This window comes from Pelodiscus sinensis, chromosome 10, assembly GCF_049634645.1.
Source record: "Pelodiscus sinensis isolate JC-2024 chromosome 10, ASM4963464v1, whole genome shotgun sequence".
Lineage (NCBI taxonomy): Eukaryota > Metazoa > Chordata > Testudines > Trionychidae > Pelodiscus > Pelodiscus sinensis.
The window spans coordinates 53053737-53123762 of NC_134720.1; the positions used below are offsets into that span (position 1 = coordinate 53053737).

General features: G+C 51.1%; 1 protein-coding gene across 1 annotated transcript; it reads right to left on the bottom strand.

The window, feature by feature from the left end:
- Positions 1 to 40222: 40222 nt before the first annotated feature.
- On the bottom strand, positions 40223 to 60076 carry CLDN1 (claudin 1). The gene is made up of 4 exons (XM_006137061.4): positions 59639 to 60076; positions 46468 to 46632; positions 45734 to 45818; positions 40223 to 42873 (listed from the first exon to the last, which is right to left on the bottom strand). The coding sequence occupies exons 1-4, from the start codon at positions 59859 to 59861 to the stop codon at positions 42711 to 42713; spliced, it is 636 nt and encodes a 211-aa protein (XP_006137123.2). The 5' UTR covers positions 59862 to 60076; the 3' UTR covers positions 40223 to 42710.
- Positions 60077 to 70026: the final 9950 nt, after the last annotated feature.

Below are 70026 nucleotides of genomic sequence, written 5' to 3' on the forward strand. Positions count from 1 at the left end.
CTGAAAGCTACACGTTGTACTTCAAATACCAACTCCTCTCCTCACAAGTACATTAGACTAAGGATAGGACTTGTCCTGTAATCCTCTCTCCCAATGAAGAGTATGACCCGTGTTCTGAGATGACAATGAAATATACGAGGAGAAAATTTGTGTGGACAATTTGATGGAAGTTTGTGTGGAAGTTACTTTCGTCCTCCTGGCATCCCTCCGTCCTGTCGAATTCACCCGGCCTTGCAGGGGACCCGCATGAAGCTGAGGCTGACATCTAGTGGTCTTCTTTGCTATCAGAAAAAGCAAACTAACCTTTCTCTCATAAAAACAGGACGATGTAGCACTTAAAAGACTAACAAGATGGTTTATTAGACGATGAGCTTTCGTGGGCCAGACCCACTTCCTCAGATCAAATAGTGGAAGAAAGTAGTCACAACCATATATACCAAAGGATACAATTAAAAAAATGAACACATATGAAAAGGACAAATCACATTTCAGAACAGAAGGGGGATGGGAGAGGGAGGTAAATGTCTGTGAGCTAATGATATTAGAGGTGATAATTGGGGAAGCTATCTTTGTAATGGGTAAGATAATTAATGTCTTCGTTTAAACTTAAGCGTAAAGTGTCGAATTTAAGCATGAATTCATTATTATAACATAAAGACATTAATTACCTTACCCATTACAAAGATAGCTTCCCCAATTATCACCTCTAATATCATTAGCTCACAGACATTTACCTCCCTCCCCCATCTCCCTTCTGTTCTGAAATTTGATTTGTCCTTTTCATGTGTGTTGATTTTTTTAATTGTATCCTTTGGTATATATGGTTGTGACTACTTTCTTCCACTATTTGATCTGAGGAAGTGGGTCTGGCCCACGAAAACTCATCACCTAATAAACCATCTTGTTAGTCTTTAAAGTGCTACACAGTCCTGTATTTTGTTTCAGCTACACCAGACTAACACGGCTACATTTCTATCACTTTCTCTCATAGGCCTGGTCTACGCTAGACCAGGCAGGTTGGCTTAAGGTACACCATCCAGCAACACAAAATACGTAGCTGGATTGGGCTTACTTTCAGCCAAGCCGCTGTAGCATCCACACTGCTAGAGGCGCATGGTCCTGTTGGCTTCCTTTCCTTCTGACAGAAGGAGGAGTACCGAACACTGGCGCGGGCTGCCCTCAGCATATGACTTACAGAACTACTGAATCGAATGCTAGATGATCGACCTCCGGAAGGTCGATCTTCTCTGCAGTGTAGACGCGCCCAAACTGGTTTCCTTATTCCGTCTTGTGTGGCTCCTGCTCTTTGGTTGCCTCCCACAATCCTTTGAGGAGGACATTGAGGAAGTCAGGAAGTCTTCCATGTCATTTGACAGATCATTGCGGATGGGGACTGGGAACAAGTTCCCAACGCCTTCCTCTTCTCCCCACACCATTGGGGGAGACCCCATCACAGACCTCAACCCACACACTGAGAATCTCTGTTCTCAGCTGTTTCACCACGTTCTCTTGCAATTGTGCCCAGGTGGGGACAGATATGTTGATTGATGCCATGTTGCATCTGTATGGAAACTTCTCAATCATTCAAACAAGCCCCGACCAATAATTGCCCAAGTACACCAGAGCCGAGCTGAGCCCCGGGAGAGTGGGAGTCCATGCATTAGCCTCTAGTCAGCCCTTCGACTGATGCAAAATTGGACTCACCCCACACCCTTTGGCCGGGGGAGGTGTGGAAAGTCTGGGGAGCTAGGCTCCTTAGGCATGGGAATAGCCAAGAGATATAAAGTCAAAGTCTGAAACTAACACGCTGTGCTGAATTTATCCGTATTGAGTCTGAAGTTCTAGCGGTTCTGCCCCCGCCTCCCAGGAGTGAAAGTGCTGGGATATGTAAAATAAATCGGGGTCTGGGATAGCGGTAAGGACGTCAGGCACAGTAGGAACACACAAAATCTACTTCCTAAGCTCTGGTGTATGAGCGGAATATGGGAAGCATCTTTCTTCTCTTCAGTCTGGGGCCACACTCTTGAAAATGCTCTTTCCCTTCGTTTTTGCAGCCTAAAAAAATAGATAAGCATGCGGCTGCTCTCCTTTGTTGTGTCTTTTACCTACCCTCACTGGCTCTGCATAAATATTTCAGGGTTCCTTTTCTTGTGTTCTCTGGAATCCACTGATTTAAAAAGTTTGTAGCAGAGGAAAGTGTTAATTTAATTAAAACGTCTCTAAATAGTAATTGAAAGTGAGTATCATAATATTCATCACCAGCTTATTAATTTCATTTTATAAAAGTCAAGATTACTTAATAAGGGTTAAAAAAGTCAGACTAAACATATACATTAACAAACTAAAATAGATAAAAGGGTGTAACTGGTGCCGATTGGTTGCCACTCGGATGTTGTGTTGAAGGTCCGAGGTAAACATGCGTGGGCAATGAAGCAGTTCTCTTTAACCCGTTTGCCCTGCGTCGCCGGTTTCTTCTCTGACAGATAGCTTTGTTGCGGGTGTGGAAATCATTACGCTATGTATCTGAGGCACTACTGAGAGATCCCCGGAAAGGGGCTGCTTACGATCACCATTCTCACAGCCAACCGATGGCCCCAACAAGGTGGCTTTGAGAGCTTGTGGTTCTGCTCGGAGGTGCAAGGCGCTGTGTCACTGTTCCGTGTGCACCGATGGGTTTCCCTCTCCTGACATTTCACACAGATTCACACAAGGGGGCGCCCACACCCCTGGATCTGAGGAAGTGGGTCTGGCCTATGAAAGCTCGTCCCCTAATAAACCATCTTAGTCTTTAAGTAAGACATGGTCCTGTCTTTTGTTTTAGGCTCCTGGGAGAGCCCTTACCTCAGACGAGGCTGTGAGACAGTAACATTAACCATGCATTTCACATCTCCCGAGCACTCTGTGTGCCTTAGTGCAGAGTGTGACGTAGTGGGGGTACTTGCTGGGCCCCTGCCCTAGATGGGCTATGGCTTGCAGGCCTCCCGGGAGACGCTATCTCATCTCTCCGTTGGGTTCCAGCGCTCCTCCCCCTCTCTGAGACTGACACACTCTCAGGGGGGGGTCTGGCTGCTTCCCCTGGGGACAAGATCCTGGCCCTGTGGCTGGTCATTCTCTTCCAGCTGGGCAATCAGCTGGGCCTTGGTTGCTTTCTGCACAGGCAAGCCCCTCTCTCTGCACAGCCCCACCAGCTCTGCCTTCAAGAGTCGGGCGTAGGCCATCGGCCCGCTGGGCCCCTCGGTGCAGACTCACCAGTCTAGTGCCGCAGCGCCCCACAATTCCCAGGAACCGCTCCGCTCTGTCTCCAGCACGCCTGGCTCCAGGGCTCTTGCTTCTACAGCGCCTTGTCGCTTGCCGCTGGAAGCTTCATCCACGGGGTGCAGTGCATCCCACCCCTGACACCAGTGTGACGGCGCGTTGGGGGTCCCCCGTCTCCTGCACCCCGAAATGGCACAAACAGACTGCACCAGCTGGTGTAATGGAGGTTGCTTATTGCCTCTCCATGATACAGCACAGCACAGATGGAATCTGGTCACAGAGCTGGGCTAGGATGCCTCAGGCCCCCTTGAGATGGGGGAGACTGGGCCCCTAAACTCCAGCCCCTTTCCCTAGGCTCTCCTCCATGCTCCCAGACAGCAACTAACTAACCCTCTTCCAGCCCTGCCCCCCAGCCAGGGCAGCATCCACCTTCCTTTGTTCCTCTCCATGGGGGGTGTCTGGTTCAACAAGTTTGGTATTACCTTTGCATAGTGAGGTTTTCCCTGCTGGGTCTTGCTCCAGACAGCAGAGGTCACCACAGCCCAGCAAGTGCCCCCACTACATCACACAGAGTTTCTCAACCTTTTTTTTTATAAAGTACCCCTTTAAAAAAATTATAAGTACCCCCAGTACCTACAGTTGTCAGACACACAACATTTTTTTCTACCATTGCAACACATTTGTTTAAACAACTTAATCGTCGCCAGGCGGGCAATGAAATTTTTGGGTGTAAAAAGTACAAAAATAATAAAGCGCTGTACAACTTAAAACAAAAATTCAGTTTTCTCCAAGTTTCAGTTATGTTGATGTACTCCGCAGACTTCTCTTGGGTACCCCTAAGGATACCTGTGCCACCGGTTGAGAAACACTGCCTTAGTGTGTTAGCCCCCCTCGCGCCCTCCCAGTGGTGGGTAAACAAGTGTGATCGTCCCCTTTTTAAAGAAGCAGGAAACAGACAGAGTCTCCAACAAGTCAACCCATGAGTTGAGATTACAACGCAGGAGTTCCAGGCATTTAGTCCCATGTCCAATTCAATCGTCCCCGTTGATTGCTTGTGCACACGTTCCCTGTGCAAGAGTTCCTTTGACTCGCACTCAAGCATCTGTTAGCTAGGGTAGTCCCTAGGGTTTATGGGATCCTACACAGGACTATTAAACTATGCCCAATGGCAGGGAGATGATGATGTTTTAGAGCTGTGATGTTATCAGCTTCAGCCACGCACTGATGAAATAGTTTGAAAGTAAATTTTAAACGAAGGTCCCATTGACTCACACAGTAAATGAGGAAACTGGCTGTTATGTCCCTGAGGTTGGCAAATGTTTTCATGACCACCGGCATGGCTCTTTCACAGGGTCGGTGCTCTGCTCGTAGCTCTGGCTGGCTTTGTCACTGTTACATTAATTAGATCCTCTCCGGAGGAAGCAGAGACACAGAATAGGAATGTGAAGAGGCAGGTGGAGGGACATTAAGACCCAGAGGTGCTCCACGTTTTCAGGTGCCCCATGCAGCTGCATATTCTGCCTCTGGGTAAGGGTGGCTCTGAGTCTGAAGGCTAATGGGATCAGCGCACACCTCCCATATAAAGTCGCTAATGCGATGAAACTCACAAGTCCAGCAAACTCGGTGGCTGTTCTTTGCTGCTTTGTTTATAGGCGCTGCCCGTGCATTCGGAACTGGTGCAAGATGCCAGGCTGAAAAGCGGGCGAGTGCAGCGAGAGGTTATTCGTGGAGCCAGTGCACCAGGCCTGGTCCTGCCCCCGAGAACACTCACCCAGCATTCTCGGGAGGAAGGGAAGAGCCGTGGAATATAAAGTCGAAGGGCTTACTTTTTGAATAAACGGAAGCAGCCCACTTCAGAGATGTAGCTGGCCCCTGTTTTCAAAGTACCGAAGCACCTCCCAATCTATAACGTATCCCATGAGGACTGGCTGCGCTCTCCTCCCCATAAGACAGATGGGAAACTGAGGCACAGAGCTGACTTGGCCGAAAGTCACCCAGGAGGTTTGTGGCAGAGCAAGTACTTAAAACCAGGACTCCCAACTCCTAGGCTAGTGCCCTAATTACTAGGCAACCCTTCCTGTCTGCTTCGCTAATTATCCTCTTCGTTTCTCATGTGCATCCTAGGGGCACTGGGTCTTGAGGCAGGGTTTGAGGGCAGATAGGGCAGGAGCAGTACAGCCCGGCTCCCAAGGTGCCTTCCGTGCCAGCTGGAGGGGGTGCGACAGAATGACACCAGTTGTGAGGGAAGCAGGCCAACGAGGGGTGGAGGATGGAGAGGAGGGGCAGTGTCTGAACAAACTGAGCTGCCGGGACCAGCAGAGGGGAAATTTGGGGGCAGGAAGGACGCTCGATCCAAGCCATAAATTGAGCAATGGAAGCAAACAAGACACCTCCTCTGGAAAGTGTTGTGCCTGGGTCTAGGGCAGGGCTGGGCAATAATTCTCACAGGGGTGTCACTTCATTATTTTGGTACATGGTCACAGGCCGGCTCCACCCCCAGAAGGGGCAGGGCGTGAGTGGGCGGGGCCTGTGGCAGAAGGGGCGGGGCCTGTGGCAGAAGGGGCGGGGCCGGGGACTTGACTCCTCTCAGAGTTGTCTGGGGCCAGCGGCTTTGAATTAAAAGCACAGCGAAGGGCTCCCGGCTCCGGCGCAGCCGCTACCCCGTTGCCTGGCAGCCCCTGGGGTTACTGCGGCTGTTTAAAGGGCTCGCCGCTCCGGGCCCTGCCAGGGTCGTGCCATGACTGGGAGCCAGGAGCCATTCAAAAAGGATCCTGCTTCCTGAGCTGCTGCCTGGAAGTTCGGCAGCAGGATATAACTAGAACGTGGCCAGATGCAGCCCGTGGGCCGGATCAAAGTGTTAGGGAGGCCGGATCCGGCCCCCGGGCTGCATCTTGCCCAGCTCTGGTCTAGGCTCTCTGACCTCCAGGGCTTCTGGCGGCTTCAGTCATTCAAGGCTCTGGCCTCAACCCACTGCAGGTGGGGGGGAGACTCTCTTTCCCTCTGCCGCGTCGCCCGGCCCAGAGCTGCTGCAGGGAGGAGTGCGCAGGTCGAATCCACGCTCCGGCTGTGTGGAGAAAGGAATGGGGGAGGGGACAGAGACAGAGCTGGGGGGGGCAGGGGGACAGAGACAGAGCCGGGGGGGCAGGGGGACAGAGACAGAGCTGGGGGAGGGAAGGGGGACAGAGACAGAGCTGGGGAGGGGAAGGGGTACAGAGAGAGCTGGGGAGGGGAAGGGGTACAGTGACAAAGTTGGGGGACAGGGGGACAGAGACAGAGCTGGGGGGAGGCAGGGGGACGGGGACAGAGACAGAGCTGGGGGGGAGGGGGACAGAGACAGAGCTGGGAGGAGGCAGGGGGATGGGGACAGAGACCAAAGTTGGGGGGCAGGGGGACAGAGCCGGGGGGGGAGACATCTGCTCGCTGTGTTTCATGCTGTAGAGATGAGCCTGCACTGGGAATTTCAGATCCAGGACCCAGCTAAACGCCGGGTTCTCCGCGCCCTGGGCAACAGGCGCCGTCGGACACTGATCTCATAACTAACCCTTGCGCCCCCCCCCCCCCCCCCAGGTGCCTCTTGGCACCATGCTTAGGCCTGGCCCAAGTCCAGAGACGGCAACTGCATTGTGCAGCGCACGCTGAGGGGTCCGTCTGGGCGCGGGCGTCTCAGCGCCTCACCAGACTCGGCTGAGTCAGCGCCTGCTCCGCTGGACACCGAACCTTTGGGCCTTTGTTAGCCGGTGGGACTCCCTGCTGCAGCGCCTCCTGCTGGACACGCTGGGAATCGGCTCGTCAGCCCTGGAGCGCCCCCTTCTGGCCGGTGTCTCGCCTGCTGTCAGCTTTTTTTCTCCACCCCTTTGTGTTAGGACCAATGTCCCTCCCAGACTGTGGCGCCCTCCCCTCTGGGTACTGCTCTGCCACAGGACCCCCCCCCCCACTCTGGGGTCCTCCCACTCAGGGAACCCCCAGCCCCCTAGGCCCATCTTGCCTCAGTGACCCACGGCCAGTCTTCATCTAGCCCCTGCCTCAGGGACACACTGCAGCCAGAAATGGCCACTCACCATCGGCAAGGGGTGGGGACCTGCTGCCTTCTCCTGCCCTGGCTGCCTCCTCACTGCCCTAGTCCCCTCAGGCCTTGCCTTAGGCCCTGCAGCCTGGGAGCTTGCCTGGCCAGAGCTCCCCAGCCCTGCCTGCCTTCCCCAGTCCTGCTCTAAGGCAGGAGGCCTCCAGCTCCCCTGGCAGCCAGGTCCCTCCTGCTCCCCACCTAGAGCAAGTCTGAGTCCTGAGTCTGTGCCTCTCCTCCCCTCCAGGAGCCTTTATTTATACTGCCCCAGCTGGCCCCTAATTCGCTGCCACCTGCCACAGCTGGGGGCTCCACCGCTCCAGCCCTCCCTCAGGGCTGGGTTCTAACCCTTCGAGGGCCAGTGCGGGGCAGACGCCCCCTAAGTGCAGTGCTGGGGGAATCTCTTGATCTTGCTAACATGCAGCTCTCTCCACGCTCGGGCGGTGGCACTCTCCCCTCTGCTTTGGAAGGAGACGCATTTCGAGTGGAGTTCTGTCCAAACGCAGGCTGAAAGCCGCAGCCCCATACTGCATTCCTGGCAGGGAGCATGCAAGCAAATGGATCAGGACATGAGAGCGGTTTTCAAATATCTAAAAGGGTGTCACAAGGAGGAAGGAGAAAATTTGTTCCTCTTGGTTTCTGAGGACAGGACAAGGAGTAATGGGCTTAAAGTGCAGCAGGGGAGGTTTAGATTGGACATTAGGAAAAAATTCCTAACTGTCAGGGTGGTCAAATATTGGAATAAATTGCCAAGGGAGGTGATGGAATCTCCCTCTCTGGAGATATTTAAGAACAGGTTAGATAGACATCTGTCAGGGATGGTGTAGACGGAGCTTGGTCCTGCCTTGAGGGTGGGGGGCTGGACTCGATGACCTCTCGAGGTCCCTCCCAGTCCTATTATTCTATGATTCTATGATTCTAGGAGGACTAGGGGGCCAGACGCTGCCCGCAGCTACAGCCGTGTGCATACAGTGGGGTGGAACGTTTCAGGCCAGCCTGTTTCAGGCTGTCAATCCATCAATCAATCGATCACATTTAAAAGGACCCTCCGGAGAACCAAAACTTTTCACTCACATGTGTCCCATTCGCCAAATTATTTTGGTCCAACACAAACCACAACCCCTCTGAAGGAACGGAAACATTTCATTTTCATGAACCGTTTTGATTTCTCGATTCACACCGATTTTTCAATGGGAACATTTCCTCCATTTTGTTTTTAATTTTTTTTTAACCCAACATGGACATAAAAAGGCGTCACTAGGAGGAGGGAGAAAAATTGTTCTTCTTGACCTCTGAGGATAGGACGTTTTTCCTAATGTCCAACCCAAACCTCCCTTGTTGCAATTTCAGCCCATCTTGTCCTAACCGTCAGGGTGGGGAAACACTGGAATAAATTGCTCAGGGAGGTTGTGCAAACTCCATCTTTAGAGATATTCAAGAGCAGGTTAGAAGACACCTGTCAGGAATGGTCTAGATCATGGGTTCCCAAACAGGGGGGGGGCAGGAAGAAATTCCAGGGGGGGGTGTGAAGCGACCCAGCCTCCCCCCGTCATCAAGTTTTGTTGTCCCGGTCAGTTCCTATTTTTTTTTGCTCAACAAGTTTTGCTGCTATTTGGGGGGGAGGGGAGGGCGTGAAGGTTTTTCAAAAATCAGAAAGGGGGGGTGATGCCAAAAAGTTTGGGAACCACTGGTCTAGATGGTGCTTGGTCCTGCCATGGGGGCAGGGGACTGGACTCGATGACCTCTCGAGGTCCCTTCCAGTTCTAGGGTTCTATGATTCTCTGATCCTATGTTCTAACAGATCTGAAATGTTGGGGTTTTTCCTTCTTTGATTTTCAAGAGCTGCCAGTGTACTGAGCACAGCCCTCAGGGCAGGCGTCATGGGATACGGGCAGAATCCACACAGCCTCTTCCTCGACAATAAAGGGAGGGGAAAAGACAAAAGTCTCCAATGAAGGTGGAAGTTTTTATCACCAGCCCTGGGTGCTTTCCCCAACAAAAGTCGGAGGGCAGTGTGTGAGCACTCACTGGTCTGCTGTCAAAAGGCAAAGTGTGATGAGAAAACGTGTCAGGATAGGCAACCCTCAGCTTGCCTGGGTTTGCGTCCTCCTTCGTTTGTGCTGCAAGCTCTCTTTGAAGCATGGATTCGCCTCGTTCCACGTGTGCTGGGCACCTTAGAAGCTTGCAAGCCTGCCCTGTTCTATAAAAGCATTGTTAATGGTTGCGGCAACCTCTCCTATTCCCGGTGACAAAAATAAACCACCGGAATAATTAAACATTTCCTGGCGCAGTGCTCAGATCTGCCCGGAGCAACAGGCCTGGCAGTAGGAATTCTCCCAGAGAAATTAAACACAACGTTTAAAGATGGCAATGATAAGAATAATTACGGCTTGTTCTTGCTCCAGGGCATAAAGCCATCGCCTGTATTTTAGAGCATTGCACAACAGCCCTTGTGCAAATTGGGTGGGTGTGAAGGGTTGATACTTTCCACGGATGCACCGGGGATCAGCCCTTGCCAGCAGCAGGACGGACTAGCTGGATCAAAGGGCGGTCTCCAAACAGGCAATTCGAAATGCTGTGTTTGTTACAAATCAAGCCCTGATCTGTGCAGTCCATGTGAGCACAGCGGTCCACCTGAACAGATCACAATACAGGACTGAGTCCTTCAGATTACAGGAGTCTTTAGTGGTCTCAGCGGGGGAGCCGTGGTAGTCCGTAACGTTAAAAACAACGAGTAGTCCTGTGACACCTTAGCGACTAACCAAAATATGTACACTCATGAGCTTTCGTGGGTAAAACCCCTTCCTCTGAAGAGTTGCAGTGGAAATCGCAGAAACCAAAATAGATATATATATACATACATACACACCAGCCGTGTGGATGTGCGAGGTGCGCATGCGCAGATCGCGCAGCGCCAGCTATGCCGGCTTGTAATCTACTCGCCACGGGAGAGTAGATTACATGATTTTTCAAGCCTTGTATATAAGCAGAAGAAGTACCTATCAATTGTAGGACCCGTGTTAATGAGGCTAATTAAGTGGGCTGGATGTTTCCCATACATAGCTTTTGATGTGAAAATGTGGATGTTAAAGGCAGGGGAAATTGGCTTTGTAATGCACCAACCAGTTATTGCCTTTATTTAAGACCAGGATTATGTGTGTGTGTGGGTGTGTGTGTGTGTTGATTTCTATTATTGCCACATCTGATGAAGTGGGTTTTCCTCACAAAAGCTCATGATTCTACATTTTTTAGTTTGTCTCTAAGGTGCCACAGGGTTGCTTTTTAGTAAGTAAGTCAGAAAATTCTAAAACACCCTAAGAGATCCCCCTCTGGGGAGGCTCGCTGCTCAAATGTACAGCCTGAGGATGACTAGCTGGTTCTGAGAAATGGCCAGCCTTTGGGGTTAACAAGTTTAGATAGCTAAATTGTGTTTGAAAAAACAACCAATGGTCTGGTAGCACTTTCTAGACTAACAAAACATGCAGATGGGACCATGAGCTCTCTTGGGCACAGCCCACTTCTTCAGATGGCCGGAGTGTTGTGTCGTGTGCCACCCAGGACTCTAAGAACCTCATTTCCTCGGAAGTCCATTGTTTGCGGAACCAGAATGGGTCTAAACTCATCTCTCTTCCCAGAACAGCTCATGGTCAAATGATCTTTCCGCACTTTAGCACTTAACTGCTGGCATCTAACAAGACCCCCCAGCTTTCTGGCGCTCAATAATATTATCCTTGGGAGCATGAAAGACAAACACTTGCCACGGTTGCATCTACTTGATCTAAATAACAAGCTAAGGGCTTCCAAGAGACACTTTTGCAACTGCCCGGCCCATCACACTAGGTAACACCAGGATATATTGTATATTTCCAGACTCCTTCAATTGCTATTCTACAGGGGTTGTTTGGTGCATGGCACGTTTTGAATGAATGAAACCAGTGTGTGGCTAAGAGCGACTACACTCAGATCTGGTCTGTCTGCACATAGTTTCCAGTCACACTCATTAGATTGCTTCCCATCTGCACTCCTCATTGTCCGATGAGGGCTGCCTTTTTCCATTTCCCCGGCTCTCTCTTTCAGCTGCCAAAGTTCTCACTGTGTCGGCTACAAGTCAGGTGCCCAGGCGCTGAGTCTGATGTGCTACGGTTTTTTCCCCCAGCACTTCTAGCTTGCCCTGCACTGCGATTTGGAGCATCCACATTCTTTTCCAGGAATGCTGAAAGTACGCTGGGTTGGGCTGAGCTGGCCAATCACAGACGAGCTGCTGGGCTCCGCGATGGAATTTCTGGAGGCTCCGGGTTTGGAATGTCACGGATCTGGATGAATCCAGAATGAGCCACTGCGGTGCAGATAACCAGCCTGGAATTGATGTCCTGTTTGTAACCATATTTTGGATGCTACTGACATAAGCAATCCGTCCTGCCACAATGTCACTGCACTTCACAGGGGCCCCAAGTCCTACACATCTATGGGATTAAACACACCGAGCAGTTTCTGCTCTCCCTGAACCCATTTGCAAAACTCCCCTTGACTTGTAAGGAAGACAGCTCCAACCCTTAAAGGTGACCTGCTATAAACCATCCTTATAATGGATAAAGAAAGCCTGAAAGGCTATAGGTTTATTTTTATTGATATCAACTTACCTTTTCATTTCCTCTCCCATTCTGACATTTGAAAATCAGGACTTGTCTAAACAGAGGTGACCGTTTAATGCTCTTTCTTGGTTGGTGGTGCGATCATGTATTTAACTCAAATACCTAAAGACCATTTAGGAGAAGCGATGTCATTGTGAAGGTCTCAGTTCTCCAACTCCCTTCCATTAAAATTTGACAATTTTCAATCCACGTCTGCTGAGGCACCCACGGAGTTATCTAGGGGAAAACCAGACTTGACGTTCAAATATTTCTATGGTAAAACAAGAAGAAACAAACACAGTTTCCCCATCTCCTCCTGCCCCCTTGCCCTCTCCAGAAGAGACATTTTTTTGACCTGTATAAAAAAGCAAACAAGGGCACAAAAACCAGTTAAAAACAACCATTTGGAAAGGCCGGCATCCGGACCTGTGAAGTCCCTAACAGCAAAAGCAGCCTGTGCATTATGCCAACAGAGAACGGTGATTTTCCTTTCCTGGGAGCTGCATGTAGGGCTTTGGCAGTTGTTACATAACCATGTCAGCGGTTCGATTTTTAAAACGAAAAGCTATAAACATGTTGGTACTATGGGCCCATTTTCCTGGAATTACCTAGGGAGCAGTTTGGCTTCCTGTGTCTACAGCATTGCTTAGGCTGGGGATAATTACACCCCGTATGGCTGATCCTTTTGGCTCCCCTGCTGTAATTTGCTTCCGTGGTCCTGTCTGACTTGTTTGGCTGCTATTATCAGACCCGTTCATTACTGAAGAAAGGCCCCGCCCATGGTTATGTCATGCGAGCTCCTGCCTAGGCTTCACACTGCAAAAGGGAATGGGTCGTGAGGCTGGAGCTGACAAATATTTACCACATGATGAGGCACTTCCATCAACGGACCTGCAATGAGAGGGATGGAGCAATCGGCATTATTGGGATCAATAGACCTGAGATAAACCCACAACAAAATAATGGAGGCTGGCCCTTTAAGAATGAGTTATTGAAACAAGAAAACATGTAATGGGGAGCTTCCTGAAAGTTGAATTCTGTTCCCATAAAGCATAAAAGGAGCATACACAGAACAGCTGAAAATTGGGGGTCATAACATGGTTTCGGCCAAGGAACCATCTGAATCTTACACAGCCCAGATGCAAACACCATTAAGATGAACTACGCTGTCAGTAGGGTTCAGAGTCAACAGCCTTCTGAGGTAGACCGAGGAGGTTGAAGCTATGTCGAGCCCAGGCTCTTAGAGAGACAAGGTGGGGGAAGTAATAACTTTGTCTGGATCAGCCCCTGTTTGTGAGAGAGATGAGCATTTGTGCTTACACAGAGCTCTTTGCCACACTGGGCCAATAACGTTATGTCTACCTGGCGCACCTTACAACATCCCAACTGCACTGTTGTAAGGTAAGTAATGTAGCTTCATCACCCAGAGCACGTCTCCCATCCACAACGCCCTGTCCACCCTGCGGCTTTTGGTCCTTACAACTTTTGCCATTTGTGGAGGGTGGGAGGGTTCACACCCTGAGTGACAAATGTTTTAAGGACAAAAGTGCAAGTGTAGACCTGGCCTAAAAGGAGACCTCCCCCACCATGTCTCTTAGGGGAACGTCACGTTTCTCAGGGTTCGTGCTTTGCTCTGGGCTTGTTCCTGCCCGGCACGGACGGGGTGCGCTGGGTGCAGCCACAAGGTGAAGGTGAGGGGCAGGTAGGGCGTGGCTGCCACAGAGCGGCCGAGCAGTCCCTGCCTGCAGTAGGAGTGATGCCAAAAAGGGGCCATGGAGACTCAGCAATTGGGCATTTGGTGTTGTGCAGTGCAGCTCTGAACTGACCCCAAGGTGGCCCAGCGGCTAAAGCCCTGGGCACTTTCATCAGCGTCCATGTAGAATCCGGAACAGAAAGGCCGCAGCTGAGCGAACATCATTGCGGTACCTGGGGCTTTGCAAAGGCTGCTGGAGGCAATTTTCCTTGACTATTCAATTAGTCAGTAAGGGCACCTCCGCCTTAGAAATGTAGCAAGAGCCCTGTAACTCCATTTTAGGTACTTGAAAGCTGCTCTCATGTCCCCTCTCAGGCTCCTCTTTTCCAGGCTAAACAAACCCAATTCCTTCAGTCTGCCCTCATCAGTCAGGATTTCGAGACCTTTCATCAGTTGTGTTGTGCTTCTCTGGACCCTCTCCAATGTCTCCACATCTTTCCTGACATGCGGTGCCCAGAACTGGACACAATCCTCCAGCTGAGGCCTAACCAGCGCAGAGTAGAGCGGAAGAACGACTTCTGGGGTCTGGCTCACAACAGACTTTTTGGGGTCTGGCTCTGGTTTAGAGGTAGGACCTGTCGAATTCTCCTTTGTGGCACTTGCAAGATTTCAGCTCAAACCTGGAAAGATCTGCCTAGATCAGCCACACTTGTGAGAGTGCCACTCTCTTGAGTTGGAAAACAGGCACCTTCTGAGTTTGGATATTATTGCAATCAAACGGGGTGTCTTTGGGTCCAGAAATGAATATTCCCCCCTCTTTCTCCCCTCTCTCTGAACCCGTGTGGGGAAGGGGAAGGGGAGTGGGTTCTGTGTGGAGGATCACAGCTGGAGGATTCTCTGCATCTTGGGGCCTTCAAAGTATTTGAAGGCTTCAATATCGGAGATCTATGTGAGAGGATTATTCTAGGAGGGGTGGGTGAGATTCTGTGGCCTGCACTGTGCAGGGGGTCAGACTAGATGATCACAATGGTCCCTTCTGACCTTAAAGTCTGTGAGTCTATGAGACCATTGGCACTTTAATTCTTGTCCTGGTGGAGAGTGACACCGAGTCACCACCACATGGGTGTTCCTTGGTTACCGCAAGCTCTTAAAATGAACAGGTGGGGTGGGCCCACTTCCACAGGGATAGTCTACATCAACATAAAAATACTAGGCAATTCTGAAACCCAAAACACTGCAGTAGCACCAAGGTAGACTAGGGTGTTTGGCCATTACTAGCCAATGTCAGTGCTTTGTATATATAAAATATAGAATGTATACAGAGATGTGTGTGCACAACGCACACACACACACACACACAGAGAGAGAGAGTATCTACATCACAAATACCATGGCTGTCAGTAATTCTCCTTTGCTGTCTCAGATAGGGATGTTAAAGATCGGTTAATTGAATAGTTGCGTAACTTCATCAATTCTTATCGGTTACTCGACTATTCTATAGCCCCCAGGGGCAGGGCTGGCAGCCAGTGTGCTCTGGCCCCACCCCCAAGGAGCCCCCTACTATCCCACACTGCTGCCTCTGTATCAGAGGCAGCAGCGCGGGGTTCCAGGTGGGAGCTGGTCCACAAGGGGAGCCAGTTTGAAAACCAGCTCCCCTTGCAGACCAGCTGCCTATTTCCACATGCTGCTGCCTCTGATAAAGAGGTAGCAGCCCCTGTCTGGGGAGGGAGGAGGGTCTGAGTTCCCAGACCCAGCATGAGCCAGAACTGAGCCGGGCTGCCTGCCCACCTGGCTCCTAATACACTTTAAATGCAGAGCCACAGCAGGGATAGGTCCCGGATCTGTCGCAAACTGGGACTGAGCCAGGCTGCTAGCCAGCTAGCTAAAAAATGTACTGGCAAGGATGGGAGGGAAATGCGTGTAGTCTACAGCATTAACCAATACGCTTTTGCTTATGGGTTCATCGGTTCATCGACTCCACTAGCACATCCCTAGTTTCAGCAGAGAGATTCGAGACCGACTAGACCACGGAGCATCAGCCACCTCTCGCTTCTTCCTGGTCAGCACTCAGATGAGACAGTGAGGGGAGAGCTTCCTCGTCAGTTTCCTTGTTCTTGCTGGTCTGTGCATAACCACAGGGCTTCATGGACTCGGTGACTAATCATCCAGCACCCAGGGCCAGCCTTCTGTTCCCAGGCAAAACAGTGAGAGAGGAAAGCGAGCTCTTGTTCCTAAAGTGAATCGTGGGATGAAACAGTGCTACTGGCAGGACCCCACGGAGCCATTTGGGAAGAGCGCGGCTGGGGAGGTTGGATGCTGAATCACATTCCCAGCAGGGGCTATTCTGACTTGCTCTTGACCCTTACAAACACCGGGCGGCTTGCCTCACCCCCAGACTGTGTTTGAATTGCTAGCTGCACAAGCATTTGTTCATGAGCAAACGCACCGGTGGTCTGAGCAAACAGCCACGTCCACCCATTCAGAGACTAAAACAATGCTCCAGAGACAGAGCTGCAGAGGGTTTTCAGTAGTTCAGCCTCTTCCACGCACCTAAGGGGCCAATGCACATGTGTGCAAAGGGTCCTTTCTCAGGACTGGTTAGAAATGCCCCTTATTTTGGAGAGGAAATTTTGTAAATGGACTTTTTTTGTTGAAAAGCCTAATACCATGTCATGGGGAATTCAGAAGAAAACAAAATAAGTGGATTTTTTGGTCAGGGTTTGTGAATTGTTTGCTTTTTAAAATGTTGGTTCTTGGCAATGATTGTCAGGTTTCGGTGTCCACATTTTTGGAAGGTTTCTTCATAACCATTTTCTTTCTATGAAAAATTTTATTTTTCACAAACCCCGCCCCGCATTTTGTCCGAATTTGGAGTCACTCTGATCTTCCCCTGGACATCAACCCCAAACTGAAGTAAGACCGGGTGCATCTTTACCTCATCTTCCACTTGTGACCGTTCCAACAGCATATGTCAAAAGTTCATAAAGCCAAGAAGGATGGTCTTACGATTAAGGCGTCGAACTGAGTTTCGGGAGGTATTAATATAATTTCCAACGTATCTGGGAGACCTTGGGGAAATCATTTAAACCTTTTTATGCCTCAGTTTCCCCATATGTTATCATTTGTCTGTTGTACTCCTAGGTCTGGTCTACACTACATAGGCAGGTTGAAGTAAGATACGCAACTCCAACTATGTAAATTACGTAATTGGAGTCAACATATTTTAAGTCCTTGTCCACACAGTGGGAGAAAATGCTCTTGTCAGTTTCCCTTGCTCCTCACGCGGAATAGGAGTACCGGTGCCAATGGAGGTGCCCTTTGAGTTTGATCTAGCAGGTCAAAAACACACCCACTAAATCGAACCCCGGAACATCGACCGCCACAGAGTCGATCTTCCATGTTGTGTAGATGCGCCCTTAGGTTTTTAGAGTGCTGCCTATCGCTGTGGCCTTCTCTGTGCAATCAATAGCAACCATCCCTCAAAGACTTCATGCAGTCCCTGTCCCTGCTTCCTGGTCATGGCCAAAACTCGACTGGCGTGGAGGGGCTGGGTTGACGGTTCAGATTTTGTTCATTTCCTCTTTATTGCGGTGGGGGCAGTGCCGAGGGCTGAGCCTTGTCAGTATCAGTCATACAGCGGGCAGGCTTTTTCAAAGAGGAAGGTTTTGGAAAGTCGTCTAACGAGGGTCACAGACTCTGGATGCTTTTGGAGGCCTCCGGGGGGGGGGGGAGGGGAGGCAATATTCACTTGACGGGTGGACAATGCTGTGTCTCAGTGGTGGGACCTGTGGACCGCATGAGAACCAGCAGTGTTCATCAGCGGCCCATGAGAAATTTGGTTTCATAGACTCATAGAACCCTAGGACTGGAAGAGACCTCAGGAGTCATCGGGTATGTCTACACTACATGCCTCTGTCGGCAGAGGCATGTAGATTTGTTTATTCAGCAAAGGTAAATGAAGCCGCGATTTAAATGATCGCGGCTTCATTTACATTTACATGGCTGCCGCGCTGAGCTGACAAACAGCTGATCAGCTGTTTGTCGGCTCGTCGCTAGTCTGGACGTTCCCCCTGTCGACATCAAAGCCCTTTGTCGGCAGCCCCGGTAAACCTCATCCCATGAGGAATAACGGGGCTGCCGACAAAGGGCTTTGATGTCGACAAGAGGAACGTCCAGACTAGCGCGCTGAGTGGACAAACAGCTGATCAGCTGTTTGTCGGCTCAGCGCGGCAGCCATGTAAATGTAAATGAAGCCGCGATCATTTAAATCGCTGCTTCATTTACCTTTGCCTACAACCCTAATCTACATGCCTCTGCCGACAGAGGCATGTAGTGTAGACACAGCCATCGAGTCCAGCCCCCTGCCCAGAGCAGGACCAACCCCAACTCAATCATCCCAGCCAGGGCTTGGTCAAGCCGGGACTGAAACACCTCTAGGGATGGAGATTCCACCCCCTCCCTAGGGAACCCATCCCAGCGCTTTCCCACCCGCCTAGGGAAATAGTTTTTCATAACATCCAACCTAGACCTCCCTCACTGCAACTTGAGCCCATTGCTCCTTGTTCTGGCATCTCCCACCACTGAGAGCAGCCTCTCGCCAGCCTCTTTGGAATCCCCCTTCAGGAAGTTGAAGGCTGCTCTCAAATCCTCCCTCGCTCTTCTCTTCTGCCAATAAGCCCAAATCCCTCAGCCTCTCCTCGTAGGTCAGGTGCTCCCGCCCCTGAATCATTTTGGTTGCCCTCCGCTGGACCCTCTCCAATGCGCCCACATCCTTTCTGTAGTGGGGGGCCCAGAACTGGACACACTACTCCAGATGTGGCCTCCCCAGTACTGAATAAAGTGGAATAATCACTTCTTTAGATCTGCTGCCAATGCTCCTCCTAATGCAGCCTGATATGCCATTAGCCTTCTTGGCTACAAGGGCACCCTGTTGACTCATCTCCAGCTTCTCAGCCACGGAAATCCCCAGGCCCTTTTCTGCTAAACTGCTACTTAGCCAGTCGGTCCCCAGCCTGTAACAATGCTTGAGATTCTTCCATCCCAAGGGCAGGACTCTACTCTTGTCCTTATTGAAACTCATCCGATTTCTGGACCCTATTCCTGCCCTCCCAGGTATCTACCTCTCCCCCTAGCTTAGTGTCATCTGCAGACTTGCTGAGGGTGCAATCCATCCCCTCATCCAGGTCATTAATAAAGATGTTGAACAAAACCGGTCTTAGAACCGACCCTTGGGACTCTCCACTTGAAGCCGACCACCAGCCAGACATTGACCCATTGAACACTACCTGTTGGGCCAGATAGTCTAGCCAGCTTTCTATCCACCTTATAGTCCATTTCTCCAATCCAGACTCCCTTAAGTTGCCGGCAAGAATATTGTGGGAGACCGTATCAAAAGCTTTGCTAAAGTCAAGGTAGATCACATCCACTGACTTCCCCATGTCCACAGAGCCACTTACCTCATCCTAGAGGCTAATCAGGTCGGTCAGGCAGGACTTGCCCTTTGTGAATCCATGTTGTCTATTCCTGATCACTTTCCCCTCTTCCAAGTGCTTCAAAATGGATTCCTTGAGGATCCCCTCCAGGATTTTTCAGGGACTGAGGTAAGGCTGACTGGTCTGTAGCTCCCTGGATTGTCCTTCTTTCCTTTTTTAAAGATGGGCACTGCATTTGCCTTTTTCCAATCATCCGGGGTCTCTCCCGATCTCCATGAGTTTTCAAAGATAATGGCCAAAGGTTCTGCAATGACATTTGCCAACTCCCTCAGTACCCTTGGATGTATTAAATCTGGACTCATGGATTTGTGTGTGTCCAACTTTTCTAACTAGTTCTTAACCTGTTCTTTCCCCACCGAGGGCTGCCCACCTCCTTCCCATACTGCGTTGCCTAGTGAATTAGTCTGGGTGCTGACCTTGTCCGTGAAGACAGAGGCAAAGAAAGCATTGAGTAGTTCAGCGTTTCCCACATCATCTGTCAATAGATTACCTCCCTCTTCCAGTAAGGGCCCCACAGCCTCGCTGATCACCTTGTTATTGCTAACATGCCTGCAGAAACCTTTCTTGTTACCCTTCATATCCCTTGCCAGCTGCAATTCCAATTGTGCTTTTGCCTTCCTGATCACTCCCCTGCATTCTCGAGCAATAGATTTATACCCCTCCCTAGTCATCCGTCCAAGTTTCCACTTCTTGTGAGCTTCCTTTTTGTGTTGAAGCTCACCAAGGATGTCCCCGGTAAACCAGTCTGGTCGCCTGCCATATTTGCTTTTCTTGCTGCGCATTGGGATGGTTTCTTCCTGTGCCTTTAATAAGGCTTCTTTAAAATACTGCCAGCTCTCCTGGACTCCTTTTCCCTTCATGTTAGCATCCCAGGGAATCCTGCCCATCAGTTCTCTGAGGGAGTCAAGGTCTGCTCTTCTGCAGTCCAGGGTGTGTATTTGGCTACTCTCCTTTCTTCCTTTGGTCAGGATCCTGAAATCTACCATCTCATGATCACTGCTGCCCAGTTTGTCACCCACCTGTACTTCCCCTACTAGTTCCTCCCTGTTTCTGAGCAGCAGGTCAAGCTGCGCACGGCCCCTGGTTGGTTCCTTCAGCATTTGTACCAGGAAGTTATCCCCAACATTCTCCAAAAATTCACCAATGCCCCTGTGAAACCCGATTCCGCTGGCTTCTGTCTGCAGAGCTGTTTCCTGCTGGTGTCACTAACGTGACAGGCAGGTGAAGCCAGGGCATGGGACGAGAGGGGTGGTCTGACTGCACAGAGCATTGTGCCAGTTGCATGCTCCCTCTGCAGCCAGTCCCAGCGCTGCTGTGGTACCATGGGCACCCCCCGCCCAACTCTAGCGACGCCAGTGCAGGGAGCAAAACTGCCCTTGCCTGGGAGACCGTCCCGATCCCGACAATTTGCAGCCCACTGAGATGAAGGAGGCCCCTCATACGCCTGCTCTGTCTGCAGCTGTCCCATGCTTCTCCCGAGCCCTCAGATCTGCCGTGTCGCAGAAAGCCCCCTTGGAACGGTGGGTCTGGCAGCCTCACGCGGCTTCCATGTCACATAATCAGTTGTATTTGGTGTGTCTTCCACCCTTTGCATGTTGCTCATCTCCTTTACCATTGGGCGTGAGTGGGCAAGATATGGACCGTGGGACGGATTTGGCCCACCAAGCCATTTGATCCGGCCCGCAGCCACCCTGCCACGCCCCCGGGTCAATCAAGACCCGGGGGACAAGGGAGTGCGCAAAGTCATTTGCAGTTCGAAACAATTGGTGGCTTCCTCTGCACAGTGCTTAGAAGGAGCCGCCCCTTCCGCTCGATGCCCCGCCCCTTCTGCCTGAGGCCTCGCCCTATACCTATGTTTGTACAGCACCAAGCACAACACGACTGATTCACAAGCAATGCCATCATATAAATGATCTTGAAAAAAGTATTTGTAATGTGCCGGGCTCGACAAATCACTGAGTCTATTCGCCCTTGGTGAGTAGATTTCAGCCGGTCGCCCCGTTCACTGGCAGCGCACACATGCACAATGCGGGTCTTGCGCATGCACAGTGCAGCTCTGGTGAGTAGGTTTTGCTGCCGTTTGTCAAGCCCTGGTAATGTGCATGAAGAGCCACAGATGGAAAGCTTTATGGAAGGATAAGAGTCAGAGTAGCAATCCCTCTGAGAGTTATAACTGCCGCCAAGCAATGGTCGTTTGACTACCCGATTGGATAATAGCAGCAAAAGGAAGGCTAAAATCTAGAAGCTGGAAAGGCAGTGAACTTATAAACAAGGAGTGGGCGAGTCAGCCTGGACAAAATATCTTAAGAATCAGCACAAACCTTTGCCAAAATCTAAATCAAAACATTTTTTAAATATGTTTATTATTGTAGCGTGTAACCACCCAAATCTACTGTTGTGATCCTCAGCGGCCAACATCCATTGACTTGGTGGCTGAGTCTGACTTTGAGTGATCATTGGAGTGTCATGATGAACACCAACAAACGCTTTAATTTGTGTAGGTCCCGTACCACCAATCGGTGCACCTGCCTTAGCCCTGCATGAATGGTCAGGCTGTGTTTATGTTGGGAGCTCCAAGAAGTCCACCCTCCAAGAAGTCCAGTCCTCCCTCGGTGCTGCGGAAATTGACTGGGAGAAGAAACATCTTTGGAATGCAAAGGCCAAAAGCTAACAATAATAAACAAGTTCTCCGAGCTCCACCTCATTTTGATCCCGCATCCCCATAACATCCTTTTAATTATTGGTTTCAATTCCAGCTTGCATGATTCACACAATTTACGCGAAGCGGCTCTTGTCCCTGAAACATTGTTAACTTGCTACCGACTTCGGAGTGTCAACTTGCCAGATTGCAAAATTGGCCAGCACTTGGATTGCTGGCTTCCAAAGCAATTCCTGGGAGTGCATGAAGCTGTGTTGGTAATTCCTTCGGCCAGCGATGTGTGTGTGTGTGAGAATCACTGCTACTGTTGGCGTTTCATCGGAAAAATGAGAGCGGGAGCAGATAAAAGCCACCAAAATGATTCCCAGCCTGGAGAAAAAGTCTGAGACTTCAAAACCTCAATGGCTACGTCTAGACTGGCATGACTTTCCGGAAATGTTTTTAACGGAAAAGTTTTCCGTTAAAAGCATTTTCGGAAAAGAGCATCTAGATTGGCACGGACGCTTTTCCACAAAAGCACTTTTTGCAGAAAAGCGTCCGTGCCAATCTAGATGCGCTTTTCCGCAAAAAAGCCCCGATCACCATTTTCGCCATTGGGGCTTTTTTGCGCAAAACAAATCTGAGCTGTCTACACTGGCCCTTTTGCGCAAAAGTTTTGCACAAAAGGGACTTTTGCCTGAATGGGAGCAGCATAGTATTTCCGCAAAAAGCACTGATTTCTTACAGTAGGAAGTCAGTGCTTTTGCGGAAATTCAAGCGGTTAGTGTAGACAGCTGGCAAGTTTTTCCGGAAAAGCGGCTGATTTTCCGGAAAAACTGGCCAGTCTAGACACAGCCAATCTGTTTAGCTCATCAAAAAGAAGACTAAGAGGCAAGTTGTTCAAGTACCTTTACAGGAAAAAAACTCCCAATATTACTAAGCTCTTTAACACAGAGAAGCGGAACAAAAACAGCACCGGGGATTAAGCATTGGAATAAACTCCCATGGGAAAGGGGGATTCTCCATCTCTTAAAGGTCCAGCCAAGGGCCTTGTGGTAAGAGAGGGTTTCGCCACACGCAAGTTAATGGACTCAGCACAGGGGTAACTGGGTGAAATTTAACGGGCTGTGATATATAGGAGATGAGACGAGATGCTCTACTGGCCCCATCTCACTTTGAACTCGAAGGATCATTGAACCTTTGATCCGTGTAACTCGTTTGTTTTGTTTCCTCTTAGCTCACGTCTCAGAGGAAGCATTTCCAAGGAATGACCATGCTTAGTCTCCCTTGCGGTGATTTACATTCTTACCTCCCCCGCCACCGACTCCGTCCACCCCCCTCTGCCAATGCCCTTGGCTTTATTCAGCCATTTGTCAGCCATTGTCACAATTATCTCTGTGCCGTCTTCCGCATGGTCCCCTGTGCTTGTTAGAGCTTCCCTGAGCTCATCCACCAGCCTTCTTCCCTGTGCATATGCCAGTCCTTTCTGAAAACCCACTTCTGTCCTCCTGCCCACACAAACTGGGTAGTTTTGCATCAAAATTGCCTGTTGTTGTCCCCCTTTTCCAAAAGTCTGCCTTCTTGTCTGGGATGGAAATGTTTTTTTTTTCAGATGATGCACAATTAACCTGTGGAACTCATTGCTACTGGATATAATTGAGGCTGAGTAGGGTTAAAAATGAGTGGAGAGTTATCTGAATAATTAGAATATCTGTAGTTACAATAGAAAAGGTTTAAGAAGAAGAATTACTGAAACCATCATGCTTCAGGGCACGAAGGAGGAGGGTCAGGAGGAAACATTCTCTAGGAGCAGTGTGTGTCATTACCACCCACTTCAGAGTTTCTTGCATCTTCCCCAGAAGCCTTGGGCACCTGCCTGTGTTACTGACAGGAGCCAGAAGTAGCTGGCCCTTTGCTTTGATGCAGCGAGCAATTTCTACCTATCTACATCTCTCTGGATTATGAGCTTTTCAGGGAAGGGATCATCCCTGCTGGCAAGTCTGGAAAGTACCTAGCACACAGCTGGCACTGCTGATGAATCTGGTGTAAAAAGCAAAGTGCCTTTCAGGAGGCTGGGTCTTCGATGGCACACTGACTGATGGATGCATTTATGGTTACTCTTTGAGCCCTGCTTCCCCACACCCTCATCCTCACTTCCAAATTCCCATGACATCAAGTGCCAGCAATGCCCCTCTGCCATGTATACTGGCCAAAATGGACAGTCTCTTCACCAAAGGATAAATGGACACAAATCAGACGTCAGGAATGGTAACATAAACCTGTAGGGCAACATTTTAACTTCCCTGGACATTCCAAAATGGATTTAAAAGTAGCCATCCTACTACAAAGGAATTTTCTGGTCCAATTACGGGGGGAGACTTCTGAATCAGAATTCATTTGTTTGACACTATCATCTTGGGCTTGAATAAAGATCTTAATGGGTTAACACACTACAGAGGCAATTTTCCCCACCTTTGATATTCACATTTCACACCCATAGCTATGAATGGGACACATCCAGCCTTACTTAATTACTCTCCTTAACACGGGTCCTACAATTGACAGAGAACACCTTTTGCTGTTATACACACCCCGGATTCTGTTATTTCCACTCATCGGAGGAAGTGGGCTTTAACCCACAAAAGCCTTGCATGTTTGTTAGTCTTTAAGGCACCACAGGGCTGCTTCTTGTTTCCTAATTCCCAGTCAGAGAGAGAGAAACTTTTATAAAACTGCTGGGTTTCTTGGCACCAGATTTTTTTTCTGTTGTGTAGCCAGGATAACTAGAAGGCCAGCATGCAAGAGCAGCCCTCCTCTTACTGACATAGAAGTGGGGGCGTTGAAGAGTGGTTTGGTGAGTGACTTTAATATCTTGTAGCAAATGAAATGCTACTAGATCCTCGCTGTTACGCTGGGTAAATTGATAATAATTATTAGTGTGTTTGAATATACATCATTCATGTGCTTACAAAATGGAGTCTCGGTTGGCTTCCATTTTGTACATCACGAGAGGGATGGAATCCAGGTAAAGCTGGTATTTCCCGCCAAAAGAGTTTGCACTCATCCCTCAGATGTGCACTCTGCCCAAAGGTTCTGCACATGGCTCCTTAGTGTATGTTCAAGTCCTCTCCCTCTCCTCCCTCCCCACTCTGGGAGCGGAGGGATAGCCAATACACAGGCTGTCCTGGCAGAAGGTGGGATAAAAGGGTGCGGTGATGGTGGGTTGGGTTTTGACATGGCCTAGGGGATAGGTCGTTCACTGGGGGAGGACAGGGTGGTGTGTTCTAGTCCCTTCCCTGCTCTGGGAGCGGAGGGATAACCGATACACATTGATGCACTCAATGCCCAAGTAACTTTCCCGCCAGCAAGGTAATAAAGCACTCCTGTGAGAGAAGGAGCTGTTGCTGTCGGCTGCTGTCATGCCATGCTGTCTGGTTCAGTCGCTATTGCTGTCCTAACATAAGGACAATGTCCCGGTTCAAGTGGATTTACTGAAGGGTTATCCACCTCTGTGCTGATGGAAAAGCAGCCCAAGTCGTCGTGGGTTTCTCGGTGGTCCTGTGCCGGAGGCCTGGATTCGCTTCGCGGGATCGCCTCGTGGTTCCTCCTCTAAGGCTTCCAACTAGCCACAGAGTAGAAGGTCACGAGCAACGACAGCGTGCAGCCTCTCCCCGAGTTACGGACCAAAGACGTGTCCGCAACTCGGACCCCATTGAGTTACATAGCGACCGCGCTGTTTGTAAGCGCAGGTCGCGTTCATAACTCGGGGAACACCTTTACGACCGCTCCATGGGGGCTTTGGTCATAAATGCGAATGGTCGTAACTCGACCGTTTGCAACTCGGGGACCGGCGATACCATCATTTGTAACGTATGATCCTGTTGTGTTGGGGAATTTCCTATATTCTTTTCTTCTGGGGTTAGGGCTGGCTGTGTTTGGTGTTACCATTTCCTGTGTGTGCCATTTGGAATTTGACAATATATGGTTTGGCCCTAAATTAATGTCTGAATATTATTTGTGTGTGTTTGAAAGAGAGATCACCGGTGACAGAGATACGACAATTTATAAGGCGGACCTCACTTCTGGTTTCAGGGACATTTAACATCATTAGCCAGAGCGAGCCTAAATTATTTTAACTTGACGTTGCAGCGTTCCCTGTGCAACATCACTGCATCCTCATGCAGGCTGTATGTAAATGTTACTATCTCTATTTAACAACCTGCACTCTGCCCTTCAGGGGAGACATTCATCAGCCATACCATTAAGAACAAGGCATTTCAGTCTCTGGTCCCAGGTTCGATTGAATGGACTGTAAAGACACATTAGACATTTTCTCCTTGTTTTCGTCCCTGCAGGGCCGTGTGAAAGCTGCCCAGGGCCTTACCTATAGAATCATAGCACACGAGAACTGAAAGGAAGCTGGAGAGGTCATCGAGTCCAGTCCCCTGCCCTCGCGGCAGGACCAAGCACCGTCTAGATCATCCCTGACAGGTGTCTGTCTAACCTGCTCTTCAATATCTCCAGGGATGGAGATTCCACAAACCCCCTGGGCAATTTATTCCAGTGTTTACCCACCCGGACAGGCAGGAAGTTTTTCCTAATGTCCAACCTCAACCTCCCTTGCTGCAGTTTAAGCCCATTGCTTCTTGCCCTGTCCTCAGAGGCCAAGGAGAACAATTTTTCTCCCTCCTCTTTGTAACACCTTTTAGATACTTGAAAACCGCTATCCTGTCCCCTTCAGTCTTCTCTTTTCTAAACTAAACAAGCCCAATTTTTTTAGTCTTCCCTCACAAGTCATGTTCTCTAGACCTTTCATCATCTGTGTTGCTCTTCTCTGGACCCTCTCCAACTTCTCCACATCTTTCCTGAAATGTGCTGCCCTATGCAGGCTTATGATTCTATGATTTCTTCCCCGTAGCATGACTGACTTTCTCTTAAGTGCAGCCTTGCCACTGTGTTTCCTCTATGTTCTTTCCTGCCCTGGCTCAATGCTATTGAAGTCTGGGTGGCCAACTCTGTAGGGAAAAAGTTGGGTTTTGCCCATTTTCAATGGTTTTTAAGACAACCACAATCTTACCGCAGACTGTCTATGGTACAAGCACGATGTCGGAACCAGACCTAAGGTTCTGGACCTGACCATTTCTTTTGAAAAGCGTCTGGCGTTAATGCAATAGAGCTCCACGGGTGCAACTGGGAACCCAGCATCCGAGTCAGTGGATTCCGTGAGTTCCATGGAACGAGGACGATTTATCACCTGTTGCTTTGGAAGGATGACCTACCGACAACCTGCCCTGCTGTTGTTTTTCAGCTTGGGCTGAACGTGCTGCGGTGAACTCACAGGTTAACGTCAACAGAGCCCGTTTCCCAAGCTAAACACATTACAGCATCAGACAAATACAGGGCGCTGTCATTTCGCTTCCCTCGTGGGTGGCATCTGACAGCGGGGCCCGAAGTCACTGGATCCCTCCCTTGCAAAATACAAGCAGGGAGGTCTTTTTCTTGCGGCCACCTCCCCCAGCGCTGCCCTGGGGCTGTGTCGGCACTTGTGTGTCCACAATACCAATACATAGGCATTTCCAGCTGCTAGCCTGGAACGGAGACCAGCAAGAAGCTGAGCCTGGATTCTTTCACCTTTACTAGCAAGAGTCCCAAGGAAAATAAATGGGATACGCTTTTAGCACCCTCCACCCAAGCGGAATCCCATCCGAGCCGGCTGTTGGCATGAGAAGGCTTGTGCCGGTGTGAACGCTAGTCGGTCCATCCGGTGTCCATCAAAGGCAGGCCGGATCTGACCACAGCAGTCTGTGATGGCTGGGTCCTTTCGCACGCAGAACCCGCTCCTTCCGAATGTCAGCGTGGATGCGCCGCACATTCTAACCGATCTCACTGGCATGGTGCTTCCCTCCCCGGTGGGGTCTGGCGCTGCCCCTCCACCAGTGCCGGATCTGCTTTCTCGCCAACATCACCCAGGAGAGGGGGATGTCTCATCCCCACGGCACAGATCTGGAGGTGGTGGGGGCAAGTCATGCAGGGGGCTTGGCAGATCTTGGGCCTTTGTCGACCGCTCCTGTAAAGCTTGTTTCACGAGGCACAAGGGAGTGGTCGACAAAGACGTTCCCTGTCGACTGATCCGCGTCTTGACTCGAGCGCTGTGCCGATGATCAGCTGAGCCAGCACAGCGCGGCAGCCATTTTTCTTTTAATGAAGCCAGGGATATTTAAATCCCCGCTTCATTGACTATGTCGGGTAGCCTATTTTACATGCCTCTGTCGGCGGAGGCATGTAATCTAAACGTACCCCTCGTGTCCTGGAGATCAGCTCTCAAGTACCAGGATTTTGGGAAGTGGCCTAGCAGGCGTTCCCGGGGACGGCCTGGAGCCCTTCCACTGAAGTCTGTGTGATCTCCGAGGGGAGAGACAGTTTCTGTTCTGTTTGTTCAGCCCCTACCACGCTGTGTCCCTGATCCTCTGGCACGACTGCCCCATTAGTGCACCCCAGTGTTCCCTCTAAGCTGTGTGCTTGGGCGGCTGCCTAGGAGAGATTCAAATGCTGCCCCTCTGATTAGCAGAGCGACCGACCGCAGCTGGCAGCATGTGTTTCTGCTGGTGGTGCACATCTGCACATGGCTTGGTGCACATAATAAAATTTATTCTGCACATGGATGGAACAAAAATAGAGGGACATTGGTAAGTGCACTGTCTGTAATTCAGCCTTACTCTGGTTTTCACCTCTGTGCTGTCTAACCAGGAGGGCGGGGAGGTGGGTTGGGGAGGGAGTTTGCTGTCACTGTGGGAAGCCCTCACCAAGAAGCGGGGCTGGAATTGCCCAGAGACTGATCCCCTCCGGTGGTGACCTAGGTCAGCCTTTTGGACTTCTGCTGAGACCCCTCCACCTCCCAGCTCTCCCAGTCTCGATGCTGATTGGCTGAGCAGGGGGCTACTGACAGGGAGGAGTTTTCCCAATTTGTCAGCTGAGACCCCCCCAGCTGTCCCCACCTTTGCAGGCTCTGCACAAGGGCTTGTCTGACCTCAGGCCGGCCCTGCCAGGGACCCTGTGGGGCAGAGTCCCGTCGGGTTCCAGTCCAGCTTGGAGGTGGAACGTCAAGCCAGGGCCCTGGAATACAGCGCAATAGAAACGTGCACCTCTGGGAACAAAGAACGCCAGCCGGGATTACACCCTAGGGGCCTCTGTCCTGGGGGTGGGACATCAGCTGAGCATGAGCTCTATGACGGACCAGGCCACATCTGGGCACAGCTGTGTGCATCCGCTCAGGGCGAATTGCTCAAAACTCGGGGCTCGTTACAGCCCCAGGCTGGAGACCTTCCCAAACAGGCCACACACCAGTCACGCCAAGCGCTTCAACTGCCAATCTGGCCAACCAGAAGCCTCACGAGCAAAACCCCTCAGACACCCAAGCTCCTCCTATGCCCCAATCAGCCCCAGACCGGCACACAGGTGAGGGGTTTTACAACCCAATCTCACCTCCCCCGAATGGATTCCTCCGGTCCCAAGAAACCAGCCACAGGTCCCAGTCAATTTACACTCTGGATCTCACCCACAAGACCACGCTGAGCCAATCCCTTACAATCTAAAATCTAAAGGTTTATGTGGAATAAAGTAAAAGGTTCGGAAATGTGGCTAGTCCCAGGGAGGTGCAGAAACAGGCAAACTATTACTAAATATTTTTTAAACTTGTATTAGTTTTATTTATTCTATGTATAAATTATTATTTTATCAATTTTGTACATACGTAGGCACCAAATAATTATTAGAATGACTAATAAGCAAAATGCAATACAGTAAAGAAAATTCCCTGAGGTTTTTCTAAATCCCAATAGTTGTTAACAAGGGTGTGTCTAGACTACATGCCTCCGTCGACGGAGGCATGTAGATTAGACAGATCGGCAGAGGGAAATGAAGCCGCGATTAAAATAATCGCGGCTTCATTTAAATTTAAATGGCTGCCCCGCTCTGCCGATCAGCTGTTTGTCGGCAGATCGGGGCAGTCTGGACGCGCCGCGTCGACAAAGAAGCCTTTCTTGATCGGCACAGGTATGCCTCGTGAAACCAGGTTTACCTGTGCCAATCAAGAAAGGCTTCTTTGTCGACGCGGTGCGTCCAGACTGCCCCGATCTGCCGACAAACAGCTGATCGGCAGAGCGGGGCAGCCATTTAAATTTAAATGAAGTCGCGATTATTTTAATCGCGGCTTCATTTCCCTCTGCCGATCTGGCTAATCTACATGCCTCCGTCGACGGAGGCATGTAGTTTAGATGTACCCCAAGGGACCAGGGATTATTAACAGTTACATTTACATCAGTCTTACTTATACGATTAATCATTTAAATGGCTGCCCCACTCTGCCGATCAGCTGGTTGTCGGCAAATCAGGTCAGTCTGGACGCTCCCCTGTCGACATGAAAGCCCTTTATCGACCTCCCCGGTAAACCTCATCTTACGAGGCATAACGGGGAGGTCGATAAAGGGCTTTCAGGTTGGCGCGGGAGTGTCCAGACTAGCGCGCTGAGCCGACAAACAGCTGATCAGCTGTTTGTCGGCTCAGCGCGGCAGCCATTTACATTTAAATGAAGCCGCGATTATTTAAATCGCGGCTTCATTTCCCTCTGCCGATCAGCCTCATCTACATGGCTCCATCGATGGAGCCATGTAGTTTAGACACACCCATTCTGCCTTCCAATGTTTATTCGGGATTCCTCAATTTGATACAGGAGAGGAAGCTGTTTTATATAGAAAGCTTGTGCGTGCTTTTTGTGGTAGGCTAGCAGACCCTGTCTGTTAAGTGACAGGAGTAAGGGGGTGAGATGGTTTCCTGTTTTTCCTTTTCTGCCTTATCGGGCATGGCACAGTCAGCACAACCAGCACAAACTTTACATGAACTTCTCAGGTCTGGTTTTGGTTCCTGTTCTTCGCTATCTTTAAGTTACATAGTGTGAGGGTTTTTCACCAAGGGGAAGTTGACCGTTTGCTTGGATGGCAATACGCACGAGAGGCCTGGCCAGCAAAGAGCCTGCTTCCACAGTTTATTACTAAAGGAAAGAAAAGCACGAGAGTGAGATTGTTAAAGAAAATACATTACATGCATCGAATCCCCCAGTTCTCAATGCAGGCTCATAGCAGAGATGTTATAAACTGATATCTTATAAGTCTCTGGTGTACATCCTATGTCAGGATGGATCCATGGTTCTTTCCGGCTCGTTGTTCCCTGCAAGGCTGCATCTGGGATCAGGAGCTAAACTGAAGACCAGATGGAGGGTGCCACATGGCACTTATGTACCTCTCCTGGCATCTTCCTGGCCAGAGCAGGTCACATGGTCGAGCGACCTCTCTCTGTTTCACATGCTGGCAGCTGGTTTTCAGGTGTCAGTCACATTCCTCAGGTGTATATTGGCACCTAGAGATTCATTGTCTCCTTGCTAATTAACACAGCCACTGGCTGAACATTCTTTGCCCATTGCTCTATCTCAGACAGAAAATTTTCCAGCATCAACACCAAGTACATATTTATAACTCCACATACAGATATTATACAAGCACATGAATAGCACATACAGAATCAGTAGAACATAAGCTTTCATGGGACACCTCACATGACCCCCTTTGAACCAACTTTTGGGGCAAACATCCCCTCTCCCATGGGTGCAACAGTGATGTTTAGAATCCACTCCAAGCTCCCAGGATGGTACTGTGGCCAAAAGAGAGCATGTCATCCTGGGATGCACGAACAAGGGAATCTTGCGTAGGAGCAGAGAGGTTTTTTACCTCTGTATCTGCACTGGCGTGACGGCTGCTGAACTCCTGTTCCCAGTTCTGGTGTCTGCTTGAGAAGGATGTTGATAAACTGCAGGGCTGTGTCTACACTGCACCCCTTTTCCGGAAAAGGGATGCAGATTAGACAAGTCGGAACTGCAAATGCCCCGGGGATTTAAATTTTCCCTGCTGCATTTGCATTTACATGGCTGCTGCTTTTTTCCAGCTCGGGGCTTTGCCGGAAAAAAGCGCCAGTCTAGACGGGGATCTTTTGGAAAATAAAGCCTTTTCCGAAAGGTCCCTTATTCCTCTTAAAATCAGGAATACGGGACCTTTCGGAAAAGGCTTTATTTTCTGAAAGATCCCTGTCTAGACTGGCGCTTTTCTCCGGCAAAGCCCCAAGCCGGAAAAAAGCGGCAGCCATGTTCATGCAAATGAAGCAGGGGAAATTTAAATCCCCGCTGCATTTGCAATTCCGACTTGTCTAATCTGCATCACTTTTCCGGAAAAGGGGTGCAGCGTAGACACAGCCCAGAGGATTCAGAGAAGAACCACAAGCATGATAAAAGGTGTGGAAAACCTATCTTATACTGATAGACTCAAAGAGCTCCGTCTCCTTAGTAGGATGACTCCTGGTCAATCTGTGGAACTCCTTGCAAGATGATATTGTGAAGGCCAACACTATAACAGGGTTCAAGAAAGAAGTAGATAAGTTCATAGAGGACAGGTCCATCAATGGTTATTAGCCAGAATGGGCAGGAATGGTGTTCCTAGCCTCGATGGATCGTAGAATCATAGAATCCGAGGGTTGGAAGAGACCTCAGGAGTCATCGAGTCTAGTCCCTGCCCAAAGCAGGACCAACCCCAACTCAATCAGCCCAGCCAGGGCTTGGTCAAGCTGGGACTGAAACACCTCTAGGGATGGAGATTCCACCCCCTCCCTAGGGAACCCAGCCCAGTGCTTCCCCACCCTCCTAGGGAAAGAGTTTTCCTAATCTCCAACCTAGACCTCCCCCTCTGTAACTTGAGACCGTTGCTCCTCGTTCTGCCACCTGCCCCCACTGAGAACAGCCTCTCTCCAGCCTCTTTGGAAGCCCCCTTCAGGAAGTTGAAGGCTGCCACCAAATTCCCCTTCTCTCTTCTCTGCTGCAGACTAAACAAGCCCAAATCCCAAGGGATCGCTTGATGATTCCCTGTTCTGTTCCATCCCTCTGGGGCACCTGGCAATGGCCATTGTGGGCAGACAGGACACTGGGCTGGGTGGACCTTTGGTCTGACCCAGTCTGGCCGTTCTTATGTTCTTATGATGAAGAGAAGGCAAAGGGGAGGCTTGATTACATGTGGCGAGTGTGTACCTGGGGAACAAATAGATAACACTGGGCTACTCAGTCTAAAGCCAGACAAATTCAGGCCTGGAAATATGTTTTTAATAGCAAGGGCAATGAGCCACGGGAGCAATTTACCAAGGCTCATGGTGGAGTCTCCCTCACTGATAATTTTAAAATCGAGCTTGGGCATGTTTCTAAAAGCTCTGCTCTAGGTATTATTGTGAGGCAGGTGTACTAGACAGGTCAGACTCGATGGTCCCTTCTGGCCTTGGAATCAGAGAATCTCTGTACGCCAGTGTAAGTGAGAGGGGGATGTACCAAGGTTCCCTGTAATCTGAACTCTTAGGCGGCCACCCAGGAGAGATTCAAATGCCACCCAGCTGGTTAGCAGAGTGCCTGCAGCTGGCAGCATGTGTTTCTGCTGGTGGTGCACATCCACACATGCCTTGGTGCACAGAATAAAATTCATTCTGCACACAGATGGAAAAAAATAGAGGGAACATTGACTGGAACCCTCTGAGTTTCAATAGTTATCTGAGCCAGGTTGCTTAATTCAGGCTCCACTTCCACAGTTTGTGGTGGCGTTTTCTCCGACATGGTTTGCCTGGCCACAGAGATGACAGCATGTCTGGGAAAAGCCCTGGCTGGGAGGATGGCTAATCACGTAGCTAGCAAGAATGTTAAAAACGCCAAACATTTTATGTATTGCATCATCGTGAATGCTCCATGGAATCCAACAGAAAAAGATCTTCCAATGCGGCTGTGCAGCCACGGATGGAAAGTGAAAAGGGGGAAATGTCACAGATGTTTCTTTTCATACGAACATAAGAGCAGCACGACCATACAGGGTCAGACCAAAGGTCCATCCAGCCCAGTGTCCTGTCTGCCCACAGTGGCCAACGCCAGGTGCCCCGGAGGGAGTGAACAGAAAAGGGAATCATCACGTGATTCCTCCCGTCACCCATTCCCAGTCCCTGATAGAGGCGAGGGACACCATCCCTGCCCATCCTGGCTCATAGCCATTGAGGGACCTAACCTCCATGAATGTATCTAGTTCTTTTTTGAACCCTGTTAAAGTCCTGGTCTGTACAACATCCTCTGGCAAGGAGTTCCACAGGTTGACTGTGCACTGAGTGAAGTAAAACTTCCTTTGGTTTATTTGAAACCTGCTACCTATTCATTTCATTTGGTGGCCCCTAGTTCTTATGTTATGGGAACAAGGTAATAACTTTTCCTTGTTCACTTTCTCCATGCCTGTCATCATTTTATAGACCTCTATTATATCCCCACTTAGTCTCCTCTTTTCTAAGCTGAAAAGTCCCAGTCTTTTCAATCTCTCTTCCGAAACCCTCCATTCCAAAACCCTCACCATTTTTGTTGCCCTTTTCTGAACTGTTTTCAATGCTAATATCTCTTTTTTGAGATGAGTTGACCACATCTGCACACGGTATTCCAGATGTGGGCTTTTCACTGAACTTCAAAATCATCCTGGAGTTGGGCAAATGTAGCAGAGAGAACAATTCATGAGACAAGGTAGCCCCATTTTCTGTTGGTGCGATGCCTGTGGACAGATTGTTTGATTTATTCATTTGCTCATGGCTTGCTGTGATTTAGTGAACGTTTTATAGAAAATAATGGGCAGCCCATTACCTGTTCCTCAGGTTCATTGTGTCCAGTAGGAGACACTCATAATTCATTGCCATGCAATAGGCCAGCTAAATCACATGGCATTGCTTCTTCTGCCTGACTGGATGATTGAAAATTCCTTATACAGACGGCGGCCTGGATTTTTCACGTATGCAATGAACAAACTCTTGGGTGTTCCTCAACACCATTACTTGTGATACTTTCCCTGACTGTGAATTCGTGGGAACAGCAACCACCTCACACTTAGTTTAACTGCTAGCAATAAAAAGACTGTGAATCCGGTTAATGTGAATTTGCGATAACTGACTGCATGAATCTTCATGGCTTTTTTGCTGTCAGTGTTTGCCTGGCTCTGCTTAGCTCTCTCCAGAGCATTTTGCGTGTTCAGCTATTGACTGATAGCACTCCTTTTCACAAGCTGTAAAAGTGAGTATCTCGGCAGAGTCCCTTTGCTAACTGTGACAGCTACTGAGTGTGTGACTAACATTTCACACACACTGATATGACCCTCACCAGCCATGTGGAGAACCAACGGGTGAGATGAAAGGGAGCATCCTTCACTTCTGATTGAGTTTCAGAAGCAAGGAGAACCAAAGAATCTGATAATTTACAGGGAGCACCTAATCTTCTAGCTGCTTGAAAAGTCACCGGCTAACCTGGATTATAGCTGAATATTCCATTTGATAGTACGGGTTCCAAATGCCAGCGGTGCCGTGGGAATCATGAATAGCAAGTGGAAATAGTTTCTCATCTGGTGAGAGTGTACACGTCTCATCACTGGCCCAACAGCTGGTATCGGTAAGACTGATTGTCAGGCAATAGCCAAAGTTACCATCGCTTTCACAAACGACGGGGTTTTCCAGCAAGTTGCTTCAACAAGTTGAACCTCTCTAGTCCGGTACTTTTGGGACGTGACCGGTGCTGAACTAGAGAATTTGGCGGACCACAGGAGGTCAATATTGCCTAGCAACATTACCAGCTGCTCACTGAACTCTGGGAGACATTAAGGGGTAAATTAAAGCTAAATCACAACACAGAACACTGTGAACCTGGACTCGTGGCTGTAAACAAACTTTATGGGACCACAGGAAACTTGGCCACACCCGTGCTAAGTGGACATCCGGCTAACTCAAATCATGCCAGACCACAGAGGTTGCCAGACCAGAGAGTGCCGGTCTAGAGAGGTTCAGCCTGTAGATGGCATGGACCCAACGGGCTGGGATTCAACCTTCCCTCGTCATTCCAACCCAACCCAAATCCAGCTGGGGCGCTGGAAATATGGGGAAGGGAGTGGGGAAAGGCACATAGAAAACATGACCAGTTGTGGTCCTTATTGTGTGTAGAGGGACTCATGGGAGCAGTGGGGATGGGGGGGGGGTCCTTTTGCAGGAGAGAAAGAATCTGGGGCTACATCTAGACTACAAAGAAAAGTCGGAAAAAGATACGCACATGGTGAACCGCAATGTGTGTATCTTTTTCCACTTTTCTTTCGAAAGAGGCTTTTCCAAAATGTGGTGCCTCTACATGGCGCCAATTTTTTGAAAAACTGGCTCTTTCGAGCCATTCCTTCTTCCTCGTCTAACGAAGTTTGCAGGGATGGCAAAAGAATTGTCCACGTTTCTGATTTTTTTTTTCAGAAAAGTGGATGTGTTCCTCTGGTAACCTGGAAAAGTGCTGCAGTGTAGACTAGGGGCGGCCAACCCATGGCTGCGCCCCACCCCTCCAATGGCCCTTGTCCCTCCCACCCCCGGCTCCCCTGTGCTGCTCACTGGGGTGGTAATTCAAGACGGCAGCCCTCCACAGGAGCTGGATAGCTTGTTTTTTAAAGGGGCAGCCTCCTTTTTTTTTTTTTGCTCTTGACAATTCTGGTGCGGCTCTTTGCATTTTGTCCACTGTTGTTTCGGCTCTCTTGTTAAATGGGTTGGCCACCCCTGGTCTAGACGTAGTCTGAGATATGCCCCAGCCAGGATCATAAAAGGAAAACATGTCCTGCTTTCCCAGAGATTTCACACCCACCTCTGGGTTCCGCGGAGATCCTCGCATTTTTACATGGCTGTGAGATCATACTGGGCATGGGGCACTGTCCCACGGAGGGGCACTGAGACCACTTACAGAGTGTGAGAAAGAGTTTACTCGACAGCCTTAGCTGGGAGCCAGCTTGTTCGTAGCTCCTGCACTAAGCTCCAGAGGTTCCGGATTTGGTTCCACCCTTCAGTGTCGCAATAACATGGTCCTGAGGAAAGCGTACATACTGCACTCCAGGCAGGTATCAACCTGAGCAGCAGACATCACAGGAAACTTTACACCTCTCACAGCTGGGAGCCGCTAACGCTGCTGGTTTGGCCTGTGAAGGCCTGGTAGGCACGGATGTCATGGCCAAATTCCCTCCTTCCCACTCCGGCAATGCAACCTGCAATCTTGCTGGAAGCACAGAGCCCCGCCTGCCTCTTTGTGCAACCATCCGCTCGCTCAGCCGGGTGCGCTGCGGGGAGATCTGTTTGCCCAGAATTTGGAGAGGCTCTTGTCTCCACGGGAAACTTCAGCCGAGTTTGAAAAGTCCTTGATGGGGGGGGCAGAACATGGGAAAAAATTAATCTCGATGAAAGCCTCAACTAATTGACAGGCTGAATGGAAGGTCACCGTGGGCCTCAAAACGGTGCCAAGGAACCTGTCCGCTCCAGGCAGCGCAGGCTAGCTCAGCCAACAGCCTGCCTGCCTGCCTTACACAGCGCTAATTAGCTACATTCCCTTTGTTTCCTGCACTAAGTGAAGAGTCACTGAGGAGGAAGGGAGTCCAGGAAACAGCTTCTCAGCTGACAGCAAGGAACAAAACACCACACACAAAGCTGGCCCCCTCCCCTGCCATTACACAGCCCTAGGAAAGGAAGGGGGATTTTAAAAAACCCACGCTGCAAATTAAATAGAGTCTGATTCCTCTGGAGCCTCTTGGTTTCCATGGTCTATTATGGCTAGAACGCCTCAGGACAGACTCATGAGGGCTGGCGATGCAGCCAGGGTGGCCTTGAGCAGGAGGAGAAAGTGTTAACCCCGCAGCCTCTGACAGTGGAGGAAGATAGCGGGAGCTAGGAGCCAGAGGAGAGAAGACGGCAGCCATTTTCCCTCCCTGCTTTTTCAGCCACCGAGGGACTTTCCTGCACCAGGACTTACGCCACCAGAGAACAAGCCACCAGCTCTGCTGGAATAGGAGAAGCAGATGAGCACAATGAAGAATGACGGGTCCCATGGCACCTTAGGGTATGTCTACACTAGCCCCCTAGTTCGAAGTAGGGTGGCTAATGTAGGCATTCGAACTTGCTAATGAAGCCCGGAATTTAAATATCCCGGGCTTCATTTGCATGTTCCCGGGCGCCGCCATTTTTAAATGCCCGGTAGTTTGACCTACCTGCCCACGGCTACACGCGGCACGGACTAGGTAGTTGGAATTAAAGCTCCTAATTCGAACTACCTAGTCCGTGCCGCGTGTAGCCGTGGGCAGGTTGTTCGAACTACGGGCATTTAAAAATGGCGCCCGCCCAGGAACATGCAAACGAAGCCCGGGATATTTAAATCCCAGGCTTCCTTTGCAATTTCAAATGCCTACATTAGCCACCCTACTTCGAACTAGGGGGCTAGTGTAGACATACCCTTAGAGACTAACCAAACTAGAGAGACTCATGAGTATTCGTGAGCAAAACCTACGTCATTGGACGAACTGGAGTGGAAACAACAGAACCCAAGATAGAGACAAGAGCAGCAGAAGTACCTATCAATTGTAGGACCTGTGTTAATGAGGCTAATGAAGTGGGCTGGGTGTGTCCCATTCATAGCTTTTGATGTGGAAATGCAGATGGTAAAGGTGGAAGAAATTGGCTGGGTACTGTGGCAACCAGTTAATGTTCTTATTCAAGCCCAAGGTAACAGTGTCAAATCTATCGAGGAACAGGATTCTGCATTCTCTCTCGGTAACTGTAAAAATAATTGTCTCTGGAACTGGTTAGAGAAATTCCTTTGTAGAAGTTTGGCTACTTTTAAATCCACGACTGAGTGCCAGGCAGGTTAAAATGTTCCCCTCCAGGTGTGTGTGTGCGACCATTTCTCGTGTCTGTTTATCCTTTGTCCGCTAGCCATGGCCGAGGGGCGTGGCTGGCACATGCTGGCCTAGATCGCATTAGCGGATGTGCAGTTGTCTGAGGCGCTGATGAGGTTAGGGCCTGCGTGGGTGTGGCTTGTGGCGCTGTGTGGACAGAGTTGGCAGCGGGGCTTGTTCCTGGGTGAGTGTCTGAGGTGTGGTGCGCACAGGAAAGGCGCTGGCTCAGAGGGCTCCGGAGATGTTAGAGGCCAACCTCCAAGAGACAAAGGAAAATATTCCCAGCACAGCACCTCGCGCCAAGGGGCAAGTCCATAATCCTCCTCCCACCGGTTTGCTGCGCCGGCGCCCTGTGCCAGATGCTTCCACGGGAATGCACTGGCCGGCCCGTAGCACCGCTGGCGGTGAGATGGACTCGAACGCCATGGGGCTCAGCTGTGCCTGGAAGGTGGAGAGTTTGGGCTGCAACCGGCTCGTCTTGGAGCCTGGCCATGAAGGCAGCGTGGAGCAGGAACCCGGGCTCCCTGGACCGTGTGAGTGCGGTGCTACGCCCCTTCCGATACCCTGCCTGGAGGCGATACCCTGCGTGCCCGTGTGCAGGGAGACTGGGGGCCATTCAACTGCCCCCTCCCGCTAACTTCCAGCCCCTTGTGGGGCACCCCACGCCCGGGGCAGTAAGGGAGGAGCAGCCATTGCGCCCTTCTGCTGTTGCCGCTCGCCTTTGTGGAGGGGGCCCCCTCTGCATGGCGGAGCAAGGACCGAGTCAGACTGGCTGGTGGGTGGACGGAGAAGGGGCTCCTGCTCCAATGGGGGTCAGGGCCCGGGCTGAGGGTGCTGTGTGGTTGTAGCCACGGAGACCCCCCCCCGGCAAGAGTCCCTTGTGCCCTCCCTCTGCCCGCCTCAGTCGGCAGGCCTCAGCCGTCCAGGCAGCCCGCCGATGGGGGAGAGGGTCAAACGGGGCAATTGCTTTGGGGCCTGGTGACTCAAAGGGGCCCAGGGTGCCGACCACCTCTGCTACTGCACTGGCAGGCAGAGCCCCCGGCCGTTCAATGGCTGCTCAACGGCCACACGACATGCTCCAGGCACCGCACAGAGGACCAGGTGCTCTGGCCCTGCCCCTTCCATCAAGCCCTGCCCCTTTGGCTCAAAGCCCCACCCTTCCGTCCGAGGCCCCGCCCCTTCCATTCCGTCTGAGCCCCGCCCTTTCCATTCCACCCAAGGCCCCGCCCCTTCCATTCCGCCATTCCACCCGAGACCCCGCCCCTTCCATTCCGCCATTCCACCCGAGACCCCGCCCCTTCCATTCCACCTGAGGCCCCGCCCCTTCCATTCCGCCATTCCACCCGAGGCCCCATCCCTTCCGTCCAAGGTCTGCCCCTTCCAACCGAGGCCCCGCCCCTTCTAGCTGAGGTCTTGCCCTCTTCCAGGATCATGGAGCCACCCCCCTCCCCGGGCCCGCAGTGGCTGTTGGCCCCCTTGTATCCAGGGACACGGGGTAGAGCAACAGGCCTTGTTCGGTCAGCCTGACTCCCCAGGGCCCAATCCCTGCTGTGCCATCTCTTCCACCCTCCGCCCACCCCACCGCGGCTGCTGCTCGGTGGCAAAAACGAACGGTGCCATTGGGTTTTCTTTAAAAAAAAATCCATTTATTGAAAACCTCGCGTAACACTTTGTACAGGTCCCCCGCCCCGGCTCAGACCTGCCTGCCCAAGAACGGAGGCTGAGCAATGCTGCCGACAGACCCAGCCCGGGCTGCCGACTTGTCAAGCCAGCGACTCCCCAGGCAGGTTTTGTGCACACACATTCCTGGGAGCTGTAGGGACAGGAGGCTGCAGGCCTGGTCCCAACACCAGCCGATGCTCCGTAGGGTCCCACAGCACCAGTGGCTGCCAGAGCAACCCTAGGCCCAGCCAATATGGCTTCCATATTTCAGCCGCCGGGCCTGCCCCTCCTCATATTAAGGTGCCAAGCAATTTGACCACCTCTGGACATAGGCCAAGTCTACAGAAGCCACCAATGTGTTTCAGGCGGACCGGCCTCGGCCCACGAAGGAACCCGGGAATTGCCAGCCTAGATCAGAGCCAGTCCAGTCTCGTGACTCAGACAGTGGCTCGTACCAGCTGCTTTAGGGAAAGCGCAACAGAACAGCTCGAGTTGCTTTCCTCCGCTCTGCCTGCTTGCACAGATCACGGGCACATCAGGGCTCTGGCTCCCTCTTTGGTGAAAAGTGTCTCAAAACTTTTGAGACTTGGATCTGTAACAATGCAAGTGTAAACCGGCAGCGCACTGAACTCCAGGTATGTTTGGGGTGATATCCCAGGGGAATCTTTCTGGGACTGGCTCAGTCTGGTTCAAAATGTTTCTGAATGGCTTGAGGGAAGAGACAAACCACGTGCCGTTCATTCCCGGGGGCGGCGCAGCCAAAGAGCTGCAAACAGCACAAGGATAGAGAAGTAAAAAGCAATCCAGCGAGGTTAGGAGCAAGAGGAGCCATGGTCTCAAGTCGCAGTGGGGGAGGTCTAGGTTGGAGATGAGGCAAAACTATTTCCCTAGGCGGATGGGGAAGTGCTGGGCTGGGTTCCCTAGGAAGGGGGTGGAATCTCCATCCCTAGAGGTGTTTAAAAGTCCCAGCTTGACAAAGTCCTGGCTGGGCTGACTGAGTTGGGTTGGTCCTGCTCTGGGCAGGGGCTGGACTCGATGCCTCCTGAGGTCTCTGCCTGCCCTGGGATTCTATGATTCTAAGAGCACCTTTAACAAATGAGTTAGTCATCCTACAAATTTGCAAGTTAATTCAGCTGGGACAGACAAGTAAACCACAGGAAACAGAAAGGAGCCATGCTGAAAGAGGCCTACAAGTGACAGAGGATGGCAGCTCAGATTGGCCTTTGCAGGGAGACAGTGAAACACAAATCAGTACCAGTGTGTGCTGCCTCTGCAGAGGCATCACATTATAGATTGATGAGGTGCTAATTAGTGTTCCCTGGAAGGTGAGTGCCAGAGGAGATGAAAATTCCAACCAGCTGATTAGCAGAGTGCCCACGTATGTTTCTATGGGTGGTGCACCTTCACTCATGCCTCAGTGCACATAGCAAAATTTATTCTGCACCTGGATGGAAAAAAATTGGTGCTATCTCCTCTGTGAAATGCAGGAGAGAATATACCTGGAACATAGCGCATGGCCGTTGCCCTCCCAGAACAAAGCCGGACAGTTTGGGGAAAGGGAGAGTCAAAAATAATTACAACAAAGCGAAGGAGACGGAGTCTGAGAAAAGAACGTTCCACTCAACTATGAGATGCCTAAGGACGTGGGTGTGGATTGGATATGGTAAGTAATAGCTGAAAGGAGCAAACTTGAAGGAGTAGAGCAGTTGTTTAAGGTGGCGCCCACTGGCGTGTGTGTGTGTGTGTGTGTGTGTGTGTGTGTGTGTGTGTGTAACATGCACATGCAGGTGTGTGTTTGTGTGTAGTCATACTGGTAAGAGTAAGAGATAAAACTCAGCAAAGGCAAATTCAGGGTACATAATATCAGAAAGACACTGCAGGATGCTGCTGGGTTTGCTAATTTCTGCCAATATGATTCTATAATATTTTGCGTAGGTACAAGAGAGAGGAAAAAGGGAGCCATCACAAAACCCTAAGACCATATTAGACCCTCTTAGACCAGGGACTCTTGGGCGGGTCTCTCCCCAAGTTAGGGGCATTTCTTCTAACATTACTATTTCTATCACGTTGTATAGGAAAAGATACGCTATATACCGCACTAGGCTCCCGCTTCCTGGGATCGAAGGGCTGGCTCGTTAGCATCTAATCGGGTTTGTATATGTATCTAAAGCACAAATACTTGTCTGAAAAGGACATCGCTTTCCCTTCTCGCCCAGGGAGCTGCAGGACCAAGATGAACACAAGTGTGGAGGCTGCACTTTTCCGAGTGCCTACGAACAAGGACAGTCTTCCTCTCTGGGCTGGAGGGGTCATGTCCGGGAAGAAGGAGGGTTATAAAAATATACATGTGTGCCGGAGGAAAAGGAAGGCGGCGTGCAGAAAGTCCGATCACCACCTCCTCTCTTTCATGAGCTTCGTCGCCGACACCGGGCGGTCCTCTCGCCTCTGGATTATACATAATCCTTTCCTCCCACAGGGGCGGTGTTGGGATAGGCTCGGGTGGGGGGGTAGGATGCCTCTCTTCGTGGACAGGAGCAGCAGAGGAAGGCGCCTCCCAAAATGGTGAGAACAGCAGCTGCCCAGCCGATGAAGAGGGCCAGTCCGAATTCAAATCTGGGGAGAAATAACCAATAAGGATTCAGATCAAAACGTTCTAGGAGCAGAGGCAAAAGGACTCCAGCAAACTCCGGCCAAACACGCAGCAAACCCTCGTTCAGTAGACCTATACTGCCAGGCCTAAAAATACGGAGTCAGCCCCGCTTCCCTCCCCGAAATCATGAGATTGGCTAACAAAAGAATGCTATTTAAACACAGAAAACACAGTGGGTTTCTTTGCCTGGCCTTCCAGCTTCTGAGCTTGCCGATAGCACCTGGGTCATGTTTCCAAGTCTTTCTTTGCTCCCACAAACTAGACCAGGGGTGGGCAATAATTTTCGATGGAGGGGCCATGCCAAGATTTTGGTAAGTGGTCAAGGGCTGGGGAGAGGGGTCTGGGATGGAGATCAGGTGCCAAAGGGAGCTCGGGGTAAGGGACTGGGCTGCAGGAGAGGGTGTGGGGTCGGAGAGGGAGTTTGGATGAAGGAAATGATTGTGACCTGGGGCAGTGGGTTGTGGGGCAGGGTCTGGGAGGGGGTATGGGTGCAAGAGAGGACTCTGGCCTGGGAGAGGGATGTAAGGGGGGGGGTCTGGGATGGAGATTAGGTGCCGAAGGGAGCTCGGGGTAAGGGAGTGGGGTGCAGGGGAGGGTGTGGGATCGGATGAAGGAAACGGTTGTGGGCTGTTCCATGTGACTCTCTGTGCTGGGGGGTGAGGAGAGGTTTCACATGCTGCCCCCACCCCCAGCAAAATCTTTCTGCTCCTTTTGGCTGGAAACCGGCCAATGGGAGCTGAGATACTGTGCTGCGCTGCTCCCTCCCCCAGCAAAATCTCTCAGCCCTCATTGGCCAGTTTCCCATTCCCCTCCCACCCGCAGCGCAGAAAGCCACAGGGAGCCACAGGTGAGCCCACCAAGGTCACAGGCCTGGCACTATTACGCCACTAGTGTATTTGGCCCAATGGCAAAATGCATATTTGATGCTCTTACAGTGGGAGTTAAATAAGTCAAACTGCCATTGCGGAGAGAGGGTTTTGTGGTGAAAACATGACACAGAATTGAGCCCACAGTAGGATTTCACACTACAATGCACCACAAAAGGCTTGGCGAATGAGTTAGTCTACTACAGATCACCACATTTTGCCTCCGGGTTCACCACTCCCGTTTGGCCATTTGTTTGGCACAGGAAATCAGATGAAAAGAATCCAGATCACTTCCCCGATGCCCAGAAAATATGGAGCGCAGCAAAATAGCTTCACACAGCCCTTTGCAAAAACTACGGACGCTCGTTAGAACTAATTGGCAGCAGGGAGGTTGTAAGCATCACAGAAAGGCACATCAAAGGCCAAAAGCGTCTGTGCAGCTTTGCTGGAACATTCAAGACTCATTGTTCTGATGTTTATAGCCGACTGTGCTAGACGCCAAAATGCCAGAGCTGGCTCTGCCATTCACCTGCTGCGCAACTCTGGGCATACCACTGTTCTTTGCCTCAGTTTCCCCATCTGTCCAATGCGGTAGGGGTGCTGTCTCTATATTGCAAAGCACTTGGAGATCTACAGCCCCTCGAGGAACCCCATGGAATATATTTATTTCAGAGCAAAAGTTGCAACCCCACCCTAATTTTAGTTTAATATCAAGGGATAAACCAGTTAAATCGCCATTCAAGTTTGCTTTAAATTCAACATTTTAAAAATGAAATTAAAAATGGGGAGAAAAGTGAAACCAATAGTCCTTCTTTTACAAAGGCGAGTGGTTTACAATCATTTAACACTATTTCACTGTTTGTTCACCAGCTGGGCTCCTGACTGGCCTTCCCATGCTGTTACATGATCCCAGCCAGGAGAAAGGAGAGTCCTGGCACGGCAAAAGCGACAGCAGGAGATGAAAAATGGTGGTTTCAAACAACTGAAGAAGCAGGACTCTGCTCCACTGGGCCTGGATGGAGCCAAGCACATAAACATCGGAGAGAGTCCAACAGGGCGTGACCAAAATGATTTGGGGGCTGGAGCACGTGACCTACGAGGTGAGGCTGAGGGATTTGGGCTTTTTTAGTCTGAAGAAGAGCAGAGTGAGGGGGGATTTGAGAGCAGCCTGCAACTCCCTGAAGGGGCATTCCAGAGAGGATGGAGAGGGGCTGTTCTCAGTGGGGGCAGGTGGCAGAACAAGGAGCAATAGGCTCAAGTTGCAGTGGGGGAGGTCTAGGTTGGAGATTAAGAAAACTCTTTCCCTAGGCGGGTGGGGAAGCGCTGGGATGGGTTCCCGACGGAGGGGGTGGAATCTCCATCCCTAGAGGTGTTTCAGTCCCGGCTTGGCACAGCCCTGGCTGGGATGACTGAGTTGGTTGGTCCTGCGTGGGGCAGGGGGTTGGACTCGGTGACTCCTGAGGTCTCTGCCCGCCCAGGGATTCCATGGTTCTAACATCCCTGGAGCAGGTTTACTCCTGAGGAGTCTGGTGGGAGTGCGAGACCCCAGAGGCTGGGTTCGCCACGGAGCCGTACGGCGGCGTGGATCTCTGTGCCGAGCGCGACCGTTCCAGCGTGGCACCATGACGCCCTGGCATTGCACCGGTGTCAAAGTGCCAGGCGGTGGGGAGCCGGGATCCACGACCTTTCAGGAGAAAACTCGAAAAGTCCCCGAATTTATACACGCCCGTGGGGGGCCTGCTCTAGTGGTAGGATTTGGGAGGGGGGATGCCGTCACGTGGCTCTGGGTGCAGCCCAGAAGCATGTGTCAGCTCACTCCCTTCTAACGTGAGCCGTGGGACAATCCCCCAAGCTGAAAGCCAGGGCGAAGTTCCCATGGACTGGGAGGGGTCAGTCCCTGCTCTGTGACCCTCCTTTGCTGGATGGTTCAGGGTGGCGAGGCAGAACTGGCTGTTACCTGGTGTTGACGGGGGTGAAAGGGTTGTAGAAATCCCGCGCCACTCGGCTTCCATACCAGGAGGTGGCCACCAAGACAGCAGAACCTGCCAGTGAAATTCAGACAATGAAACGGTTGGTCAATAGGGAGTCCCCCTCTGCCCCCCAGCAAAGATTTGTGCATTGAGGAACTGCCGTTGTGAGCACCCACAACTTGAGGGCAAACGTGAAGCTGCAGGCCGGCACTGGGTGGCAGAAATGAGGATCCAGCACCATAGACACAGTCTGGCCAGTTCAGCCACAAATCCCAGGGCATCCTAGGGGGAGAGTTCACCACCCTTGCACTGGGGACAGCCGCCTTGTGGGCTTCCGGGAGGGCAGGGGACTGGACTTGATGCCCTCTCGAGGTCCCTTCCCGTTTGGGCACGCGATGAATCTGGGTCCCTTTGGTGGCATAGACCTGACATCTCAGTGCTCTTGGGACTTTCCAGCTCATGAGACAGCCAGGACACTAGAGAACAGGCCAGTCCAGCTCATTAGTGTAAGTCTTTGGACCACTGCCATTTTGGAGAAGGCCGACCAAATGAAAGACCGGCCCTAGGACATGCGATGTATGCCTCCAACTTCCAAGGGGTTAATAAGTGAAGGCAACAATTGTTTCCAGATGTTCCCCACACAACTAACAGGTATTGCCAGGTAAACCCTTCTCAAAAGCCGGCCCCTAGAGGTGGGTTCGGTCTTAGAAAAGTTACCCACCTGCCACAATGAAGATAATGCCGCCGACGACAGCCATCCTCATCTTCCTCACCTCGTCATCCTCCATGCACCTCATGCATTTCATGCCCACCACCGCAACAAAGATGGCCGCGAGTCCCAGGAGAATGCCAATCACCATCAGTGCCCGAGTGGCCTGCAGACTGCCTGCAAGGACACACATCATGTTGTGTTGGGTTAGGGTTCCCAGGAAGTCATCAGCATGTTGAAAAGTACCCAATGCACATGTTGGAACACAAGTTATTGGGCTTATGTAGAGGTACTGGAGAAGTTCTGTGCTTTGCCCTACTTCCAGTCCCCATCTCATCTGAGGAAGTGGGTTTTGCCCCCAAAAGCTCCTGATACTATATATTTTTGTTAGACACTAAGATGCCCCAGGACGACGGGTTGTCTATGAAGAACTGTCAACATCAACCTGGTCATAAAAAGTAATGGGCACACAAAACCGCTTCTCGAGTCAATGACAGTTCAGAATGTTCACTTTTTGTGGGATTTGGTCTTCAACGACTTTTTTCCCCTAATCGTTTTAATCCCACTTTTTAAAAAAAGAATAACATCGTTAGTTATCAAGGGAAATACGTTCGGTTTTCGGCTCCAATCTGGCAACAACATTTTTACACATGCTTTTAAGCACGGGAATAGTTCTACTATGATTAATGTAGAGTTCATCACTTTGGAAACCCACAGCATTAATTTAGGCGTCTCAGAGCTTGTTTAGATGGCATGACCATGCGCACAGATGGGAGATGGTGCGAATTCTAATGTGGGCCGACGTGCTGCGCACTAAGTAGGCATGAATGCCCTTTCAATTAGAGCTGTTCTGAAAAAATTGTGAAAAAAGTTCAGTTTTGTCAAAATAGCTTTTCACCGGAAAATGCCGTTTCGACAAAACCGACTTTTTTCACAAAGCTGTGCTGATTTCAATAACTTTTTGTTTAGAAAAAAATGGACAATGTTGACATTTTTGGAATGCAAGGTTTGGATATTTCATTTGGAAATGGACTTTAGTTTATATTTAAAAGAAAGGGGTCAAGGCCGGTTTTTTTCTAAATGTTTTGGCTGATCCAAAAATTAAAACATTTCCCCGGAATTTTACGGCTTGAAACATTTTGTAATTTTGGCTTTTCATACCTGTTCAGAATGAAAAGAATCAAAATCTCAATTGTTTGGGATTTGGTTGGGTTTTGTTTTTTTGTTTTTTGTTTTTTTGTTTTTGTAAGGATAGAAATTCCAATTTTCAACCAGTTTTACTTTTACCACATCGTCCCTGCTCTCCAGAAATCAGGAAAATGCAGCTATTGAAACACTGGATCATGCCTGCTATTTAGAACAAAAATGACAATTTCCTGAGTTCTTGCTAATACAGGATGAAACATGTTTTTAACAAATGCAAATGATGATCATATCTGATTGCACACGTTTATGTCCATGCACACACACCATCCCTATGCCTGATTTTATGCCACTGCAGTCAAGGGCTGCAGGATCACATCTTCTATTTCTGTGCCACTGCTGCTTTTCTATTCCTGCACCTTCCAAACTGAGCATAAAGGACGTGCTGCGAATCATGTTAATGCAATTTCCTCCTGTGTGAGGGACTTTGCCATGGTGACTCTGTGCATATGTCTACATTGCTGGTAGCTGCCCGATTTTCTTAACATGGGAAAAAGCATAAATTGAAATGGTCACGAGAAAAAAGAGTTTGCAGAGATGGAGAGAAGAAGACTGTGAATTAAGTCCCATGATTCAGGAACCAGGCAAAGCAAGTCTGGAGATGTCTGAAATTGCATGGTCTCACTTTTCTGTTGATTGATATTTACTGTGTGGGCAATAGCTGCTCTGTTGCATTGTTATCCTGTATGGTGCAATAATGCAAATATTACAGGATTCCAAACGCAAAGGCACTGGGTGTTATAAATTCCAGCATCTAAACTTCAGGTCTGTCTAAGCTAATCTTCTAGGTTTTGGTCTGCATTGGCAACCCAGGACTGGGGTGGCCGTAGGAAGAGAAACAGTTCTGAGCACCCAGTTGTTTCTCTTACATTTGGAGACGATATACAAATTTCGGCGCGATAAAATGCTAAGAGGGACAAGTCAGGTGTGCAGCCCTAGCTGGGTCACTTTGGGAGATGGGTTCCTCTGACGACGATACATTTGAATACAGCTAAACGCAAGGCCCAGGACCGAAGACGGGGTCACACCAGATGGGGGACGCCCCCGTCACACTAACCATGGCACCTGGCATGATTCTTTAGCTGGGAGACCACGCAAGATGCTTTGCTGCATGAGCAGGAGCGTATCCGGGCGGAGCTCTTACTTCTGTAGGTAGCATCCAAGGGCCCATGACTGGAATACCGGGCCCGGGCTTCCCTCAGAAGAGGGTGTTGAACAATTGAAGAGGGTTCAGAAAAGGGCTACGAGGCCTGGACAACCTCCCTAACTGTGAGGTGGACAAAGCGCCCTCCATTTGGTGTATCCAAGGCAAGGCTCAGAGCATGGTCCATACAGTCTACCCCCCTCTGTGCCAGACCTACGGAGGTTACGTGCTCCGCCACAGAGCCTGGCTCTCCATCTCAGCTGTAGGGAGACCTGCCGTTAGCTCCAGGTTCCGACTCTGGACACGGCCACGAACCCACGTCTGTCCCAGGTAGGTCGTTAAGCCATCATCTTCACTGTAATACCCAAATCCTCCACAGCCCCCGCAGGATCCTTTCCTGGCCTCTGCAGGGCAAGCGCCCAAACCTGGCTGGGGGGGTTTCCCCTTAGTCTGCACCAGGAGCAGGTAAAGACGCACACCAGGAGCAGATCTACTGAGAAGGAAGGTGCTACTTTGATGCTGTTTATTAATCCGCATGACACCGATCCCTTTCCCGGACACTGGCGGTTGTTCGCTTTGTCTTCTCCTGGAGTCTAGGGAAGATCCCTTCCTTAACAGGTGGGGGGAGAGGGGTGATGACTAATGTGACAGCATCAAGGGCTCCTGATTGTTGGACGATGGCAGAAAGGTGCCAGACTTAAGGCAAGTCAGGACCAGCCTCTGTGTACATGTTCAACATGTGATTGGTGCAGGAGTGGGTTGTGCTGGGGAGTGAGAAACAGTCAGATCCAGATCCCTGGGAACTGACACGCCCTGCCCAAGAAAACCCCCCTCTGGTCTTTTAGGGGATTTTCACTTTCCAAGGGGTGCGGCGTGGCTGGCTTGTGTTTCCCTGACTGTCCTTGAAAGGGAAAATGCCCATTCAAGCAACACAGGGAATTTCCACTGAGTTTCCTTTGTGCCACCATCGGTCATGCCAGGGGAGCCAACAGGGTCGCCCGGGTTAAGCATGGCAGTGGCTCCATGCTCCCAGAAGGGGCCTCAGGCAGAAGGGGCGGGTTGGGGCAGCCAGTCTCAGCGCTGGCCAGAGCATACGGCACAGTGCTCCTGCGGTGATTCTGAAGAGCCCATGGTTCCAACCACAGCTAAGCATAAATCTACTCTGGCTTGCTGCAGGGTGACTCCCACGACGTCGGGGAGCGTACGCGAATCAGAATCAGGCTCGGCTTGTCTATTCTTAGGCTATTAGGCAAGCAGAAAAAATCATCTAGCTCAGTGATCCGGCATGGGCCATTTCCAACCAAAAGAACATCTGGATTGGGGCTTGTTTAGTCTGCAGAAGAAAAGGGGGGGGGGGATTTGGTAGCAGCCTGCAACTTCCCTAAGGGAAGTTCCAAAGAGGCCGGAGAGAGGCTGTTCCCAGTAGGGACAGACGGCAGAATGAGGAGCAATGGGCTCAAGTTACAGTGGGAAGGTCTAGGTTAGATATTTGTAAAAACTCTTTCCCTAGGCGGGTGGGGAAGCGCTGGGCTGGGTTCCCTAGGGAGGGGGTGGAATCTCCATCCCTAGAGGTGTTTAAGTCTCGGCTTGACCAAGCCCCGGATGGGATGATTGAGTTGGGGTTGGTCCAGCGTTGGGCAGGGGGCTGGACTTGATGACTCCTGAGATCTTTTCCAACTCTTGGATTCTATGATTCTAACACGGTTTCTATTGGACTTTCTTCATTCTTGTCAGGTTATGTTGAATAATTTTTCACACTAATATTTGTCCAGAAAAGATCCCATAGAGAAGACAGACACGAAAATCAGCTCGCGTGAGGATACTCCAGAGCCCCACATGGGTTGGGTGCTAAATTTTGCAACATCAGCAGCATTGCGATGGCCAATGTGGTGTAAACTGTGATTTTCTTAGTACGTGTGGAAAGGTTGTTTTTCAGCTGTACTATGACCATATGTCAGATACCATGTGTCAGGTCTCGTGTGCCTAATTGTGGCTCACTCGGATTGTGAAAGAGATGCCCCGAAAGGGAGGGAGGGTTTGAAAGTGATGAAAGAGTTTCGCAAGAGGCTGAGAACTCAGGGAGTTAATCTAAATATTGCACAACTAGGAGTAAAGGCCCAGTTACTTGACACAAGAGGTAATACATATCGGTAATGAGTTACCAGGGAAAGTAGTTGGCAGAGAGGAGTTTAAGTGACTTTAGAAGACACCGAAGGAAATTTTAGTACTAATCACCTATTACAGCATTGACTTCTGCAAAGCTTAGCTCCTTATTAGCTTCCCGAGATCCCTGCCGAATGGGCAAACAAGGATCCTCCTCCAAATTTCACAGCTGGGGAAACAGAGAGATCACAAGATTTCTCAAAGGCACACGAGAAATCAGCAGCAGAATGTGAGGTTAGAAGCCACGGGTGCCCAATCCTTAATCAGCTGTTCATTCCCAGAGGCCACCCAGCCCCCGAAGCTTGGGCAGAAAATGTGAGAACGGAGGCATTTAGTTAAGGAGGTGTTTGCTAGGACCAGGTTGGCTGAATAGGACCTTTTATATTCCCAAAGAGTTTCCTGTTTCTCATCAGCGATCTGAGAAATGAGAAAGAAGCAGAGAGGTGCGTTTACCTAGTCTCTACCTAAAGATCACATTGGATAATAACACGTGGTCATGAATCTGACAGAGCTCCCCAGGAAAAGCTTCCGGGAAGGGTCAGAGTTAAGGTTGTTGTTGAGACCTTTACTGTGTTTGCTTTTTCAGCATTTAGGCTAATGAACTAAACTCCTGCTACTTCTTCCCTTTGTTCTTGTTTTTTTCCTTCTGAGCAGCCTTTATGATTTTAGCTCTGTCTTAATGAAGGGTGCGAGGGAGCGAGCGTGGAAGTGGGTTGGTGTTATTTGTTCATTTGTGTTTGCCTGTGAATATCTGTACTGTAGGGGTCTGTTCTCTTCCTTTCATAAGAACAGCCAGACTGGGTCAGACCAAAGGTCCATCTAGCCCAGTGGCCTGTCTGCCCACAGTGGCCAATGCCAGGTGCCCCAGAGGGAGTGAACAGAACAGAGAATCATCAACTGATCCCTCCCCTGTCACCCATTTCCCACCCCTGACAAACAGAGGCCAGTGACACCCAACTGGGCTAATATGGACCTGTTCTCAGTGAATCTGGTGCTGTTTGAATGTTCAGTGAAATGTTAAATAAAAGCTAGGGTAGGAAGGGGACTGGTGTGATTCTTGTTACCCCTGCACCTTTAAAACAAATTCCCTTGAGTGGCTCCGTGTGTCACACACAGATTTATCCTGTGCCGGGTCTCCGCTCAAGCGGATTCATTTCTTGATGGGCGGCTGATCAGCTGACGTGTCTGTGTAGCTTTAGCGAGACTATTTTCCTTACCGCACCTGGAACGGTCTCTGCTCCAAAGCCATGCGAGTCTTAGGCAGCTAAGAGATGGCAGCATGCAGGTGAAACTGACAAATGTGATGCTGCTCCCTACCCCTAGGACAGCAAGAACCGCCCCTGAGTCACAAACAGCCCATGAAGTGTGGGAAACATGTTGCTCAAGCTATTCCAAAGAGCTCAGTCAGGAATATTCACTTGCCACTGGGTTCTGTGCAAACCAGAGCTACTCACCAATGCCAAACCTTCACAAATGATTCACTCAGCAAGGCCGGTCTAACCCGCCTTGCTGTTGTGTCAATGTACCAGTGCGGCTGATGATAAACTTTCTCCTTTATTGTCTTTCACAGAAACACCACAGGGCTAGTTTCAAGATTAGGCAAAGGCCTCTCTTTGTGGCAAAATCAGTTCAAAGAAGGATTCTCAGAGGCAAGAAGGTTTAAAAAAATGGGCTTTTATCTTATGCAGAACAAACATCTAACATGCTGCAAAATGCTAAGAGTGATTCACCCTGGTAAAAGGGACGGGTGCTGAACTCCAATCAAAAGGTGTCAGACCGATAACCCAGGCCAATGAAGTTCTCTCTCAAAGCATACAAACTCTTGGTGGCAGTAGTGGGTTCCTTATCCATGCTGCCCTACAGGGCGTGGGTGCATAACCTGACAACTCCAGTCATGTTGAGGTGCTTACATACCCAGGGCACATAAAGTTTGGACGCCCCTTGCTGGAAAGGAATGATTAGTGGTGGTGATATTTTTGGTCTGGCTCTTCATCTTCACAACACACTGTGCAAATGTTAACCAGTCCCCACAACAAGCAAATTATCCCCATTGTACCGAGGGGGGACGAGCCACAAGGAAGCAAATTAAGCTCTACCCATGGGAAAGCACCGATCTTGCTAAGTTCAGCTCTAAAGACAACGGACAGATAGATGACTTGTCTATCTCCATCCAGCACATTACTGGCCAAGCCAGGATTAGAAACCAGCTGTTTCCGCTACTAGCCCTTGGCTTAGTCCTTAGCCCTGTAGCTTCCCCCAGTCACGGATCGTGGTGCAGCACCTGTGAGCTGAAGATGAACACTTTCCCCCCTTCCCACGAGAGAACCGCCTCAGGTAGGATGCTGGGGATGCGTCTGCACATGACTAACGCTGCTGGGCCCGGAGCGTATCCAAGGCCGTGTTTGTTTTGAGGGATGGGGCGGAGAGGCAGCTGGGAGAACCCACCCGACCGCGGCTGAGTCTCCACTTGCCTTTCCCAGTGGCGCCATTCCACAGGGCGAGGAATGACTTGGATGGGAACGGCCCTGCCAAGAGCCAGGGGGAGGAGCTCTCGTGCGCTGAGTGAACGAGCGGGGGCCGAGAACGGATCCTCTCATGCCCTTGATACCCACCACCTACCCCAGTGCAGAGCAGGGCCCACTCCGCAGCAGGCCACAGGGCTAAGGAGACGAAAACAGCCACAGGCGAGAGGAGGCGCCGGCCCTTGAATTCTCTAGTGCCATCGGTGCAGCACGTGAATCCCCCGCTTCTTGAGGCGCCTGGCAACCGCTGTGGGTTGGAACAGCTCGGTGGCTGCCCAGCGACGCTCAATGGACTATGGGTCAGTACGTTCCTAGCCAAGCTTCTCTGCAGGCAAAGGATGGCCGGTAGGTGGGGGAGGGTAGAATGTGCCCCCTCCGTTCCCCAGCAGGGAGCGCACTAACCCGGGAAAGGCCCTGCGGGCTCCACCTGTCTGCCCTCCTTCGGGAGAGGATCCCCCCAACGGGAAGGACTCTGGGCGTCAGTAGGCGTTTCCCTGCGGCGCCACCTGTAGGGCCGCCCGTGAGCTGTGTGTCGTGGGAGCGAACGACCTCGAGGAGCACGGCAGCACCCCGAGCGAAGAGCTGGCGGCAGCGGAGACGTAAGATCGGTGAGCTGGAAACAAAGGGGGCCGGAGCTCGCGGTTGTGACGCGGCTTGGAAGGAGTCGTTACTCAGGCGGGGCAGGTGTTCTCCAAATTAAATCCCCTGGGAAACCAATGGCTTCAATCCAGGCTAGTACCCTCAAGGAAGTCGCATGTGCCCAGGAGTCTGTAAATCCCCAAACTCCACTCGCCTCTCCTGTCCCCAGGGACCGACAGATAAAGAGCCGGAGGCCTCACCTGTGTGCGACCTGCATACCTGCGGGGGGTGGGGCACTGTCCCATGGAGGGCACTGAGACCACGTACACACAGAGCGAAGGAGTCCGCTCTGCAGCCCTAGCTGGGAGCCAGCTGCCTTTTAGCTCCAGCTGTAGAGGCTCCTGCACTAAGCTCCAGAGGTCCCATGTTCGGTTCCACCCCTTGGCATTACACGTGCACAGAACGTCAAGTGTTGCTACGGAGACGTGAGCACGGCCAGACCAAAGGTGCATCCAGCCCGGTGTCCTGTCTGCCCACAGTGCCCAGTGCCAGGAGCCCCAGAGGGAACAGAACACGAATTATCACATGATCCCTCCCGTCACCCATTCCCAGCCTCTGTCAAACAGAGGCTGGAGACACCATCCCTACCCATCCTGGCCAATAAGTATTGATGGACCTAACCTGCGGGAGTGTATCTAGCTCTTCTTGAACCCTGCTAATGTCCTGGTCTTCTCAACCTCCTCCGGCAATCCCTACGACCTGTACGTGTATTGCACTCAGAGCGACGGTGGCTTGTGCTCACCATGCACAGGAGTCAGCGATGGGATGGGGCGAGGTCTCAGGGCAGGGCAGAGCCGATGCCCAAGCGAAAGTGGCTACCAGTCATTAGGATGGGTCATCGCAAGTCTGAGTGTCCAACGGCAGCACTCCGGGAGCGAGGTGGCGACTGGCTCCCATCGCCCTGCACCAACCCTTCTAACCATCCCTGTCTAGAGTCACCGTGGGAACCTGCAGGCGGGTCCTTTCCAGAAGGGAAGGCGACACTGTTATTATGGCGTTCCACTGGGTTAATTACAGAGGGGAGAGAATACAAGGCGTGCGCAGGGCCGGCGCCAAGCCACGGCGCTCCCTTGCTCTCAGGGGAGTCAGGGCGTCACAGAAAGGAGCTGCTGTCGCCGTGACGGTCACAGGAGAGGGGAGGGCCAAGGCGGGGGATGGTCATACTTTTTACTGGCCCGACTTCCAGATTGTCCAGTTGGAGAACTTCCCTCCCCCATCGTGTCTCTCCCAGGACATCGGCAGCATTAGGCTGGCCCTGTGCTAGGTTCTAAAGTAACCGCCCGCCAGGGAGCGAGGCAAGCACGCAGCTTTATGGACAGTCTCGTGGAGGTCAACGGCCTTGGCTTCCGTCGGGAAGAAGGTGCGTCCATGGGCAGTGGGTGACGGCACAGTTGGGGAAGGCAGTCAAAGCCCCGCCCCTTCTGACCAAAGCCACACCCCTTCCCCTGAGACCACACCCCTTCACAACCTTTCCCCCCACCCACCCCAGCTGAGGGTGTGGCCGAGGCCCTACCCGGGCAGCACAGGAAGTTTTGGAAAGGCAATGCCTTCCCCCTTGCCTACGTGACCCATCGCCCTTGGGTGCATCCTTATCTCAAGTCAGCTGCTCTGCAACTAGAGCTGTGAGGAGCTAGCGTTGAGCTAGCTAGCGCCACTAGCAATAGCAGCAGAGGCGCGGCAGCAAGGGCTGGGCCCTGGAGCAGTTACCCAGGTCCCCAAGCCTTGTTATCCAGCCCTTGCTGCTGCTGTGAGTCACACCAAAGCTTTGGGGACGTTCTCTAGGCAGGAACTCGACTGGCAGCTCACAGCAGTCCCTTCTGGCCTGGGAATCAGTGAGTCTATTAAAGCTAGGGCGAGCTGGGAGAGACGTGTGGAAATCACACCTCTCACCTCAGCGCAGACACGCCCAGGGTAACACCCTGGTGAAGACTGAAGTTGACACAAGTGAGCTGGTCTGGGTGGACCCTGGGCTCTCCCATCATCCTGGACGTGGCCCGCTCGCTCCTGGGAAAACTCTAAAGTGCTCCGGTCTCCATTGGGATCATAGAATCATGGAACACTAGAACTGGAAGGGACCTCGCGAGGTCATCAAGTCCAGTCCCCTGCCCTCACGGCAGGACCAAGCGCTAGACCATCCCTGACAGGCGTCTGTCCAACCTGCTCTTAAATATCTCCAGGGATGGAGATTCCACAACCTCCCTGGGCAATTTATTCCAGTGTTTCACCACCCTGACAGGTAGGAAGTTTTTCCTAATGTCCAACCTAAACCTCCCTTGCTGCAGTTTAAGCCCATTGCTGCTTGTCCTTGTCCAGGTAAGAGCTAGCTAGTGAAGAAGCACCCATAGGGCTCCTCCCGGGTGTAACCTCACACCCTTATGCCCTTGTTTGGCAGGGTCAGGGTCATGTTAGCGAAGTGTCAGAAGGAATCGGTTCTCGCTCATCAGAAGGACATGGGAATGGGTTCTATTTTAAACACCGGTGGTTGCTGCGGTGCTGCCGAAGAGCTGAATAAAGCTTTGCTTGTACTGTTGATCGTGCTCACAACAGGAGGTTTTCGACTGATTTCAATGGGAGCAGGATCCGGTCCCCAGAGAACCCTTCCTGCACAGGAATCCCATCGGACTAAGGACTCGGCTACATTTTGTCCCCAGTTGGCAGAAGTGTGGTCAGCAGCTCTGGTCATTTCTGGCTCAGAAGTGGAGTTGTGGGGTTAGCCAGAGGGGCTGTTTACGGCAGTGTTCTCCCTCCCACATGAAAAGTTCAGGGTGGAAATATTTTGCATAACGGGAAAAAGCTTGGAAAGTATCAACCTTCAGCAAACCAACACGACTTCCTTTGTCAGCCGGTCACATAGGTGGGTCCGCTCCCCTCCAAGTGATCAGAGGCTGGGACTGCAGGCATTTCACTCTCTCTTCCAGACAAATCTCTCTCCCACCCTCAGCCCGTAGAACTCAGTGCAAGACCTCCTGTATGACGCACAGTCATTGAGGGGTGTGAAAACCTCACACCCGCCATCAGCCCTGGGGTAGCTGTGGCTAGGTTAAGGGAAGACACCTCCATCCACCTGGCTAACACCACTCAGGGAGGCAGATCCTACGGTGACAGAAAAACGCTATTCCTTGATACAGCTATTGCGGGCTTGTCTCCACTTCAAAAGTTAGGGCAACACAGATATGTCAGTAAGAAATGTACACTCCAACTGACACAGGTTAGTAGAGTCAACTCTCAGTGTAGACGCGGCTATGTCAGTAAAGCTACACCCCAGCTGACACAGGTTAGTACAGTCGACTCTCAGTGTAGACGTGGCTATGTCAGTAAAGCTACACCCCAACCGACACAGGTTAGCACAGCTAACTCTCAGGGTAGACGCGGCTATGTCAGTAAAGCTACACCCCAACCGACACAGGTTAGCACAGCTAACTCTCAGGGTAGACGCGGCTATGTCAGTAAAGCTACACCCCAACCGACACAGGTTAGCACAGCTAACTCTCAGGGTAGACGCGGCTATGTCAGTAAAGCTACACCCCAACCGACACAGATTAGCGCAGCTAACTCTCAGGGTAGACTCAGGGGGTACAGCACTTTACAGGGGGTACTCAGCATCTGCTGACGCAGCCCCCAACGGAGGGGTTACACTAGGCACAAGGATGTGACCACAAGTGACAGGAGTAAGAAACCGTCTCCATCGGAAGGTTCCCAGCAGCTCACGCCCCTCTCTGCCACCCCGTGAGCTCAGGCTGTTTAACTAACAGAATTTTCTGATCACAGTTACAAGGACTCTAGGGCAGGGATCTGATTTTCAGCCACCTTGGTGTAAATCCAGACTAACGGGGCTGCTTTAGATTTACAGCTTGGCAGGATACAGCCGCCCCCTACGACATTATCTCAGGGAACTGGCGGTATTCTGCGATGCAGGGCGTTTTTGAAGCTCCTTTTCCTGGATTGCTAGACACAGGAAACTCCCTGCATGAAGAACACTGTCAACAACAGAAAACCTTGGGCAGAGTCTTCCAGATCGTCACATTCCTACCTCCCCCACCACGGCTCCTCACTCCTTCCATCTGGCTGAATTTTGCTGCCCTTTCCAGACAAGGCAGCTGTTTCCCCAAGCGCCGATCTCCCTGTTCCTGGTGTGTTTCACTCGTGGCACTCAAAGGCCTCATTCACTACTGACTGCTTTTCCACCTGCAGCATCTGACCCCTTCGTCAAAGTCAGGGACACAGGTCCCGTTGTATCAGTGTAACCCACACACCTAGGCTGCGTCTAGACTGGCAAGTTTTTCCGCAAAAGCAGTTGCTTTTGCGGAAAAACTTGCCAGCTGTCTACACTGGCCGCTTGAATTTCCGCAAGAACACTGACGATCTCATGTAAGAAATCAGTGCTTTTTGTGGAAATACTATGCTGCTCCCGTTCGGGCAAAAGTCCCTTTTGTGCAAAAGGGCCAGTGTAGACAGCTCAGATTTGTTTTCCACAAAAAAGCCCTGATCGCGAAAATGGCCATCGGGGCTTTCTTGCGCAAAACCGCTTCTAGATTGGCACGGACGCTTTTCCGCAAAAAGCTTTTGTGGAAAAGCATCCGTGCCAATCTAGTCGCTCTTTTCCGCAAATGCTTTTAACGGAAAAACTTTTCCGTTAAAAGCATTTGTGGAAAATCATGCCAGTCTAGACGTAGCCCTAGTGCGGTTACTGAGCAAGGCAAGTGGTACCTAGACCACAGCAACAGTTAAGATCAAGAGACCTCTACAGCAGGGGTGGGAGGCAGCTGGCTTTTAGCTCAGAGGGTAGAGGCTCGTATACTCAGCTCCCAAGATCTCAGATTCAAATCCAGCCGGTGGCAGTTACACAGAGCTACATGCATGCTTAAGGAACTGCTGACAGGTAGAAGAACAAACAAGATGTCCTGTTGCAGAAAACAGGCTTCCCCACCCGCCCACCCCCGCCCTTGGAATCACTCCTGGGATGACTCCTACGAGCAGTTCTGCAAACTTAACTAGTTCGGAGTAGAAACGTATGAAAAAATTATTCCTTTTACAGTCTGACCGTCCAACAAAACTCAGCTGTGAACAATAAAATCCAAGTAGAACAAGGCAGCAAATCATAGGAGCAGATCGTCCCTTCTCTGGCTTAGAAAACAGACCAGTGAAAGCCGGGTAGGACGGCAGGTAGACTGAAAAAAGCACACGCATGCCTGGATTCAAGGCAGCTTCAGTGCAAAACACTAGTTCTACTGACAAAACCTTTCCCACCAAGACAAGGCCTTCCCTGGGGCGACACTGAATCTGAGTGTATTTACCCCGGGGCGAGAGGCACATGCCACCCATCAAGACAGACAGCCGTGTAGGGAAAGATCGATCGGAGCCTTCTGTCGCCCCCGCTCAATCTTATCTCCCCCCCCCCACCAAAAACAAAATCCGAGGCATGTTGGTATTGGCGAGCAACGCTTCCCCGGGCCGGTACGAAGCCCCTGACCCACAGGCGTGAAGGACCAGCCACCCGCCTGGACTTACTCACCCTCCAGTTTGAGCAGGGAATCGTAGATCTTGCACTGCATCTGCCCCGTGCTCTGCATGACACAGGACATCCACAGCCCCTCGTAGATGGCTTGAGCGGTCACGATGTTGTCCCCGGCGTACGAAGACATTTTCCACTGGGGCAAGGAGGTGCTGATGATGATGCCGATCCAGCCTATGAACGCCAGCACCAAGCCCAGCAGCTGCAGAGCTCCGCTGGCCATCTCGGCGGACACCGGCTCGCAGCGAGCTTCCAAAAACCTCCGGAGGTCCTAGACCTGACCCTGAGCGTCGGGGAGCCCTGCTGCTGAAACTGACCGGCCCGTTGCCCACCTAGAAAGAGCAGCAGCAATGCCACCTGCCTACAGACAGTCTCTCCCTGCCTTTATAATCCAGGAGCAAGACTAGTGCTGGCCGAGCAGTCACTCGAATGAAGGGCTGAGCCCGGCTGGGTCTCAATTTAAAGTCGAGTCTTCGGGGCGCCCCCTAGTGGTTTCACCTGAACTCCCAGCTAGAAACTTGGGATCCCTCCGAAAGGATGAAGTCAGTCGTCAGGCCGAGAGGTGACTAAAGCGGCCCAGAGCGATCGCGCGTCCAAGTCACCGTGGTGATACTGGGCGCTGCCAGACCAGCGGGCTTCAGACTTTTCGCTCATAACCCAGTGGAAGAAAATTGTTGATTCTCACGACCCAACAGAATGGGACTGGAGTGGGGGCTCCGGGGTGGGGCTGGCGATGGAGCTTTGGGGCTCTGGTTTGGGGGGGGGGCAGAAGAGGATTCCCTCCAGTGGCTCCCGGTCAGCAGTGCAGTGGGGGGCTAAGGCACTGGCATTGCAGACCAGGCTGCGCCCAGAAGCAGCCGCAGCAGGTTCCCAGCCAATGGGAGTGCGGAGCTAGTGCTCAGGGCAGGGGCAGTGTGCTGAGCCTTGTGCGCTCCCCCCCCACACACACACCTAGGAGCTGGGCCTGCTGCGACCGCTTCTGGGGTGCAGCGCAGTCTGTGGTGCCAGGACAGGCAGGGAGCTGCCTTAGCCCCTTCACTGCTCACCTGATCCCCCTCCAGCCACGAGCCCCAGTGCCCGACATCCACGACCTGGTACTGGGTTGTGACCTGACATTTTCAAACTGGGCTAGAGCACCCTCCATCTGAGAATCTCCAAGATCTTTGTAGGTATTGGCCAATTCAGGCACACGCCACTTGGGCATGCATGGAGGTGCACGTTTCACAGCTCAGGGTGGATTTACAGGCAGACAAACTCAGTATTGGTGATGGTTTGCAATCAGTGTTCCTGCTAATCCCTTCTACCCATGTGCGGAATAATTTTTTCTATGCGCACTGAGGCCTGTGCAAATGTGCACCACCAGTAGGAACAGAAATGTAGCTGGGCACTCTGCTGATCTCCTGGATGGCCCTGGAATCTCTCCTGAGTGGCCGCCCAAGCGCACAGTTGATAGGGAACCCTGTTTGCAATATGCATTCAAAGTAATAGACTCTCTGGCGGGCCCCACAAATGCACTCCAACCTGAGGCCATAGGGGCTTTGCAGGCATCGACACTGACTTACTGAGGAGTCTTGGGTCAGTCACTTCACCTGCCCGTGCCTCAGTTCCCTCCCCCCAACCCATGTGTAATGAAGTAGGGAGGGCCTGGCAGTGAGGGCTGCCTCTGAGATCTATTTGAACACAATCTGGCATGAGAATTAAAAATAAAAGATGCAGCCACAAACAAGTTACCCAAACAGCCCAGCAAGCACCCGTCAATCGTCAGTCCAAACATCCTTCTGAGAACCTAAATCTGTGGATGCGAAGCTGTGAACTCAGCATTCAATGAAGCACGTCAAGCAGACAGATCCAAAGCTTGATTATTCAGTGCTCTGCAATCGGCACAGTTATTCGGTTTGCCTTGAAATTGTGTGGGCCTCACGAGGGCTCAATCAGTCCAGACTGATGCTCCAAGACCTTGATAGGAAGGGACCCTGGACTGGTAAATAGAACACCGATTGGTGGCGCTTTGTGTGCATGTGTGTGTCTGCTTTACTACTGTATCTTATTAATGTTTCCGAAAGTTTTTGTTTGTTTGTCTCAAAAGATTTCCGAAACGGTAAGAGCTAGAAAGACCAAATTTTGTACGGATACTACTGATTTCCTAAGTTCAATCACTGGATTGGTAATAGCTCGAAATCGGTTCCCCCAGACCCCAATTGGGCCACTAATTAGCTTTAAGTAGCACTTGATCATAGGCATTTGCTGGACTCTTCTTTTAAGCATATCACATTAACTGCAACTATGAGATCCTTTCCCTATGATAACAGAAAAAGTACTAGGTTTGTTAATTCCTTACAGAAATATATCAGAGAAAAGTATTTCCAATAAAATATGTGATGTTAATGTTATTGACGTAGTTCACTTATCACACCTTTTACTAGATTTTCCCCGGGCGATGCTGGGTATTTCTGTTAGTTCTGAATAAAGCCGGCGTATTGCCTTTTCCCCTAAAGAAATCCCGTGTGCTTCTTATAAGCCTAACTCTCATGGGGGAAAGAGGTTTGTGTCCTGGAAAATTCCACCGGCGCAGGATGGCGGAAGGGGGTGTAGCGTGAGCGCTCGTGAGCAGCGCTTTTCACCAGAACGTCTCCAAAGCTCTACGCAAGAAGAAAACCGTTGTTTCTCCTGCCCCGTGGGACAAAGAGGTTTAATCGTTTGCAAACCCCAAGCTTCCCAGCCCCTCACACTGTTTAGCTACCTGCCCATAACATGCCCCGTGTCTGAGTGCTAATCTGGGAACCGACCGATTCGGACCCAAAGATGGGTTCATCCTTAACATCAGAGCAAAACACAGAGAGCCAAACCCACTGGGAGAATGCAAGCATCAACTCTGGAAAAACGTGTTTGCTCTCGCAGACCCATGGCTGAAGATTGAATGTCCTGGCGGAGGCTGCCTGAATCCACCTCCGCCAGTCCGCAGGAACGACCAGACTGTCCGGCTGGAGTAATTCCGCCGCCTGGAGATATCCGAGCAGTGGAAGGCGCTGTGTGAGCCGAGCAGGAGCGGGCTGGCTTTCCCAGCGGGGACACATTCTGAGGAGTGGCAGGATTTTGCGGAGATGTTTGCAGGAACCCCAAGCCACTTTGTGATAACCTGGTCTGCATTGCACCGTTCCACAGGGACTACAAGGGAGAAAATACGAGGGCAAAGGTAAAGCAAGTCTGGGTTGGTAGGAAAACACCTGCCCCGTTGGTCCAAAGGGCCGGACAGCTGCCTTTCTGTTACGAAAAGAAGCAAAACACCTTTAGGAGGCTGCTTAAGGGGAATAACAGGAAGATCAAGACAGGGCTTAGGATAAGCGTGCAAAGGAGACAGAGACTCTACCCATGAGTCTGCAGCTGTGTGGTTTCTGTTGGGAGGCAGGGGTCCTCCATGCACTCCAGATTACAGGAGATTTGGGAGGATTTAAGAACATCAGAACAGTCAGATTGGGTCAAACCAAAGTCGATCCAGCCCAGTGTCCTGTCCCCCGACAGTGGCCGATGCCAGATGCCCCAGAGGGAGTGAACAGAACAGAGGATCGTCATGTGATCCCTCCCCTGTCGCCCATTTCCCAGCCTCTGACAAACAGAGGCTAAGGACATACTCCTGCCCATCCTGCCCATAATAAGTATCGATGGACCTAACCTCCATGAATGTATCTAGTTCTTTTTTGAACCCTGTTGAAATCCTGGTCTTCACAATATCCTCTGGCAAGGAGTTCCACAGGTTGACTGTGCACTGCATGAAGAAAACCTCTCTTTGGTTTGCCTTAAATCTGCTACCTATTCATTTCATTTGGTGGCCCCTAGTTATGTCATGTCATGGAAACAAGGAAATAACTTTTCTTTATTCACTTTCTCCACACCTGCCATGACTGTATAGACCTCTATCCTATCCCCCCTTAATCGCCTCTTTTCTAAGCTGAAAAGTCCCAGTCTTTTAATCTCTCTTCATAGGGCAGCTGCGCCAAACTCCTCTTCATTTTTGTTGCTCTTTTCTGAATCTTTTCCAGCAGGGCAGGCAACAGTTGCTCTGGGAGGGTGGGATGAGTAGATGCATCGGGATGCAGATCCCTTGGTCGCCCCTTTCCTAGGATGGGTGCACTGGAGGGGCAGTGGCTACTGCTGCTGCTCCTCATTCCGGTGGGAGGAATCCATCCTGCTTAGCACACAGACCCCCAGTGCACGGGGCAGACACAGAGGCTGCGGCGGAGTGAGAGGGGTGTAACCCTTGATGTTTAACTCGCTGCTTCGATTCGTTTGGACATCAGCCATGTGGCCGGTCGCACCGAGCCGGGTCGCCCTGGATCTCCAGCCCCAGAGTCACCCCTGGCACCGGCCAGCCCCACACCGCTGACTCCAGCGGTGACTGCGGCTGGAGAAATGCAAACACCAGAGGCGCCTCGGGCAGGCTTGGTGCATTTGGGGCCAGGGCTGAGCAGGGCAGCCGAGCGTGGAGTCCACAGAGCCCAGGCCTGGAGGGACCCGGTCTCCGAGGGGTGAGCCAGCCAGGCACGTCCGGATCGCCGGGTGCGCCTGGGAGAAGCCTGCAGGTGCACAAGAGACCGAGTCTCTGCAGGCCGTGGGTGCGGGTCGCTTGCCAGGATTACCTGGGTGTAGCTCGTCTAATTACGTCCTTGCCACTGCGCGCCCTCTGGCGCCGGCGCACCTCCGTCGCCCCGGGGCAGGCGATAAGCCAGTCTCCCCCAGGCTCTGGGTTGATGCTGGTGGCCAGGGTTAGCGGGCAGCTCTGCAGGGCCTTGGTGGCCTGTGGCACACAGAAGGCCAGACCCTGTGGTCGGGTGGTGGCTCGTCACCCCCTACTCTAGGACTCACGTTACTGCACTGGGATGGGCCTGGCCCTACTCCGGCGTTCAGCTGCGTGTTGCCGTAGCGCATCTCTTGGAGCGTCGGTTTATTGCTCGTTCAATCTTTACTCCCCTGGTGTCGGGGGGCATCATGTGGGATTAGAACATGGGCCGGGGTTTAGGGACGTCAGCGGTGAACCTTGGAATCAGAGACTCAGACTCTGAGGGCGGGAAGAGACCTCAGGAGTCATCAAGACCAACCCCCGGCCCAGAGCAGGACCAACCCAACTCAATCAGCCCAGCCAGGGCTTGGTCAAGCCGGGACTGAAACACCTCTAGGGATGGAGATTCCACCCCCTGCCTAGGGAACCCAGCCCAGCGCTTCCCCATCCACCTAGGGAAATAGTTTTTCCTAACATCCAACCTAGACCTGCCCCACTGTAACTTGAGCCCATTGCTCCTCATTCTGCCCCCCTGAGAACAGCCTCTCTCCAGCCTCTTTGGAGCCCCCCTGCAGGGAGTTGCAGGCTGCTCTCAAATCCCCCCTCACCCTTCTCTTCTGCAGACTAAACAAGCCCAAATCCCTCAGCCTCTCCTCATAGGTCATGTGCTCCAGCCCCCAAATCATTTTGGTCGCCCTCCTCTGGCCCCTCTCCAATGCGTCCACATCCTTTCTGTAGTGGGGGGCCCAGAACTGGACACAACACTCCAGATGTGGCCTCACCAGAGCTGAATAAAGGGGAAGAATCACTTCTCCAAAGGGGGATAATCACTTACCGGGTGACGCTTACCAGTTACTAGTTCACTGGCAGCCTGGCCGAGCCCACCACACCGTAACGTGGGTTTGGGGCACTCCAGCCCAGCCACACCCACTGTCACCGTGGTGCGGGCGGGGGCACTCCAGCTCACCCGGGCCCCTCCCCACCGGATCCCGTTGAAGCCGTTAACCCATAAACGGAATATTGAACCAGTTAATTAACAAAACAAGATTTTACATCCCGAGTGTGATTCACCATCTACAACAATCGACATCGAGGACAGTGGGACAAGGAGTTGTCCACCCCAGGATTTGCAGACACACAAACCAAGGCGGTGTAAACACATGGAAGAGACCCTCCAAGAGAAAGCCGTGTGTGTGTGTGTCTGAGAGCACGCATGGATGCTCCCAAAAAGAGAACTGGACAAACTGGGAGCCATGGTGTTTAAAAATAATCTGACGTCTTCCAGAACTTTTCAGGGAGCCAGCACTCCTGAAATGTGCAACCTTGTGTCTCCCCAGTATCATGTTACTCAGCGGCAATGCGAGACCAAATCTCGGGGTTCTAGATGAGTCAGAATCTCTTTTCAGTCAGTCCGGGCTGTGCGGTTGTGTAATATCTTGGCCGCATGGTTCCTTGGAGCGTGGTTATGTGCAGAGGAGTGATAACAATCGGATCCCGCCTGACTCAACAGATCTGCCTCCTGCAGGCCATTAAGCCAGACCGGCTTAGCGTGCTGATAAACACCAGATACTGCTCCTGTCAGGGCTTGCAGGAGAGCAGGCAGAATTCTTCACTGCCGTGCGCATTTGTCAACCAAGGTCGAAGGGCAGAATTCATGGATTCCTCGCGTGGGAGAGCAGAAGCAGCCACTTGGGGTCAGGTGGGCCGATCTCCTGCATAACACGGGCCGGAGACCTTCCCCTCATTAATTCTTGCTTGGATTGGAGCCAATCTTCCAGACACACACATTCAATCTTGATTAAAAATCGCCAGCAACGGAGAATCCACCACCCACCTTGGCAAATTGTTCCCACGGATAATAAACAAACCTCGTTGTTTAACATGGAGCCTGCTGTCCCTTTTCAGCCACCGGGTTGGGTTGCGCTGTTGTCTGCTACACTGAAGAGCCGTCTACTGTCAAACCTCTGTTCCTCCTACCGGCACCGACAGAGTGCATCAAGTCACCTTTCTCGTACTCTTTGATGAATTAACTACATGGGGCGCCTGGGATTTTCCATTCCACAGCATGCGTCCTGGTGCTTACTGCCCCGAATCCTCTCCAGCGTCTTCGTTATGGTCACCAGAACTGGACACAAGAGCCAAGCAGCAGCTGCCCAAAGCCAATAACAGGGGGAAAACGCTCCAGGTTCCCCTCTCGGTGCATCCCGGCTGCACTAGCCCCTTCGGCCGCAGCATCATACAGGGAGCTCATGTCCAGCCGATGTTCCACCCCCACATCCCATCACTTTCAGCATCCCCGTTTCCCCGGATATTGTCCCCCACCCTCGATATGTGGTCAGTGCTCTCTGTTCTGAGATGGTGTCCCGAGGGAATAGTGTCCCCCTAGCCTGTTTGTCAGAGGGTGGGAACGGGTGACAGGGATTGATGGATGATTCCCTGTTCTGTTCCCTCCCTCTGGGGCACCTGGCATTGGCCACTGTCGGAAGACAGGACTCTGGGCTGGAGGGACCTTTGGTCTGACCCAGTGTGGCCATTTTTATGTTCCTAGGAGATGCACAAATGTACATCTGGCCTTTTAAAAATGGATACTGCTTGCTTCTGCCCAGTTTGCCCAGCGACCCAAATCGCTCTGAGTCTGTGAGCTCTTCTCTTCTGTATTTACTACTCCCCACTACCCGCAGCTTTGTGCCAGCAGCAAAATAAACCAGTGCTGGGTTGTATGTTTTATTCCAGGTCCCAGGCAGAAACGTTAAATGGTGTACAGCCAAGGGCCCATCCCTGCGGGGCCCAAGTAGAAACGCCCTCAGGAATGATGATTCCCTCTTTACAGTTACACCGGGAGACATCAGTTAGCCAGTTTGTAATGGTTTTCAAGTTCTTTTTCACACAGCGTGTAGTCAACCTGTGGAACTCCTTGCCAGAGGAGGCTGTGAAGGCTAGGACTATAACAGAGTTTAAAGAGAAGCTAGATCATTTCATGGAGGTTAGGTCCATAAAAGGCTATTAGCCAGGGGATAAAATGGTGTCCTTGGCCTCTGTTTGTCAGAGGTTGGAGAGGGATGGCAGGAGACAAATCACTTGATCATTGTCTTCGGTCCACCCTCTCTGGGGCACCTGGTGCTGGCCACTGTCGGCAGACAGGATACTGGGCTAGATGGACCTTTGGTCTGACTTAGTATGGCCGTTCTTATGTTCTTATGTAAATTGGCCGGGTAAGTTTTTAAATCAAAACAACACGTGGTACAGTCTACGTGTCAGTCTATGAAATCAGTGCTATGACATTCATCCACCAAACTTGGAATCTCACCCCCCCAAAAAGATACCAAGGTTCTTTGACTGGATCTGTTTTCCACAAACCCACGCTGAGTGGCATTCATTCAATTACCTTCCTTCCATTCTTTCCTAAAATCCCATGTCAGCCATTCCACTATTTCCCTCAGAATTGATATCAGGTTGGCACATCTACCGAGATCTAGGCCAATCTCTAGTTGTGGTGAAAAGAGGCAGAAAAGACGTTATTTGTATCTCAATTTATCTTTTTATTCTGAGCCCATCACATGGCTTTCCAGACCTCGGACTCAATTTGTGGCCCAGGCTGGTTGCAAAAGCTTCTTTCAACTTGAAACATGGAGCAAGTTTGGCAATCAATGAGGGAAACTAGATTAGGAGCCCATCAAAGATTTCTGACAGGCAGATTTCAGTTATCCCTTCTATTTCTTGAATGCTTTGGGTATGTCCGCTGTGCGAGAAAAAAACCCCACAGTGCCGACTCCCAAGTCCTCTGGCTTGGAGCTGCAGCCTGCAGAGTATAAAAGAGTAGAATTGACATTTGGGCTCAGGCTTCAAGACTTCCACCCTTGTGAGGTCTCAGGGTCTGTCTCCATTGCAGTTAGAAACCCACAGCAGGCTTAGGTGGGCTGACTTGGGTGCAGGTTTTGGGACTGTTTCACTGCAGTGTAGCTGTTTGGATCTAGCTGTGGAGAAAGTGAACAAGGAAAAGTTATTGACTTGCTCCCATAACATAAGAACTAGGGGTCACCAAATGAAATGAATAGGTAGTAGGTTTCAAACAAACCAAAGGAAGTTTTTCTTCATGCAGCGCACAGTCAATCTGTGGAACTCCTTGCCGGAGGATGTTGTGAAGGCCAGGACTTGAACAGGGTTCAAAAAAGAACTAGATACATTCATAGAGGTTAGGTCCATCAATGGCTATTAGCCAGGATGGGTGGGGATGGTGTCCCGAAACTGTTTGTCAGAGGGTGGAAATGGGTAACAGGAGAGGGACCACTTGATGATTGCCTGTTTGGTCCCCTTCCTCTAGGGCACCTGGTATTGGCCACTGTGGGCAGACAGGACACTGGGCTAGATGGACCTTGGATCTGGTCCACTCTGGCTGTTCTGAAGTTCTATGTACAGGCTCTGGGACCCTATGACAGTGGAGGATCCCAAAGGATAGACTCAAGCCCAAACTGAAAACTTTCCACTGCAATTTTTAACCCTTCAGCCAGAGCCCGGCAAGCCCAAGTCAGCGGATTCCCGCCACCCGTGGCCAAGCCAGGAGTCTTTGATCACAATGTAGGCAGCCCTTCCGTGATGGGGCAAATCCATGTGTATGGGTAGGTCTAAACTACATGGCTCCGTCGATGGAGCCATGTAGATTTGTTTGTTTGGCAAAGGGAAATGAAGCCGCGATTTAAATTTCCATGGCTGCCGCGCTGAGCCGACAAACAGCTGATCAGCTGCTTGTTGGCTCAGCGCTCTAGTCTGGATGCTCCCGTGCCAACCTGAAAGCCCTTTATCGACCTCCCCGTTATGCCTCGTAGGATGAGGTTTACCCGGGAGGTCGATAAAAGGCTTTCATGTCGGCAGGGGAACGTCCAGACTAGCGCGCTGAGCCGACAAACAGCTGGTCAGCTGTTTGTCGGCTCAGCGCGGAAGCCATGTAAATTTAAATGAAGCCGCGATTATTTAAATCGCGGCTTCATTTCCCTTTGCCGATCAGCCTCATCTACATGGCTCCATCGATGGAGCCATGTAGTTTAGACACACCCTATGATAGGAACATGTCCTAGCTGAGCAAGGCTTTAGGCAAAGTGACTCACGTAATGTTTCATTGGAACAGTGGTGATTTACTGAACAGAGTTCTCTCATTTGTTTGCTTGTATCACTGCTGTAGAAGACGTTAGGAATACAGACCTGCGTCTCAGCAGTGACGTATTTGCTGTGTTGGGTCGCACCCACTCCTTACGCTTCTGGTATCACAATGCCAGAATGGCTCATCTAGAGACCACGTAGCCTTCCTGAGCACCTCTTGGTCAGCCCATGAAGAAGGGCTACAGAGGCATGTGATCAAGTCACCTGATCCCAGAACCCATCTTGACTTCTGTAATTTTCCATGAGAAGGGGATAAAATGGTGTCCTTGGCGTTTGTTTGTCAGAGGCTGGAGAGGGATGGCAGGAGACAAATCGCTTGATCATTGTCTTCGGTCCACCCTCTCTGGGGCACCTGGTGCTGGCCACTGGCGGCAGACAGGCTACTGGGCTAGATGGACCTTTGGTCTGACCCAGTACGGCCGTTCTTATGTTCTTCTTATGTAAGCCGGCAGATGGGGGA

Bases quoted from the DNA above. Each gene is read 5' to 3' on its own strand.
- CLDN1 (XM_006137061.4), bottom strand. From the start codon at position 59,861: ATGGCCAGCGGAGCTCTGCAGCTGCTGGGCTTGGTGCTGGCGTTCATA. The intron at 45,819-46,467 runs GTGGGTAACTTT...TTTCACTGGCAG, and splicing joins CATTATCTTCATTGTGGCAG to GTTCTGCTGTCTTGGTGGCC. The intron at 42,874-45,733 runs GTAACAGCCAGT...ATTTCTCCCCAG, and splicing joins TTCACCCCCGTCAACACCAG to ATTTGAATTCGGACTGGCCC.